The 72,089-nt window shown below is 30.1% G+C and overlaps 1 protein-coding gene across 2 annotated transcripts; it reads right to left on the bottom strand.

Moving 5' to 3' along the window:
• Positions 1–25,352: 25,352 nt before the first annotated feature.
• LOC135963940 (putative uncharacterized protein DDB_G0282133) lies at positions 25,353–44,769 on the bottom strand. 2 transcript variants are annotated; one of them, XM_065515954.1, is made up of 6 exons: positions 44,515–44,769; positions 41,475–43,969; positions 29,232–29,383; positions 28,082–28,216; positions 27,740–27,997; positions 25,353–27,670 (listed from the first exon to the last, which is right to left on the bottom strand). In XM_065515954.1, the coding sequence occupies exons 2-6, from the start codon at positions 43,931–43,933 to the stop codon at positions 25,968–25,970; spliced, it is 4,707 nt and encodes a 1,568-aa protein (XP_065372026.1). In that variant the 5' UTR covers positions 43,934–43,969; positions 44,515–44,769; the 3' UTR covers positions 25,353–25,967. The 2 variants fall into 2 exon arrangements, with proteins under 2 accessions (XP_065372026.1, XP_065372025.1); XM_065515953.1 differs by having other exon boundaries at positions 41,475–44,769.
• Positions 44,770–72,089: the final 27,320 nt, after the last annotated feature.

Below are 72,089 nucleotides of genomic sequence, written 5' to 3'. Positions count from 1 at the left end.
TAAAATAAATAAAGAAGATAAATTGTAAGAAAAAATCTGCAAAATATAAAAAAATATTCATTTTATTTATCAATTAAATTATAAATATGTTGAATATTTTCAGTTTTGAAAACAATTTATTGACAAACTGTATTTATAAATATTAAAATAAAAGCTTAGTTTTCCTTAACATACATATATCCATATTTACTTGTATATGAGTTTTTGTCTCCGTAGGATACCGTTAATCTATTCGCAGGAATGACCAAAAAAATTTAATTTTTTTTAACGTCACTCCATTTTAAAATTTTTAAAAATTTTGTTAAAGAAATTTCAGAATTTTTTTTATCATCACATTGGGATTTTTGAGAATACAATAGGACATAAAAATATGAAAAAAAAACTATGACAATATATTCTATAGTTTTTCCGTACCTGCGATTTAAATTTTGTGATTTTCGGGAAAAACTAATTTGTTGGACATATTTTGGCGAATGAGACGAATTTCCTTACTATTATGAATTTTAAGTAAAACCTATTCAGAATATTATAGTCCAGGTAATTTTAAATATAGTCTGAAAATTTTACTAAAATCGTTAAGCGTTAACCCTAAAACGTGAAGGTCAAAGACAAATTTTTTCAATATTTGGAATATCTCATGGAAAGAAATTTAAAGCCATAAAAAACTTGTCAATTTCAATAGTGCTGATCAAAATTTGATTTTTAAAGGAAACTAACATTGTAATTGTGTATTAGAAAATAGCATTACTAAGCCATTTTGAAAAATGCTCACAATTTTGATCAATTTTGACCAACACATTTTTTAAACTGCAAAATATTGTATTTATACCTGATTTTTGCCTTAATAATGTAATTAATATTTTATTATGGATTTTTGAAGAATAAATTTGATTTTAAAACATTAGTGTACTTTTGATTGAATGATTCAGTTTATTTAATTCTGAAAAAACATAAAAATTAGCACCATTTATATTGACTGTGACTTTCGTGATTTTAAAATTTGCGAGTCATTTTAACCCCAAGTGCTATTAAGGGTTAATTTCCATTTTTGTGCTGTTATTATAAATACTAGACTTTATGATATATTTTTTTTAAGTTTCAACAAAATCGGAACTAAAAATATATAAAATTTCGCTATCTATCCCTGAGAAATTCCTAATATTGAAAAATTTGACCTTTGACCTTGACGATTTAAGGGTTAGAGTTTTCAGATTTTAGTAAAACTTTCAGACTATATTTAAAATTACCTGACTTTCATGGGAAAGGCTTATAAAATTCCATACGAAACTTGGAATGATGTAGCAATTCCATTAGAAGCTTCTGATTATTGAGATTTAAATAAGACACCCGTTATATGAGTATGCAAAATGTTTACACACACATAAGTATATATATATAATTCAATTATGTGTATGTATATGTGAATGAGTACGTGGATGTGTGAGTTTTTCATGCCTGGACATGTCCATAAAGAAAATCCATACAAATATATTTATGGATATGTGGATTAGGCCTGCCCTCAAAAACTAGACTTTTTCAGTACAATTTTAAACTTTAAGTGATTTCCCGCAATAATTCCAATTATGCGAATAGTTCTAAATTATGTTTCTTATAATTTAAGTTAAAAAATGTCATATGTAAAATACTCTTTATCATGAGGAGCCGGTTTAATGTATAACTTTATCTGTGCAGCCGTATGTGTTAAAGAAAACGCTTTTCACAAACTCATTTGTGTTTGGTTCTTTATGCGACTTTTGTGATCATTAAAATTCCTTGGTTGTTTAAGAATTTTGTTAAAGAAAATTGAATAAATTCTATTGTTATAAATTCATACAATGGGGTTTATTTAATTTGATTGTTACAGTTTTATTTTACAGAAAAACCACCAAAACTGTATGAAATTGTGAAAATTTAAATTTATTAAGAAATAAATAATGAAAGCATTTGTAAGTGAAAAGGAGAGATACATAGATGAAGATTTTTAAGGGGAAGTATCATAGTGTGGTCGATTAGTTTGTGGCGTTTTGGTAATTAAGAATAATACTAGAATGTATAGAGTTTTCAAATTGGTTTGGGTATTTCTTGATAAATGTGATTTTAGTAGAGAAAAGATATGATATTGTTCCGAAATTGTATTGGAATTAAAATATAACGGTTTCAAACGGCTGGTTTCATACATCATGTTTCTCAACATTTATATTTCTGCAAACTTCTAATTGTGGAAAATGTTGTTTACAAAACTGCGGACATTATTAACACATAGCTGTGGAACGTACAACATTGAATAAAAGCTTTGAGTTGATCATTGTAGCAATAGAACTTTCAAGAAGCATCGATAGATGGAGCTGGAAACATCTGGATGGTAATGCAGGGTATATAAGGTGGCAGTGAGAACATCAGTGAGTTAGTCTAATTTGAAGCATCGTTAACTAAAGATAAATTAACTGCCTGACAGTGTGATGTATATGTTGTGAATTATAAACGTGTATTTATATAAAAACACATACAGCCCCATCATGAATAAAAAAAACCAAGGGAGTTTTTTGCCCTTTTCCCACTTTTCCTATTCAAATTTAGTGTTAAAAATGGGAAAAGGGAAAAAACTCTCACGGATTTTTTATTAATGATTGGCCTATTTAAACTATTGTTGTGTAAATTTAATAAATAAAGAATTGTTACAATTTTAAACTACTAAACTGCTTAAATTTGCAATCAAAAGTATCCGGATTATTTAAGGTTTTTAAAAACGTAACAATATGTAAAGGAAATAAATTACTCAATGTTAAGTTTCTACTAACAAATTATTGTAATAGTACATAGTGGTGATTGTGTTTTAGATGCACAATCACCATCTTTTCGTGTTGTATACATTTAAATAGTCGATAGCGTTTGAATCCTGGTTGGTATGAGTGCCGACCATTGCTTTGATAGCATAATTCCTTAATAAATAGCAGCAGCAACAATAATAAAAGCAAATATGAACAAATTTAAAATATAGGCTCTCTAATGCATGGATAAGATAAAAGAGCCAAAATCAAACCAAAACCATAACAAAGCACCACTATATGATGTCCATCATTAGAAATAGCATACAGCATACACCCCTTTTTGGCAAACGACCATGAGACTCAAATGGAAACCATCCTTCCTTAGTGTGGCATTTTAACTATTGAACGAAGATTTATTGTAATGCCACAGTGTCCAAGTGGAAATAAATCAAATATTTTTTCATGTGGAAAATTTAAAAAGAAAAATATTCTTATTATTTTTTTGTTCTACTTTCAAAATCGTATGAAAATTATATAAGTGACCTTTTTGTAGACTTGTTTGTAATGGAGTATGTGTATGTATAATTAAAGAACATTATGTTAATTTTATTTAAAAAATAAAACAGGGAAACTTGTTACCAACATTTGATTACAAAGTATGCATGTGTAACAGCAGCCATACCAAGTATTATTGTATGTAGCTTGTACAAGAAGTGTTAACGAAAAATTTAAATGTATAATTTTGCTCATTATACGAAGAATGGTGTGTGCATGGCTTAAAGGACTTTAACTGTATGTTATGGCCTTTTTGGTTGTTTTAACCAACGTGGCTCCAACGGAAACCAATACCAAGTTGTAATTTTGTTTTGCGAAATTTCTTTGCTTCTAACTTTGGTTCTTTTTGTGTTTTTTTTATTTTTTTTTGTTTGAAAACCAAAATTCATGGCACTCTTTCATTTAGTAACTGTCATTATAGGAAAATTAGTGAAACGCGAATGGTTTTGTAATATGTACACGTAAAAAAATTAAACGAGTTAGTGTAACTATACAAATGATGTTTAGTGAATTTTTAAAAATTGTAAAACTTTTTTCACATAAAAATATAAATCATTATAATTTATAGCAATTTGCAGGCTGTGTTAATCATATTGAATTGCTGTGCCAATTCAAATACATTGTCATATTGAATCATAGAAACGCAACCAAAGTGTTGTGGCATGAAGAGTATACTAAGAATTCTTCATGATCTTATTTTGTTGAAGGACTTATTTTAGCAGGGACTTGTCAGATGGACATTTCACATTATCGCAAAGTCCATTAGTTATCGGGAAGGCTATTCAAGATCGATTCAGAGGTCTGCTTCCTTTCAAATAACTCGAATTAACACTAATATTTTCTTATTAAACTAAAGAACAAAGGATGAAACATTACTGCTCCTATAAACTACACAATTTATTCAGAAATTCAATGATGTTAAGCAATGAAGCGTTGAGATGGTGAAACTTACAGGATGTTAAAATAATGGAGTTGGTAAAACAATAGAAAAGTGAAACGTTGAGATGCTGGATACAATAGAGAAAACATTTGAATCTGTGCTTAAGTTCAGCTTTAATTATCCGCCAAGTAAAATGATCTGTAAAAACTTTTTAAAGCTGATTACGAATGGAATACTATAAATGTAATTTGTAATGAAAACATTTCACATAGATAAAAAATACGGCTGAAAATTTTACAAAAAAACAAGTAAGAGAGCTATATTCGGCTGTGCCGAATCTTATATACCCTTCACCAAATTATGCTTTAAAATAAAAATTTTAAATATTTTTAGGTAAACAAAATTTAAATTTTTTTCCAGTTGTTTTATCGAAATTGTTTTTTAATTTTTTTTTTAAATTTTAAAATTTTATAATTTTTTTTCAATTTTAAAAAATTTTTTTTTTTAATATTTAGTGAAAAAAATTTTGGTGAAAAAAAAAATTCGGGTTAAAAAATATTTTTTTTCGATTTTGACCCATTGTAGGTCCAACTTACTATGGTCTTATATAAGTCGTTGCACAGGTCTTTGAAAGATCTATCATTATATATCCATATTGTCTATATTAATCATTTAGGTTGTCCTGGTTTTTTCCTTATATCTCAGCCATTTCTGGACCGATTTTCTCGACCGGAAGAATTTCGGAGATATTGATGTATCATTCGTGTATGTAAGTTATTTGGGGGCTTCAGAAAGTTGATTTCAACACACAGACGGACATGGCTATATCGACTCCGCTATCTATAACGATTGAGAATATACATATATACTTTGTGGGGTCGCAAATGAAAAATGTAGAAATTACAAACGGAATGACAAACTTATATATACCCTTGCCACTCATGGCATCTTGTAAAATGAAAAATCAACAGACAAAATAATTTCGTCACAATTTTTTTTTTATATACAGATGAATTTTCAATTTATTTCATCATCGTCAAGTCATATGTAAAGTTTTATTATCTGAAGCCAGCTGAAGTTGTATAGAAATTGGAAATAAATCGGAATAGCGATATCGAGAAATAATTCGTTTGGTTTTACAACCAACTTCTTCTAACTGCAAACAAATTGAATGCAAATCTTAAACTCAGAGTTTCTACTTCTTTTACTATCACTACAAATACAGGAGAGATAGACTACAAACAAAACGAAATCAAGATGAATTCGCTAGATTCTACAATAGGAGAAACTAAAATAATTATCAATGAATTAAAAATCTGCTATTAATATGTGTATTTGAGAATCGTGAATAATTACAATCGACAAAGATACAATGAAATCATAATTAATTCGTAAGCTTCGGAATTAGACTAAGTCTAACTATTGTTAGTAAAGCATGTTTTTTTTAAGACAGATCGAACTTGAAATTGTAATACTAAACCAAGAAAAGAAATTAAAAAAAAAAAATGATTTGAAAGGCATTAACATTTGCAAATGATTTCAGATGTATGGCCAAGGCTGCTGTTCTGGAAGAAGCCCATTCTAGAAATACAATTTGGGCCACTTTTTTGATTATGTCACGATTAACATGAAGGCGTCAATTGATGCGGGTTTATCAGCATAAACCAGTGACTTCACGTAATCGAGAGGTGTAAAAACGTACGATCTTGGAGTTTCATTTATCGAAATCAAGTTATCGCCAAATTTTGATTTCAATAAATCGATGGTTGCGATCGCTGAATGCCACGTAGCGCCATCCTGTTGAAACCACATCTTCCCCGGATCAATGTCATCCATATTTTCAAACAAAAACTCATTGAACATGGTGCGGTTAAGTTCTTAATTTTTTAAGAAATAAAGTCCTGTTGTGAATTGGTCTCACTTCATATGCAGCTATTTTGTTTTTTAACAAATCCTAAAATGTAACAATTTTTCGCGAATCGATTACTGATTTTCAAAGTAAATTTGGATAATTTGGTATCATTGTTCAAACGTCAGTCTATTCATGACGATTTACTACAGTGACAGTTCGTTTGACATTTAAAAAATGTACTCGACAAATGCATAAATACGAATATAGGAAATCTTTTGCAATCGCAAAAACTGGCGAGAAGAATTTGTACAGGATTACAAAAAATACGAATGTAGGAATATTCCGAAACTACGATTAGTACTCACTACTGCATGCATATGTCCAATTAACGAGCAGGTATTGGGTTAATTTGGGGCTGTATTTCGAATTTAACGGATTTTCGGATCACAAACAAGATCAAGTGGATTGTATTCTTCTAGATACAATTATGCATTTATGGTTTATATTATAGAACCTACACATATTTCGAGTTGGAATTTCTAACCTTACACACGTCTAAATGTTGATATATTCATTCCTTCATTCCATTCCATCCTTTCTGTCACCTTCTTTATATCATAGTCATAGATTTGTTTAAATATGGAAAAGTTCTTTGAAATGATTTCGAAAGTATGATAAATAAGCGGAAATTGGAAAGTATGTTCTTTTTTACTATTACATAAATGTTCTGTTGGAGATGAAAAACTTCATAGCTAAAACGTGAAATATTTCATCTTTTTGTAACTGATACAAAGTTGCAGACAAGAAGGGAATATTTGATCTTGAAAGACTAAGCTATGAAAAATGCATTCGCGCTAAATGCCTCGAAGAAATTTTGGTTCTTTTTTAAGAGTTACAAATATAGTACCGCTAAATCAACTTCTTCCCTTCAGGGAAGTGAACTGATTGCTGCTAAGGCCAAGGAGAAAGTCAAACTTTTGGCGCCATTATTTTTAAACAAATTTCTATCATGATCTACAAGATCATGCTTGGTGCCTTTATTCTGCGCTCTCAAAAGTCATGGATAGCTTGCTGAATAATAACATTGTGAAATAATTTGAATTGAATTAGTTTTTTATGTTCATTCTATTGGAGACCTAGTGGCTTCCTATTGCAACAGTGCCAATAAAAACATTAAAACTAGGAGCTATGGTAGTTGTATTGGACATTTGACCTGTTGTGGTTTTAAATTGATCTCGTATTATATACATAGTTGTGTTGGGCTTTATACATTCTCGATTTATTGACAATCACTTCAAATCCAATTGATTCCTTTGCATGGATGAAGATGGACTTGCATTAATTATAAATCCACTGCATATGTAAAGGAATGTATTTCGTAAGTACGATAATAGAATTTACTTTTAGATTCAGTTTTATATTGAAAAAAACAGTATTATTGTTTTTCTATTTAACTATGCAATTTTTTCAAGTGTGTATTTTCAGTGGTTTAAACATTGTTTTCCTTGCACTTCCTTTTTTGCACTCATGTATTTGTAATTACAAGCAAAACAAAGCGAAACCTTTTTTAGCCAAGATGTATTTTTAGGTGCTCGTGTTGTTAGCATGTTATTTTTGTTATTCTTGTTTATTTCTGGTCTTCTATTTTAACCATGTTTACCTGAAATTAACAACTAACAATGTACAAACAAAAAACAAGTTTTAACGAATTTCAAAGGCGTTACGAATATTACGATTTGTAAACAAAATATTGCAATTTTATATTGATTCGTAAAATTTTTCAATATTTTTTTGTTTTAGAAATCAAAGTTTTCTTTATTGATTTTTTTTTGTATTGCAGCCACACAAAAGAACTTAATTACTGTTTGTCACTTATGTAGGGTAATTGTGAAAAAAAAAACATTGCAAACCAAATTTACATTTTCTTATGTAAATGTGTATTAATTATAGAGTAGACTAGTGCACTGGATTTGCATGTCCATTTTGTTTCTAATTTTTAGAATCTGTTTAATTAGAGTTAAAATAAAATAAATAATTATAATTACAAACTGTTTTTATTTCATTTGCATTAACAAAATTATAAATGCAGCAAGTATTTTTAGTAGTCCTTTCCAAAGCGGACATCAGCCGGATATGTCCACAGTTATTATGTATTGTAAGCGTTTATGAAATCATAGACCTTTTGATTCGAGACAATTTTCTTCCAAAAATATGACGCCTTAAAAACGTATAAAAAATTAATTAGAAAAGTGCTGTTTTTTGTCCGCTTGGGATGAATGTTTCTATAGTTGAAACAAAAAGTTGACTTTTGTTGATTTGTTGAAAGTCGAGTCTTCGAACTTCTGACTTTTTTGGAATTTTCAACATATTTTATTGTATGTGTATGACTTAATAATACGGGATTTTTTTTTTCAAATTTGTAGCTTTTTATTTTGAAACATTTGTACAATATAAATTTATTTAAAGTATTGGCCATTGTTATCTATGAGCTTTTCCCATCTTTCTGGCAACATATATATTCCGATCCAAAAGAATTGCTCATCTTTTGAGGCCAAGAACAAATCAAGCCAATATCGGATACTCTGTTCCAAAGTGAAGCGTATCCCCGAGAGAGCGTTCTGCATCGATCGAAACAAATAGTAGTAGGACGGGTCAAGGTCTGGACTATAAGGCGAGTGAGGAAAAACTTCCCAAACACTTCATTTCAAATACTTTTTAACAGGTATTGCAACATTTGGCCGAGCGATGTCATGATTGAATATTATGGTTTCATGTCTGGCCGCATATTTTGGGCGTTTTTCGACAAATGCTCGAAAGCAAACGAATCAGTTGCTCTCGGTACAGGTTCCCTATGAAGGTCTGGCCAGATTTCAGCAGCTCATAATACATAGGATCCTTTTGATCCCAACAAATACAGAGCATTACTTGGCTTTGGTACAGTTTCCGCTAGTTGGCCAGGCTTCACGTACGCTTCACGTTATCGTAATAGATCCATTTTTCATCGAAAATAATGATTCGGTGCAAAAATGATTTTCTTTTATAGCGTTCAAGCTTCATTCGGACATGCAAAATCGGCTTTCAAGGTTTCTCGGCTTCAATTCATCCATTCAAATTCTGCTACTATGCTTCTACTAAGCTACTACTAAGCTCTTGTTGAGTTTGACAACAATTTTCGTGGTCTTTAAACTTTTTTGGCTGGCCTGGGCGATATTTACATTCCTTGTCCAAATCAGCACCGTACAAGCCTTCTCTCGCACGTTGAAATCGATGAAACACATTCACCGTAAGCTTTGGTGAGCAAATTAAAGAAGTAAAGTAAAACTTCCCACATTTGAAGCTTTTTACACATAATTCCACAATTAAATTTTAACAATGAATAGTAAAGTACGACTATTCGACTATTTTCAGTTAATCGGCTTTTCGACTTTTTTGGGATATCATAATAAATTTTTTGACTTTATTCTCACATGCAAGTGATCAGCTGTTCATTTTTTTCTCCTTTGTAAATACTTGTGAGATTGTCAAAATTTTTTACTTTTTTGTTTTTCTTTCTGTTTGTTTACATTTTTTGTATATGAAAATATTAATAAAAAAAAATTAATTTTGAAAATTTTTAATAATAAAAGTAAAAATAACAATTGGAATTATGTGTTTTTGATCATTGTGCAAAAAAGATGTACAAGTGACAGTGGTGACTTATTCTATGTGCGAAAAGACCCGATTAAAAGGCAACGTGAGTGAAATTTGTGGCAAAAATTTTCAACTGTTTTTGACAATCTCGCAATGTTTTACACAAACAAAATTAATGTTGTTTTTTTATTGTTGATTTGTTGTAGAGTTGCATGTACTTGTATAAATATACTTTGGTTTGAACAATCGAATTAAGAAACCAATTTTGCGGTATTAAAATTCTACAAATTTTCAACCAAGAAGTGGCTTCAAATGCAATTGCATGTTCGAAATACTCAAATAATTAAATTTTTTCACAAATACGATAAGCTGCCTGCTCAACTGGTGAAATAATTTTAGAGACAGTGATGTTTTGGCATTAGTGACTAGTAAAACTTAACAAAAATGTGAATTGTTCAAACCATAGAGAATAGACATAGAGCGGAAACTCTCCTGTCAAAGACCTAACTCAGTTGTCAGAAACCTAAGTGGTGAGAATGTATTAGTAGAAAAAACTATGTGAAAACAAAAACAACACTGGTATGTGTGATTATTTTGAGTAATTTTTTTGTTTGAGTTTATTTCTAGTTTCCGCTCTATGTCTGTTTTCTATGGTTCAACCATTCAATTTTTTTTAGCTTTGAGAGTCAACCTTCCCCTTCGATATAATTTTATAAATGAACTTGCACTTGCATGTGCAGTCACTCAAGCAACCTGTAGCCATTTTGAGGTATCTAAAAATATTGCGATTAGAATATGCATTTTCAACTAGTAACAAGTTACTTGCATGTGTTAAACTTCAATTTAAATATAAAATTTAAATCACAAAAAGCCAGTTTCAAGTGAAAAAGAAATAAGGGAATTACACGTAATTTCCTATTTTTGTTAGCATTTTAAAATAACAAATACACACGTTTTAGTATTTTGATGATTCAGTATATTTAGATTAGTCTACAAACTGTCTTTTTATTTTATTTTGTTGGCCTAGGGAATGATTAGTGTTTATTGTCAAACTAATGGGAAATGTGTTTGTTTGTTTTTGTTATAAAAAAAGAGGCATGCCAATTCATAAACATTTAGTCAAATTAAGGTGACACTTAATTGTGTGAATCATTTTGACAGTCATTTATAATACTTGGAAATATTAGGTAAATATTGGTAGTAAATTTTATATATGTATGCGTAAATAATATAATAAATTATAGGATTAGTCTATAATCTGGATAACTATAAAAATGTATGTATACCATCCACTTCAATAAAAATAAAAATGTAAAAATCACCCTCGAAAAATAAAATATTTACATATAAACAGAAACATAAATATATAATTCTTGTTGCATGTTTTAATCGATTTAAAACGATTTAATTTTTTTAATTGATTCAATTAATTTTTTAATTTGATTCATTATTGGTTTTTCATCAGTAAAAATGTAAAATGTTATCGTTTTATTTAATTTTTAAAATCTTTTAACTTGTTATGTTAGTTTGTTTAGGTAATGTAATATTATATTCGAAAACTCGAACTTATACTCTAACATTTTTTAAAACTGCTAAAATAATAATAAGCCGCGAGGATTCTTAAAAAAATACTTTCAGTTCGATTTGAGGCCAATGTATTGGGTTATGCGGGACTCATAAGAGATAACGTAACTTATATGTAAATTTGAAGGGTACATATCTAAAATTTATTCTGACTAAGTTATTCAACCGTATAGTGTAAACAATAAAGTTATTTTTTTGCTTTGAAATTGTCGAATTTTGTGCCAACAAAGCGTCGCACAGAGGGTTGAAATGTACCAAAAGTGGCGATTAATTCAAAAGCTGAACTTTATCTGTTTCAGTCATATTTGGTATTGGATTAAAGTGCATTAAATAATACATCACAAACTGCTAAAATTACAGTTGTGAGTAACTTACTTTATTGGCAGTGAGCGGTCAAAGTCAAATAATTTTTACAAATTTTGCGTGCTGTGGTTAAAATTGAAAATTGTGATATTTCGAGAGCTTATATTTTTTGTTAAATCTATTAAAAGTAGAAATATTAAAATGGAACCATCAACTTCAGGTATTTGTGAACATAAATAAATAATTTTTGTTTAGATAAATGTTTTGAAAATATTTTTTAAAGTTCTCCATTATTGGGGTTTTGTCAGGGCGTGATCGGGTAAATTCCATTAAATGCTCTTAAAACATGAACTTTCAGCTTCTATATACAGAAAAAAAAATCGTGCGGGCTTATTGAGGTTTTTTACTTATTTAAGTTATAGTGAAAGAACTCCTTGCTAAAAAACATATTCTGATATAAAATAGGTTAAAACATTTTTTTCTTACATTTTTTTTAAAGTTGTGTTTTTATGTATTTATGATTATTCATTACAAAAAAATTAAAATATTCTCTTTTGTGACTTTTTTAAAAAAATTTGTACATTTATAAAATTTTGTGTAAAACAAAAATTGGATTTTAAATTAAATTTATACTAATATGAATGCATATAATAAATTTATAATTTTATTTTTTTAGTAGTACATGAAGTATGCTTTAATTTCCAATTTTATTCATTAATTTATCGCTTTCCATTCCAAAGTTATAGCATAAATTGTGAGCTAAGGTCTTTTTTTTCCAAAAATCGGGTTAAAAAAAATTTTTTTTTAACTTTTTTTTCTAAAGTGCTGTGTTTTTATGGATTTATGATTATTCAGTACTAAAAAATTATAATATTCTCTTTTATGACTTTTTTAAAAAATTTGTAAATTTATACAATTTTGTGTAAAACAAAAATTGGATTTTAAATTAAATTTATACCAATATAAATACATACAATAAATATATGTTTTGAATTTTTTAATAGCACATTAAGTATGCTTTAATTTCCAATTTTATTCAATAATTTATCGCTTTCCATTCCAAAGTTACAGCATAAATTGTGAAAAATGGTATTTTTTTTCCAAAAAACAATAATGCGCTTAAAGGGTTAAAATTTTTTTTTAACCTTTTTTTTTTCTAAAATGCTGTGTTTTTATGTGCTTATAATAACTCATCAATAAAAAAATATAATATTTTAAAACTACGGCTTCTATGAATTAATCGCCACTTTGGGTACCATTCAACCCACTGTACGTCGTATGCGGGAAGTTGGCTTTACTTCTTTAATTTGAAAAAAAAGTTCCGACTGCTTACCAAAGCTTATGATAAATGTTCCATCGGTTTTAACATGCTAGCGATGGTTTGTGTGGTTGAGAAATTGTGATTTGGACACTGAAGGCAAAGCCAAACAATTTTGAAAACTAATAATTGGATGCATTACTTCAATGAGACTGCTGTAAAACCCAATAAGAACTCGCAAAATCCTTGGGAGCTACTAAACAAACAATTTCGAAACGTTTGCTAGCAACAGGAATTTCCTATTTCACCCCCTCTGGATCCGCGCCTGCTTCAGAATGTAGTATCCGAAATTGGCTTGATTCGTTCTTGGCATCAAAAGATGAGCAATTCTTTCGGCTCAGACTCCATATGTTGCCAGAAAGATGGGAAAATGTTATGGCTAACAATGGCCAATACTTTGAATAAATTTATATTGTACAAATGATTAAAAATAAAAGCTACAAATTTTAAAAAATCCTGCTTGTTTAAATTATAAACATTAAAAATGTTCATGATTCTAAAGTACTTTTAATCAGTAGTATCAGAATGCAAATTTTTATACCCTACACCTCCATTGTGGGGAGGGATAATGCGTTTATGCAGATGTTTGTAACGCTCAAAAATATTAGTCTAATACCCACCTTAAAGTATACCGATCGACTTAGAATCACTTTCTGAGTAAATTAAAAGATGTCCGTCCGTCTGGCTGTCCATGTAAACCTTGTATCAGGTCACAATTTTGAAGATATTTCGATAAAATTTGGTACATATATTTTTTCGGCCCAAGGACCAAGCCTATTAAAACTGTCTGAAATCGGTCCATTATTTTATCTAGCCCCCATACAAATGTCCTTCCGAAATTAGACTTTATCGATCATAAATGTTTAATTTATATATGTATCTCCACAAATTCCGCTCCAAATAAGTTTTGTATATACAAAATTCATGTCACCAAATTTTCTTACGATCGGTCCATAATTAGTCATAGCTCCCATATAGACCCGCTTCCGAAAATTACTTTAACTTACATAAATCGCTTAAAAATATTGGTGTACACACAAAATTCAACATAGTTTACTATCATATAGAAATATATCATGGTGATCGGTCCATAATTGGTCATAGTTCCGAAAATCACTCAAAAATATAAATTATTGAAATTATAAAAGAAAAATGTTTTTGCTCTTTTACTTAGTGTAGGGAATTATATGGTTGGGCTTGACCGACCATACTTTCTTACTTGTTTTCAATATATGTATGTTCGAAAATTGAAAATATTTAAGAAGCAGCAAAAAGTATTTTATTTATAGTTTCTCTAACGAATTCCTGACAAATTTTAATAACTAAATTTTTAGCCGGTGACTACTGACAACCGTATTTCTGTATATGGACGATTACACAGTCTAGTGAACATGTGTGATAACAAAATAATAAAAAAAAAATTAATATTTTTTTAATTTATTTGACAAATTTGTTGTACATACAAATATTTTGTTGTTTGTTTAAGATGTTTTATTGAAACAACACAGTTTATGAACTGTCAATTATTAAATATGTCAAATATTAAAAATTAGACAATAAAAATAAATTTAATTTTTTATTAAGGCGCCTTTAGCATTTATCCCACTACTTCGTCAGCGCATAGTGCTCTAGAAACTTTTTATTTGGAAAACAATCACACTAACTATGAAAGAAATTTTAAAGTTAATTTTTGTTAAAGTCAACTTTTTTTTAAAATAGAACTTTTGTTTTTATATGAAAAAAGCTTCAAAACTTTTTCCAACACCTACATACATTAAAATAAATGAAAATATTTTTTCAATTTATTGTACGAAATTTAAAATAATAGTCAACTTTATGGACTTAAAATCGACTTTAAGGCTTTTGTAGTTAGGCTGATTGTGGTATGTAGCTCGTGAACGACTGGAGATAAATATCTTAAGGAAATTTCACATACATAGTCGGTGCTGAGGTGTCTTTGAGTTGATTTTTATAGTAACAAAGTACCAAATCTATCGCTTTTGTTTTGGATTGCACAGATGGCAGAGAGCGCTCTACATCGATCGGAGCACGGTCGAGACTATAGCGGTTGAGGCAAAACTTCGCAACCACTAAATGCTAAATAGTTTTTAACAGGTATTGCAACATGTGGCCGAGCGTTGTCATGATGGGCTTTTTTCTGTTGCGTTCAGCACAGGTTCCCTGTGATGGTAAGGCCAGATTTCAGCAGCTCTTGGTCCCTTTTGGTCTCACCAAATACAAAGCATTATCTTAGCGCCATGGATATTTGGTTTTGGTGTCAATTAGAGTGTCCAAAAAACCGTCAAAATTAAAAAACCGGTTAACCGGTTTACCCGAAAACCGATGTGTTTTTGAAAAAGCCGGTTTTGATTTTTATGTTTTAAAAAAACCGATTATCCGGTTTCGGTATTTGTCTTCAAAAAAACCGGTTAACCGGTTTATATTAAATTTGTATTCAATATGAAAAATACTCTAATTTACAATTTTTTAATTCTTAAGGCAATTATTTTATATATTTTACGAAATATTGTCAAATGCTAAAATTTTCTATAAAATTAATCGAAATTTTTAAAAATGGTGTCAAAGTTTTTCAAAAATATGTTTAAATGAGCTTTGAAAATACATTTCATTAAAACCGATTAACCGTCTTACAAAAACCGGTTTTTCAAAAAACCGAAATGTTAAAGAAAACCGAAACCGGTAGAGTTTACAAAGATGAAAAAACCGGTTGACCGGTTTTCGGTTTCGGTTTTGGATACTCTAGTGTCAATTCAATGTTTATTTAAGTATGTTTATAAATGTTTATTTTAAATTGAAAAATATTATTCATTCAAATTAAAAAAAGTATTTTTTCCTCGATTATTCGAATAATTTTTATTCGAATGACAACCCTACTGCCAAGCCTAATTAAAATCAAGATAGATATTAGAATCTGTTCAAATTAATATTATTGTGGTTGAGGTCTAATATTTGTTTGAAGTCATAAACGTGAAAACTGAATCAAAGGACAAAGGTGCCTTATGGATTTTTATTTTAACCAAAATAGATAACATATGAATTGAATGTGAAAGTTCAACCATTTGTTTGCAAACAAACCCATTTTCTGATGAGCCTTACTAAATACCTACCATAGATTAATACACATAGATCGGAAACTATCCTGTCAATGACCTAACTCAGTTGTCAGACATCTAAATGGTGAGAATGTATTAGAAACCAAAAACATCACTCGTATGTGTAACTTTTTTGAGTAATTTATTTGTTTGAGTTTTTTTTTCTAGTATCCGCTCTATGTATATTTTCTCTATGATACCTACTATGCTTAACAAAAATACCAACATTGATTTTAATATCAAGTCAAACATATAAAATAAATTGAATGAATATTTCACATCATCATCATATCTATAAAATAAATTACAAAAAAAATTTAATTAAATTCTTTATGCCAATAATAAATGCATCATTGGCAAACTATTTAGAATGGAAGTGAAACCATAAAGGCTATTATTTACAATACTTACTGCAGCAGTGCACAAATGAAAAAGCCCCAAAAAATATTATAAATTGACTCTAAATTCAATGCCATTATTTGATATGTACATATGTATGTGAAATTTTACCTATAAACTGATTCATTTATTTTATGCAGAATTTGAGCCTTTATCTGCTAAAACATTTAAATGGACATTTATCAAATGTTTTTTTCTTTTATACATTTTTATTTGGCTATGGTTGTTAGATTTTGAAATGTTGACATGAAAATGTCATATGCAATGAATTTTTATTATTAGTATGTTTTTTGTATGCAAGTTTTTTTTTGCATTTGGCTTTTAACTTGAAAACACTTGAATATCTGACAACAAATACATTAAAAGTAAGTTAGATAGATTGACACAAATGTGTTTGACCATTAGGATAAATACATGAGAGGGCCGCTTAATGTGCAGTTAGTAACAAAAGAAAGTTAAGTAATTAAAAAAAGTATAGTTGAAATTGTTAATTTTATTTGGCGATATATTATGTTAAAAGTTCTAAGCTTCACTGTAAAAAATGCATTTAAATATATACACACATTAGGAGTTTCTACAGATACAGGCAACAATAAAATTTCATTTATTATCATGTTCTATAGCTACTAGAATTTGAATATTTAGAAAAAAGAATTGAACAAAAAACCAAGTCATAATGTTATAACAGTGGTGGTCGAATCTTATATGACCCTCAAATTATGCTGAAAATTTCAATATAGCAGATACAATATCTTCGTATTCATTTAATTTATCTAGATTTATAAGGATTTTTGTCTAAATTATAATTCAAATTAAAATTTTTAGAATTCAATTAAAGTTTCTATAGACTTTGTATACATTATCTCAATATGTTGCAAGCCAAATAACAAAATTAATATGTATATTGTATATTTCATGTTTGTTGATGGCTGTAAAAAAACACTCACATTTTTGTTTTGTTTGTCGAAGTGAAAATATCAAAATCAAATTTGGCAGTTAAATGTATGAAATGCAATTCATTGTTCAATGTTAGTTTGACCACAATACAAAACCAAATACAATTGTTTTATTACACACACTCATGCTCGCAAGCATTTACAAAAATTTATAGTTTTTTGGAAAATTGTATTTAAACAAACAGATTTTCTATTGTAAATGAAATCGTATGACACCTGTCGGCAAGGAGAGAGCAACTACCATCATATACCTAAAGGGAAACGATTTAGTGACTTCTAGAAGTAAAGGATACGACTATTCCGGAAGTGTTAAGAGAGTGTCTACGTTCCGATTATTTCACTTCTGGGAGTGTCGAAGAAGTTTCTTCCAAAACTAGCAATTGTATTGGGTGCATGACTTATAAATGCAATAGATGGTGAACCTTTTGAACGCGGTTTTTCTTTAAATAACTTATATGACATTTTAAAGGGTCGTTTATTCTCACTTAGTTATTGAACATTATAGTATAAAAAAAAGTTTTTTTTTGCTCTGAAAAGGTCGAATTTTGTACCAACGAATCATCATATGCAGGAAGTGTTACTCTACTTCAAAAATGTTTGAAGATCAAGAATTGGAGGCATTACTCCAGGAGATTGTTATAAAACTCAGCAATAGCTTGCAAAACCATTGAGAACTACTAAAGCAGCAATTTCAAAATGTTTGTGAGCAGAAGGATTCGTCCAAAAGAAGGAAAATTGGGTACCATACGAATTGAAGCCAAGACTCGTTGATAGACGAATTTTAATGTCCAAACTGATGCTTGAACGCTATAAAGGAAAGTAGTTTTTGTACAGAATCATTAGTTGTGATGAAAACTGGATCCATTACAATAACCCGAAGATTAAGAGATCGTATGTGCAGCCCGGCCATCCAGTAGAATCGACACCAAAACTAAATATCACTGGAGCTAAGGTAATGCTCTGTATTTGGTGGGACCAAAATTGCCCTATCTGTTATGAGCTGCCAAAATCTGGACAGACCATCACAGGGAACCAGTACCGAATGCAACTGATTCGTTTGAACCGAGCATTGGCCGAAAAATGCGCAGAATATATAATATAAAAAAAATATAAAAAATATAATTGGGCATGGTTACTGTAAGCATTTAAATAGTGTTACAAGATTTTTAACAATATTATAGTCACAGTAACCATTCACATGATTGTGGTAACCATAATATGGTTAATTTACGATTCACATGATTGTATCAACCATATATATGGTTACAGTAAACAAATATATGTTTGTGGCAACCATACGAGTGTTGTTTTTGTTTGCACATAGTTTTTTTTTACTAATACATTCTCACCACTTAGGTTTTTGACAACTGAGTTAGGTCTTTGACAGGAAAAAAAACTTTTATAAAGTTAATTTTTTACAAAAAAAAACTCTTATATATAAAAAATTTCTATAGAAAAAACTGTTATACACAAAATTTTTCTATTTGTAACGCTACTTCACATGGGTTTGCATGACTCTCAGCCCATATCGAAAAGAAAACCATTCGGAGTCTATAAGAATGCGTACGATTTTATACCCACAAATGATGGGGGAATATTGATTGTGTCATTCCATTAGTAACATATCGAAATATTGGTCATAGTACCAAAATGTATTCATATCCTGAGTTCGTATAATATTCTATGTCCTTGAAATAGCAACAAAAACGTACAATGGTATCAACTTTTCCATCCCTGAGATATAAGGAAAAATGATGTTTATATACGGCCGCCTTTTTGTGATTTAATTTTACTTTTATAATACTAGAAACAAAGCAATATGGAAAATTGTTCTAATATAATAGTGAAATATAAACAAATCTAAAATATTAAATTTCTACTGTTTACCGACGCCCCAACATAGTTTTACAATGCAGTTATTTTGCACATAAACTGATGCAATTCTTGGAAATTTGTATAGGTGACACTATTGATGTAAAGTAGTGAATAGTTCTTGCAGCATCAAAGTACTTTATATGCATTTTATCTTTATATAATTCTTCTGTACGTGTGTTAGCAACTGAATTCCTCCTTAACGGCAGGGCCGATTTCGATGAAATTTTTTGTGTGTGTTTGAGTGGCTCCCTGGATGGGTCAGATTCACAATTAACCTATATAGGTCAGCTAGTTTAGTATAAATTTGTATAAGATACAAAAAGACGTTAAGGTTTTAAATTATAATTGATACTGTTTTTGTTGCATATACAACAAAATTAGACTCATTCACTCTCTGAGATAGTTATTGAAGATTAGTGGAACCTTTTAAGCGAAAAATTTGACTTTTGACCTTCACGATTTAAGGTTTAACGTTTTCCAATTTCAGTAAAACTTTCAGAGTATATTTAGAATTATCTGGAATATAACATTCTGAATAGGTTTTACTTAAAATTCTAAGCTGAAGATATCCCTGTTTTCATAACAGTAAGGAAATAGAGCTCATTCGCCAAAAAAGGCCAAATAATTGGTTTTTCTCGAAAATTTCAAAAGTTAAATCGCAGGTACGGAAAAACTCTAAGAGATATTTTCATAATTTTTTCTCATTTTTAGTCCCTATTATATTCTCAATAAATCCCAAGGAGATGATCAAAAAATTCTGAAATTTGTTGAACAAAATTTTTAAAAATTTGAAAATGGAGTTTTGAAACTGCCGTTAAAAAAATTTTATTTTTTTGGTCATACCTGCGAATAGGTTAACGGTATCCTACGAAGACAAGAACTCATATACAAGTAAATATGGATATATTTTAAGTAAAAATTAGCTTTTATTTTAATATTTATCAAAATATGTTAATTTTGTTCCTATATTTCTTGTTCTAGTTGCCTGAGACACGTTAATGGACTTTTTTATGTCTCATTAGAACGAAAATTACGTACACATTTTTATACCCTACACCACCATAGTGGGGAGGGTATTATGCGTTTGTGCAGATGTTTGTAACGCCCAAAAATATTAGTCTAACACCCACCTTAATGTATACCGATCAACTTAGAATCACTTTCTGAGTCGATTAAGCGATGTCCGTCCGTCCGTCCGTCTGGTCGGCTGGCTGGCTGGCTGTCCATGTAAACATTGTGCGCAGAGTACAGGTCGCAATTTTGAAGATATTTCGATGAAATTTGATATATATTATTTTTTCGGCTCAAGGACCAAGCCTATTGAAACTGGCTGAAATCGGTCCATTATTTCACCTAGCCCCCATACAAATGTCCTCCCGAAATTGGACTTTATCGGTCATAAATGTTTAATTTATATGGGGCATTTCATGTCAAGTGAACCAACTTTTGAAATCGATGTCTTCCGATCGGGATGAAATTTGCACCAAGGTTAGCTCTATTGGATAGTAACTCAGACACAATTTTTCAACAACATCGGTCGAGAACTCTCTGAGTTATAGGGGGTAAAATTTTGACAATTTGGTCAAACAGGGGTTTTTTCTTATCCATGTAACTTATTACCTATTGTTCTTAGCAAAATGTGTCCCAAATAGTATAGATAGCTATTTCTTCGATCTTTCGAAAAAAAATATTTAAAAAAAAAATAAAAAATTTTTAATATTTTTTTTCCGAAATCAAAAACTTTTTTGACTTTTTTTTAAAATACGTCATTTTTTTTTTTTTTTTTTTTCTTAAAATAAAGTTTAGATATTTTCCTTGAACACCTACTTGGTCGCTTAGTGGGATGCGAGTGGGATATCTATCAAAATAAATATTTTGTAACTCAAAACATAAAATTTTTGACTTTTTTTGCAAAATCAAAAACTTTGTTGACTTTTTTTTTTCAAAATGGACCCTTTTTTAATCTTTTTTTTTAGGTCAAACAAAAGCTTAGATATTATCCTTGAACACCCTTTTGGTCGCTTAGTGGGATGCGAGTGGGATATCTATCAAAATAAATATTTTTTAACTCAAGACTTACAATTTTTTACTTTTTTTTTTGTAAATACGATTTTTTTTCCAAATGGGCCCTTTTTTATCCCACTCGCATCCCACTAAGGGACTAAAAATATCTTAAAGGAATGGACCTAGGCTTTCTTTTGAGCAAAAAAAAAAATTAAAAAAGGGCCCATATTGGAAAAAAATTTTGATTTTGCAAAAAAAAATTAAAAAATTGTATGTCTTGCGTTACAAAATATTTATTTTGATAGATATCCCACTCGCATCCCACTAAGGGACTAAAAATATCTTAAAGGAATGGACCTAAGCTTTCTTTTGACTACAAAAAAAATTTTAAAAAAAGGGCCCATTTGGAAAAAAAATCGTATTTGCAAAAAAAAAAGTCAAAAATTGTAAGTCTTGAGTTAAAAAATATTTATTTTGATAGATATCCCACTCGAATCCCACTAAGCGACCAAAAGGGTCTTCAAGGATAATATCTAAGCTTTTGTTTGACCTAAAAAAAAAGATTAAAAAAGGGTCCATTTTGAAAAAAAAAAGTCAACAAAGTTTTTGATTTTGCAAAAAAAGTCAAAAATTTTATGTTTTGAGTTACAAAATATTTATTTTGATAGATATCCCACTCGCATCCCACTAAGCGACCAAGTAGGTGTTCAAGGAAAATATCTAAACTTTATTTTAAGAAAAAAAAAAAAAAAATATTACGTATTTTAAAAAAAAGTCAAAAAAGTTTTTGATTTCGGAAAAAAAATATTAAAAATTTTTTATTTTTTTTTTTAAATATTTTTTTTCGAAAGATCGAAGAAATAGCTATCTATACTATTTGGGACACATTTTGCTAAGAACAATAGGTAATAAGTTACATGGATAAGAAAAAACCCCTGTTTGACCAAATTGTCAAAATTTTACCCCCTATAACTCAGAGAGTTCTCGACCGATGTTGTTGAAAAATTGTGTCTGAGTTACTATCCAATAGAGCTAACCTTGGTGCAAATTTCATCCCGATCGGAAGACATCGATTTCAAAAGTTGGTTCACTTGACATGAAATGCCCCATATATGTATCTCCACAAATTCCGCTCCAAATAAGTTTTATATACACAGAATTCATGCCATCAAATTTTGTTACGATCGGTCCATAATTGGTCATAGCCCCCATATAAGGCCCACTTCCGAAATTCACTCAAAAATATAAATTATTGAAATTTTAAAAGAAACATTTTTATTGCTCTTTTACTTAGCTCTTTTACTTTCTTACTTGTTATTCTTTTAAATTAAATTACAAAAGTAATTTCTTAATGGCAAAATTTTTACAAAAACCGAAAAAAATGCACTTTTTCCCCCTTGTGAATGCATCTCAAAACTTCAGAGGACTTGAGGCACGTCTTAACCCCAACCGATTTACCTAAAATTTTTTCAGGATGATTTTTTAACTAATGACTGGGGGTGAGAATGGCTAAAATCCAACTTTCGTTTATTAAGGGCCACCCTACTCTACACGGATCTAATTGATCGCAAAAACAACTTAGATTTCAACTGATTGGCCAACCAATTTAGAAAGATGAAAATTAAAATAGACATTAAATTCGTGTTTCAATAAATAATAGCTATTAGTCAAAATTCAGTATCTGAATTTTCTTTGCTATAGTATTTTATTTAGTGATAACTAAAATATAAAAATTTAATACAGATTGGCTGAAATACTGGAATTTATCCATTCGAATCCTTGTCGAATCCTAGCTCGAAAGTATTAAATGAGTCACGGGAGTACTACGGTACTTTTACATGTGAAATAGTACGAGTGTAAAAAAAGTACAATCGTATCAACTTTTCCATCCCTTAGATATAAGGTAAAACGATGTTTTTATTCGGCCGCCTTTTTGTGATTTACATTTACAAAAAAATAAAATAGTACTAGAAACAAAGCAATATGGAAAATTGTTATGAATATAATAGTGAATATAAACAAATCTAAAATATTAAATTTCTATAGTTTACCAACGCCCAAACATCGTTTTACAGTTATTTAATACATAAACTGTGCTTGAAAATGTATTTATGTGATACTATTGAAGTATATTGCAATGAATAATGTTTTGCATAAGCAAAGAACTTTACATGTATTTTTTAGTGGAATTTAATATTACTTTTTAGAAGGATCAAAATGATGTTAAGATTTTAATTAAAATTAATACTCTTTGTGTTGCATACAAAATGACTCACTTGCTGTCTAAGATATTTTTTGAATCGTAGAGAAATCTTTTTGTGATCTCTCTGAAATTACCGTGGACGAGACTGGTCGTCCAAGGAATTATTAAGAATATTGAGAAAATCCATTCTACTAGAATTCTACTTCTAGGTCACTAAACACTAGAGTTTGCTTTACAATTGCAGCTCATTCGAAATTCTTGCAATTTAAATAAAGCCCATAGTTCTTAAAAATTAACAAGAATTAAAATTAAAAAAGCTTCAGTGTGATGTTAATTTCATAGACCCATTTTATCAATAGATCCTTTATATTTCAGATTATTCGTTTCATTACTTAAATATGGCATGGCACCAATGACCCTAGATAGGTTTGCAAAGGATTATATGCAAACAACATCTGTTCGCATTGAATTGCCTGCTGAAAATTTAACTCTATGCTCTATATATTGTCCATCAAGTGTAGATACTGGTTTCTCACTTGTTGTGACTACTCAGACTTAGACAGTTTTACACAGATCTAATTGATAGCAAAAGTAGCTTAGATTTCATATCTCCTTGTCATACAACTGATTCTAGAAAGATTACACTTATAGTTAATAGACTTTAAATTCCTTGCAATAGTTTTTTGATGGCGTGAGAACTAACATGTCAAATTTAAAGACAGTTTGGTTAATATATAGCAAGAGTTCGAACAAAATATATCACTAGAAGCATAGGAGTGACTGTCTACTAAAGGAAGCGGCAATTTATTTAAAATATTGATGATTAAAATATATACAAATTTCACCCTTTGAAAATTAAGGAAGAAATCATGTTTAGATGCTCCATAGTAAAGGTTATATTATTTGCTGATCATTTAAATAAAGACATTAACAAAATTCACCGACTACTGAAGATATCCCTGTTTTCACAATGGCTAATGACGACCAAGTCGGTAATAGACCACAGGATACTACAATATTAGAGTTATTAAAGAGAATTAAAACTGAAAGAAGTCACCAGGATAACACCATTCATAAACCTGCCAAACGGTTTCAAATTGTTTAATGCGTTTTAAAAACTAGGAGTTTGTGCGAAACATTTTAAAACTTTTCCCTTCGAAAAAAATTTAAAAGGATTAACATACCATTTTTAATGCTGGAATAATTAATTTGGGTATCGGCAAACCTTGAAAGACGATTTTGTATGACCAAAATTAAGCATGAGCGCTATAAAACAAAATTATTTTTTTACCGAATCAGATCGTTTGAAGCCCGGCTAACCAGCCGAATCGACACCAAAGCCAAATACATATCCATGGATTTGGTGGGACCAAAAAGGTCCTATCTATTATGACCATCACAGGGAACCTGTTCCGAACGCAACTGATTTAAAACGAGCATTGACCGAAAAATGCCCAGAACATATTGCAATACCTGTTCATCCGCCTTATAGTCCAGACTTTGCTCCGTCCAAATACTATTTGTTTTGATCGATGCAGAACGCTCTCTCTGGATTACGCTTCACTTCAGAACAGGGTATCCGATATTAGCTTGATTCATTTTTGACCTCAAAGATGAGCAGTTGTTTTGGCTCTAAATTAAAATATCTTCAGCTACTTGGAAATATCATTGATAAAGGACGAGTTGAAAAAACATCCATAACAAATATATTGTAAAACTACAAAACCATCCTAACCAGTTTGCAAGATTCCATGTACAGAACCAAACTCGATCAAGGCTTCGTAGAGTCCATCCACTACCCTGCTAAAAGGATAGGCATTGAAAAAATAAATAAAACATTAAAAAATTTCTAAACATTGAATCACCTCATCACCTTGCTTATCAAATAAATAAAAAACCAGCTAACAAAATATTCCTCGTGTTTTTTGTTTTACTTTATTTTTGTTGGATTTCCTTTTTTAAAAAATACAAAATTTAGTAAATTTATTTATGTTTGGTTTATAATTTTGTCGTAAATGGAAAATTAACGTAATAATTTCCGTGATCAAACTAAAACTAGTCAACGAATTTATAGGAAGAAATTGTGAATAAATATAAATTCTTACAATAATAAAGTAAATAATAAATTAAAATAATACGCAAAAACAATAATGTATATAAATTATTAGAAACGCGTGTATTCACATACACAAGAGACCGTAATAAATGAAAAAAATATTTTACAAAACAAAAAAATAAAAATTAAAAATTAGCGCATAAATTTGAAATAATAAAATGTATTTTATGTTATTTATATTTATGTGTGTGCGTACACGCAGAAATGGTAGTGTGAAAAAAGCAGCTGATTTCAAATCATTTCATTTCACATAAATATTCAGATATATGAAACGATATGACTGACAGTGACAAATCTGGTCACGGAGGGATGCCTCTCAATCATGTTTTTTTTCTTTTGTCCCGTTTGTGGTTTTTTTGCTACAGTTTCGATTTTCTTTCTTGGGTGTTCTTTGTTTTGATTGGAATCTTCCTAAACAGCTGTAATCATGTGACTGTCATCTACGTTGTCTTTGATCAATAATTTAGAATTTTTTCCTTTGTAAGAAGACTGATCGATTTTGCCTTTAACATCAATGATTCTTTGTTCTTTAACATCATGATCACCTGTATTTTTCTCATCACCATTTTGGCTTTCATCTCCATCATTCTCATTCTCAGCATCATCATCTTCATCATTATCATCTTCATTATTGTGATTATTATTTAGCTGTTGTTTATTTGTGTATATTGAATTTTGTGTGGGTGGCGGTGATTCTCGTTCTTCGTTTTCTTCGTAAATAACATCGCAATTTGTTGGTATAGTTTTTGGCGGTGGCTTCTTTATCTGTTTCGATTTTTTATTGTTTTTATTGTTCATGTTATTGCACTCTACACCATTCTGTTGTAGTTCGTTCATTTGTATTTGCATTTCTCTCAGACGATCGGTCAGCAGATACAAATCACGTTCCTGAGATTCACAGCGAGTACGCAGTTCAGCTATTTCTCTTAGATCCTCGGGACGAGGATCACGTCTTTCGTAGCGCATACGCATTTCTTCGAATAGGTTGGTGAGACAGCGACATTTTCTATGTAACTGTTCTATTTCGTTGGCATTGCTAATGTCTCTTTTGTCGAGGGCAGCCTTTTCGGCATCGTAGGCGGCTTTCAGATCTTTGAGATCGTGTTTGTGACGCTGTTCAATATTTTTGATTTTCTCATCAAAATCGGCCAGTTTCTTTCGATGTTTTTCGCTTAGGGTTTGTAAGGCCTCATCTTTTTCGGCCTGCATTTTGGCTTTTAATTGGTTGATTTCCTTCTGGTGCTCTTCCTTTAATTCTTGTGTGTTTATCTGCAGCTCTTTGGCGAACTCGTCTTTGACTTGACCCAAACGTTCTCGGAACTTCTCTTCCATTTCCTGTTTTTCGCTTTCAAACTCTGCGCGCAAAGAGTTTTCTAAAGCTTCTCTACGTTCTTCCTCCTGACACATGGCTTTTTGGTATTCCCGATCTGCTCGATCCAAATGCATGCGTGTTTGCAATAAAGCATTGTCTGACTTTTCCCGTAACTCTATGAATTCTTGAGTTTTTTGTTCCAAACGTTGCTGCGTTTCGGCCAATTCAATGCGCAACTCTTCCTCATTATCAGTGTAGCGATTTGTCAAAGCTTTAAGCTCCTCTACATGTTCGTTCTGTAGCTTGTCTAAAGCTTCGCGACGTTCATCCACATAAACGGATTCTAGTTCATTTTTCAGTCTTGTCATCTCTGTATAAAGTTTATCCTCCCAGAAGGAGGCTGCCTCATTGCGTACCTCATCGATGCGATACATCATTTGACGCTCCTTATCGTAGAGAGCATTATCACAATGATATTTAATTTTCTTAACAGCCTCAATTTGTTCGGCCAGATTTTCATTGGCAATGGCCAAATCACTTTGTAGATGTTCGATTTGAGAGACGAGATTTTGTATGGACTGTTCCTGTTCGTTGACAATGCCTCTTAGGGAGTTCATTTGGGCCTGATAGATTTTCAAATCGTCTATCTCTTTGCGACGCTCCTCCAGTTCCTCCTCTAACTGTTCGACTTTTTCCACTGCCTCACGACGTCCAATTTCGGCTTTGTCGCTTTTATCCTTACACTGACGTTGCATTTGACGCAATTGCCATTCACAGTCGGTCATAATGGATTCTTCGCGATCTGTTAACAATGATTTAATAATAAATTAGATAAGTTTTTAGGTTTGTTTTTAGAAAATCTAGCCCTTACCCATATTATGAGTCCTTAACATTTCAAATTCCCTCTGCCATTTGTCTTCACAAATCTTGCGCTCATTTTCGGAATTCTCCAGGGCATTTTGCAAAACTTTAATTTGCTCCTCAAGTTCACCGCGTATCTTTTCCACCTCTTCGCGCCATTCTTCGGCCTCTGTCTGGGCCTTTGCCAGCTGTGTATGCAAATTACTTGCCAAACTTTGGGTTTGCTTGTATTTCTCTTGCAATTCATTGTACTGTATTTCAAGGTCGTCTAAAAGTAAACAAAAAGTAAACAAAAGTAAATGTTTTTCTTTTTAATTATTTAAGAGAAGAGATAGTAGAGAAGAGCACCCACCATATTTATTTTTTAATTCATCTTCATTTTCACTAAACCGATGACGTAGATTGGTCTTTTCATCTTCTAGTAGTTTGAGTTTTTTACGAACATATTCATCATCTTTCTGAGCTGCATTTAATTCACCCTGTAATCCTGTGGAGAAAAACATGAATATGTGTAATAGTTTCTGACTAATGTAAAGAGATTTAAATGATCTTAATCGGAATAAATTACTTAAATACTAAACGATTCATACATATACTAAGAAATAGCCTTTTGAATGCACATTATTAACCAAAATCTTGATTTATATATCAGTAATGCAGTTTTATTCTATGAACAGCTAAAAGACAGCTGATTAGTTTCCCTTTTATTCTCAACTAAAGGGTCTTCCAATAGGGACTTCCGAACTTTGACATTTGATAGAGGCCAAATTGTTGAGGCTACATCTGTCAAATTGGCTGTCATTTATTCAGTTTTGCCAAATCATTTGCACGTGTAGAGTGTTAACATTGTTTAAAATGGGTATTCTGTTCGGGCAATGTTCCGCTAAATCGCATCAAAAATCCTTTTCAACTGAGTCCCATTTTTAGATGAATGGGTACGTCAAAAAACAATATTGTCGAATTTGGGATGAAACCAATCGAGATGAGATTCTAGAGGGTCAAATGCATCCCGAGTAAGTCATTGTTTGGATTTTGGGCTGGCGGCGGATCATAGGTCCATATTTATTTGAGAACGACATTGGCCAGGCAATCACCATCAACGGCGATCGTTATAGTTCGATGATTACCAACTTCTTTTGGGCTGAATTGGATGATATGAACACCAACGGCATATTACATAGAATATTCTGTATTGGATATCTGCGGGCATGGTACTGATGTGAACTGCCCGCCGAGATCATGCGATTTGACCCCGTAAGACTTTCTTAAGTCGCAGGTCTAAGCTCGATGTTTTATTCAATACAGAATGGCATCAAAAGACCTTTCAAACACTTTGTTTTATTTAAATTTAAAGATAGTAGCTCATAATTAAAGAGCCTCTTAGAAAATAACTACATAAAACTAATATATAACTACTTGAATCTAAACAATTGAGAATTAGTGTTTCTCATTCAATCATTCAACACCCTTCATATAAATTAATAAAAAAAAAAATTACTTACTTTCAACGTTCCAGGTTTTCGCCGATAACTCCTGTTCCAATTTTTCAATTTTTATTTGCATATCACTGATTTTCGTTTCTAAACTGTTCACATTTTTATGTGCATCTTCTAGTTGTACATTAAATTGTGCTTTTTGTTCTAGTAAATCATTTCTGTAAATAAAAAAGAAATAACAATTTGTTAAACATCAATACGCTTAATCACAAAATAATTTAGCAATTAATAATTGTAATGCAAAAATTATATAACTACAAATCCCTTTCCGAATGCAACGTTTATTAATGTATTTGAAATCTCTTTAAATGAAATATAGAAAACCGTTTATTCAATAAGTCTTAAGCAAAGCAATATTCATTTATTAGAAAATATTTTAGCCGGTATCAGAAGCAACCTGTACGAGTACTAAGACGTTTTCTAGTTTTCGACCTTGTTATTCATTAATGGCCTCTAGTTTTGTTAGTGCGAGCATAAAATCATTAATTTTTGTTTGTCTGTCTTTTAAACAATTCAAAATATTTCAATCGGCAGATGCTATTTAGTGGGTTTTCCTAATAGATGTAGCGCTTGTTGTTTGTGTTAAGCAGATACTATGTAGTGACATGCAAAGTGATAGTGTGATTTTGGTACAGTGTGAAACATAAAATGTGAAACAAATTTATGTTTCATGTATTCCATAGACATTGAATCATATCGAGCATTCTCAGAGATCGCACTATACCAGTTGTTATAGATGGAATCTCATCAAACGAGTTCAAGATAAATTCAGGGCTACCGCAAGGCCTACTCTATTTCTTATTTTCCCTATCTATTCTTCTGCAGATGACAGCAACATTTGCCATAATAAAGTTATAGACCAGGTCTGTAGCAAAACATGAATGATTCCCTTAATCGGGAACTTGTGACAATCTCTGAATGGGGTCGTGAATGAGGGTTGATTTCAACACTGGCAAGACTCAGTGTTGCATGTTGACACAAACACGAATGACTGAATATATCGCTCTAGATGTTCTAGGCATGAGAATACAATGTGATGTCCGCTAGTCTAAACACATTTTTCAAGTGTCGAAAGAAGCATCCAAGTGTCTCGGTTTTCTGAAACGGTGTAGGAATTACTTCACTCCATCTGATTTCTTCACTATTTACACCACCTATATCCGACCGAAAATGAAATACAACTCCTATGTATGGGCCGGTGCTTCAAATTATATTTTGGAGCTTCTCGACCGACTATAGGAGAGGGCGAAGGTGATTATTGGTGACAGTAGATTATCCAACTCTATTGATTCGCTGGAGCACCGACACAATTTGGGCTGCGTTTCACTGTTCTATCGGTACTACAATGGAATGAAATTAGGGAATTTGTTCCTGATATCTGCAGATTTTTACGTAATATACGTTTTTCATGAAGAACACATCACTTTATGGTCGATTGGCCACTACATGGAAAATTCGTTCTTCAGTCGTATTCTCTCTTCCCTCTGAAGTCTTTCCTGTCATTTTCAATGTCTGATAGTTCAAACCGAATGTCCACTAATCCCTTTTCCTCCCTCCTATAACTTATTTTTCTAGTTGCAATAAAATGCTTTGCATTGTTAAAATATTTTAGATAGCTATTTCTTCAATCTTTCGGAAAAAAAAAATAAATTTTTTTTTTTCCGAAATCAAAACTTTTTTGACTTTTTTTCAAAATGGGCCTTTTTTTCACAAAAGAAGCTTAGATATTTTCTTTGAAGACGTTTTTGATCGCTTAGTGGGATGCGAGTTGGATATCTATCAAAATAAATGTTTTGTACCTCAAAACATAAAATTTTTGACTTTTATTGCAAAATCAAAAAGTTTGTTGAATTGACCCCTTTTTTAATTTTTTTTTGCTCAAAAGAAAGCTAAGATATATATTTTTTGTTTTTGAGCAAATGAATATTTGATTTAATTGTGAAATAATTGAAACCAGTTCAATATGTGACAAATATTTGAATTGAAACGGTTTAAGAAATAGTTTTTTCTGTGTACGTAGATTTAGGACTGATACAGAATTGGATCCGTGATTGGTTACCCGGTAATAGTCACCGATTCCAGTCAACATGACGTTGTCATAGGAGGCATTGACTCCTTTTGAACACCCTGTGATTTGTAAATTAATTATATTTAAATTAATTGATATTATTCACTAAATTTATTTTAAATTTATTGATAAATCGAAAAAGCATTTATTTATTTTGTATGTATTCGATTTAAAAATTTCCAAAGTCGAACAATTTCTACTACGAATTGTAGATAATTGTAAGTCTGGATATTAGAATGTTATCATTAGTACAGGCGCGGATCCAGGTCAACCATTTGGGGGGGAAAAATTAAAATATGTTCTACCTTTTTCTTTATATTCCTTTTTTTATATGAAAACTTTTCGGTTTTGTGGCGGGGAAATTTCCTATTTCACCCCATCTGGATCCGCGCCTGCATTAGTATGACCAATATTTTATTCTCCTGATAATTGTACAAGAACTATGTATTTCGGACGTACTGAATTGTTAAATTTGTATAAATAATTATGATATTTTTCAGCAAAACGAGTTTACACTGATGAAAAGAGAGAAGGGTTTGTATTAGTTGTGTTTGGGACGTTTTGTTTATTTTACTTTAGTTCAAAGTAGAGTGACTCTGTTATTGTAAACGTAGCTTAAAAGTTAGAAGAAGAATTGTACTACAAATATTCATTTTTGAAGCCTTTATATGTTTGGCAATTTTCCAATAATAAAGCAAACCCCCTACTGGGCACGGTAAAATATTATAGATTCCTCTCAAAATAATAAACAATCAATATCAGAATCACATAGACATTGTTTATATTTTAGTGTTTATTTAAAAGTCTGTACACATGTTTTTGGTTTGTAGATCCTTTGTTTATATATTACGTTGTTTACTTTGCATTTATTAAATTTATGTTAATAATTCATAACATTTTCTATTACTGTTTATCTGCCTTGTTTAAAATAAATCAATAATGCAATAAGAAAAATCTGAATTTTTGTTTAAACTGTTACTTTGTATTAAAAGTAAGCTATGTATATAGAATGACTAAAACCCAGGAATTGAGAGGATTTGAGAGGAACTATTTTTAATTCTAAATTCTAAAGCTTATGTTTTGAATTCTAAATATATTTCAGTTTGTTTATTTACATCTGCTTTCAAACTATTACTAAAGTACATAGCTAATTAAATCAAAAAAACAAACGACCTTCCCGAAATGAAGCCTTCAAATTACTCCATAATATATGAGTACTTTTTTAATTTTTTTGATATAAAACATTGTACTGATTTCAATTTTATTTTATTTACTTAAATATATTTAGAACACGCAGAACTACAAAAAAAAAAACAAAAAATACGTACATACAATTGAAACATTTTTAAATATAATTGAATATTTTCAATTTTTTGTTTGTTTATATGGAAGGCCAATATACAGCAACAAAATATTCAATTGGCAGAAAGTTAAGATTTCGTTTTTATGTATATTTTTTGGCGTTTTTATTTCAGAAATGAAAATAAATATTATTTCAATACAATATTGAGAACGATAATCTTAGTAAATTTAAATTCTTTTATACAACGTTTTTGTGTGCAAAAGAATAAAAATACACACATGTTTTTTTTGTTAATACCCTACAACATAAAATAAATGTTTTATTCGCAATTTGTTGTATATTGTTGGTGTTATTTATAATAATAGTTTGTGTGTTTAGTTCACCATTTGTATATATTAAATAAAAAACAATTATATTGAAATAAGTTTGTACAGTACTTTTTGTATTGGTTCAAAGTTTAAGAGATTTGTTGATTTTTATTTCCAAAGACGTCATTCATAATAATGACAAATGATTAGTTATTTTCAAGAAATAAAAAAAATAAATATCGAAAGGAAAATATTACCATATGGGTAATTCCATGTCATCGTACGTGACATTTGTTCACCTATAGAGTGGAACAGATTTTGCAAAAATAAGAGTATCTGAAAAATAATTTTGTCTTTATGTTCCATTAAGAGGGTACTATATTTTAAAAAAATAATAAGATCTTTCGAAACATTGTTGTCCAAAATATCGAGCGAAATAAGGATATCTCGTACGTGACATAAAACGGAAGTAATTTTGAGGTACATGTAGAAATATGCGAAAAGTTGCGAATCGTGAGTGGCGTTCTGTTTTCTTTTAATTTTTTACACTAATCCAAATATTTTTCCTTTACAATCCGTCATATTTAACAAAAACAATCTTTGGATGATTTGATAATAAATAAAATTATATATCGTACGTGACATACTGTACGTGACAGATTTTTCTCTTATAGTAAAACAATATACATATATTCTATATATGTATACAAAAACTAACAAAAATAAATAGAAAATATGTATTCGGTTTCAATAAACAATTTGATAATAGCAAAAAAAAAATCGGAGTCAAAATCTGTTCATTGGGACCTTAGATTTCGCAGTCATCTTAGCCTAAAACCTACCAATTTGATTAAAAAATTAAATATATTTTCACATAGTAACATTTTAGTGATTTTTCCCATTCAAATCATCTTGCAAAAAAGTTTGAAGGGTTTTGGTTTTTTCAGTCGTGGTTGTCATTCTCGTGGAAATGGGCAATGTTTTTTTTATGAAATTATTACTGGTTTACAGTGGAGCAGTTCGCAAAAGAACATTTTAATAACTGGGTATCTTCTGATTTATTAGTTCCATTGTAAAAACAATATATACTAGGAATGCGCGATTAATAGAATAACCAACAATTCTCATTAATCAATATATTGATTAATCAACTTTTCTAATTAATTAATTAGAATTTTTATATTGGTGTATGACTTCAAAATGCGGGATTTTGTTAAATGTTTAACTTTTAGTTATATTATCGTTTCCCATCTTTCTGACAACATATGGATTCCGAGCCAAAATAACTGGTCATCTTTTGAAGGCAAGAACGAATCAAGCCAATATTGGACACTATGTTCCAAAGTGATGTGTATCCCAGAGGGAGCGTTGTGCATCGATCGAAACCAATAATAGTAGGATGAGGCAAAACTTCCTAACCATTACATTGTAAATACTTTTAAACAGGTCACGCAACATGTGGCAGAGCGTTGTCATGATGGAATATATCTCTGTCCGCATATTCAGGGCATTTTTGGGCCAATTATCGCGTATCGTATCGGATCCATTTTTCAACGCAAGTAATGATTCGCTTCAAAAATTATTTTCTTTTTGTCTTTCAATGTCTCTCGGCTTCAATTCCTATGGTTCCCATTTCCCTACTTTTGGAAAAATTCTGCTGCTTGTTTTGAAATTGGTTTTGCAAGCTTATGTTAAGTTTTAGAACATTCTTCATGGAATAATGCCTCCAATTCTTGGTCTTAAAACTTTTTTGGATGGCCTGGGCGATCGTTGTCTTTCGTGTCAAAATCACCACACTTCTGAACCGAACAAACCATCACGCACTGAAACCGATGAAAGACATTCACCAAATTTTCCTGTTGCGATCCACTATCCAATCGACCACACATGGATGAGCTCTTGTTGAAAAACGTAATACTTAAAAAATTACTGGTATCAGAAACAAGTTCCCTGATTTCAGCAGAAATCATTTTCTTGAAGCATTGATAGAACAGAGCAAATAACAAGATTCTTAATGCTCTTTTTTTTTTGTCCTGGCCCCTATTCGTAATTTGTTGGTGTTTAAAGTTAAAATTGAAACAACCATTATCTCAATTTTCTTTGCGATATGGCCTCCCCTGAAAGATATGGAGGCTTTTCTTGTCATTTAGTAGACACATTAAAAAATTTCCTACTGTTGCGTTGTTTATTTCGACCGATGTAAATCTCTTTATAGCCGGTTTAAATCTAAAACGAAATGCATTCATAACGCATGTTATGTTATTTATATCCACAATATACGTTTACTGCATGTGCTACATTTTACCGGCAAAATTTAGAGCAATTGATGTGCAAAAATATACAATTTTCTTTTCAGCAACATTTATACTCGTACGAATGAATTTATGTTTACAGTTTTGATAAAAAAACACACAAAATTTGTTTAATTTTTTTCAATTCGGAATATTTGCATAGAATAAAATAATAATATTGAAATATTTTACATACACGCGTGGGAATAAATATCTCAGCAAATTGTTCTGGTATGTCTGTCCTGTATTTGTCTATAGTTCGTTTGTGTATTTGAACATATTAAAGAAGACTTTCTCTAAGACAAATATTTAAACAAAACAAATTTTATATGCAAAGATTTTCTTCTCTGAAATTTGGCACGTTCCATTAAAAATTGAATACAACAAAACGAAATCATAAAAAATAAAAAAAATGACGAAAATATTTATTTTTATACATAAATATACATACTTGTACTCATCATATGTATGTTGAATGAAAAATTTGTTTTTTTGCTTACAGTTCTGTTTTCTTTTTCATTTTCAATAATTTATTCTTCTAAAATAATAATTTTATTAGTTTTAATTTAATATTAATAATAAATATTGCTTCAAAGTGATTCATGATGGATTTGCAAACATGTTATTTCTTTTAAGCAAAAACTCAAAAAAAAATCTAAAACATATTGTAGTATTTTGTTTATATAGTCATATAACAAATTCTACATAATTTATGTACCGACAACATATTTAAGAGTAATAAAATTATTATGGACTTGCTCGCATACCCTCCCCTTATTTTTCTTTAGTTTAATAACATTTTGTATAATTTAATTTAAACAGATAATTTTTCTTTAAGTTCAATGTTTAACAATTACATCATCACTTAAAGTATCTGTTGGTTTTTTCTTCGTAATGGACATAAAATACAATTCTTTAGATTAAGTTTTCAAGTGTGTATTTTATGTTCATTTAAAATTAATTAAAGTGAATTTATGAATAACCAATTAAAAACTTTTTATACTTGTACTCTCTATGATATTTATTTTTTTTTTTCGTAAATAAAGTTACACATTTTTAATGAAAGTAATTAAGAGTATATGAGTATCATACCACATCCAGTATTGTCATATTGACATTTAAAGGGAAAAAACTGTAAGAAATGCGCTTTTCATCCACTGCAGGACTTTTTTTAAAACAAAAAATGTCAACACTTTTTAAAGTTTGTTAGATTTTTTAAACAAAATAAAAATTTTATAATTTTTTATTGGGTGTACAATATAAATTTATTAAAAGTATTGGTCATTGTTAGCTACGACCTTTTCCCATCTTTCTGGCAACATATGGATTCTGAGTCAAATTAAATGCTCATCTTTTGAGGCTTAGAACGAATCAAGCCAATATCGGATACTCTTTTCCAAAGTGAAGCTTATCCTAGAGAGTACGTTTTGCATCGATCGAAACAAGTAACAGTCGGACCGGTCATAGTCTGGGCTATAAAGCGGGTAAGGCAAAATTGATTTCGGCAGCTCATAATAGATAGAACCCTTTTGCTCCCACCAAATAAAGAGCATTACCTTAGCTCCATGGATATTTTGCTTTGGTATCAATTCGGCTGGTTGGCCGGGCTTCACGATCTCGCTTTGGGTTATAAGCTTCGATGAGCAATCGGTGTCCTTCAACGACATATTTTTTTTCAAATTAAAAAAGTCAAGCAAAACTTTCCGCATATGACGCTTTGTTGGCACAAAATTCAATATTTTTAAAGCAAAATCGCATATCGAATATGCGATTTGAGAATTTTTGCCCTAAATTTTAATTTTACATAAAAAAAGATGTTTTTTGAATTTTTCAATTTTTTTTCAATTAAAATATTTTATAAAAACTTAGCTTTCAGAAAGTATAAATTCCTTATACATCCTTTTAGACATTTTTTGAGATAACTTAAAAAGAAAAAAACTTTTTTTTTCCCCAAAAATTAGCAAAAATCGGCTTTTTAAAATTTTTTAAATTAAAATGATTATAACTTTGGACTTAGTCATTATTTTTATTTTCTATTTGACACATACATATGTTGTTATTCTAATGAAGGAAAACTGGAGAAAATCGGAAATTATTTGGATACGCTGTTATCAAAAAACTGGAGTAGGTTGGGTAAAAATGTTGAAAATTTAATTTTCAAATGCGAATATCTCCTAAACCATAAGAGATAATTAATAGCTACGACTAGATCTTTTTTTGCGCTCGATTAATAGATTTTTTATGTGTAATTTTTTTGAAATCGGAACACAAACGAAGAAATATGATCGTTTTAAAAATGTAACATACCCGAGGTGCCCTAATTTGAGGAGCCTTGGTCGCGCCCCTGGTGAGGTCCACGTTCAGAACATAAACTCGACAACACTTCTTCCTTGCGCATGTGAAATTTCATTCAAACCAATCTAACCATTTAGAAGTTACAGATTTATTTCCCACTTTTTTTTCTATACCACTATGTGTCACTTACGATAAAATTCGTTTACTGTAAAATGTATACATTGACTTACGTTAAAATCTTACCCCCTATAATTTTGAAGTTATTAACAATTTTGATATTCTGTGAACGCTAAAACATCAGTCGGTCCATAACATTTTAATTTTTGCAATAAAAAAAAATTTTGAAAATGTCACTTACGATAATTTGGCGCTAAGGGATCGATATGTTCTATAAACATTGCTTATGCCTTTCACTACTATAGGGAGTTTTTTAATTTTTTTTTTATTTTATTCTTTATTTTATGTTTTAATTAGAGTTTCATGTTCGGTTTTAACCGAGACCGAAACGACTGGTTTTCATGGATGAAAGCGGTCGAACATTGCTATACATATTGTCTTAGAATTCCATAAGCACTCAGAACGAATATATTTTTAATGGAAATACGGAATGACCAAATTAATTAGAGTTGGGTTATTCATGAACGAGCAAGTTCAATTGATCAATTCAGTCAAATGAACAATGTGAAGTTGTTCTATATTGTTCTTTTTATTCACTTTATTCCTTTTTTCGTCTAACAATATTTTAGATGTTTGAAACTTATATTTTTAAAATTTTATAACCAAATAGTAGAAAAACTATTCTCAGAAAATGTAATCCTGTAATATCCTTGAGATTTTTAAATAAATTATTCTAAAACAATTAAGAGTGTGCCGAATCAATGACATATTTTTCATATTGAAGTTCAAATGATGTCCAAAATATCATTCAAAATTTATATCCTTGAAATTGTCTGATTCTAAACAAAATATATTATAAAAACATTATAATCGAGTACTATATTCTTAAATTTGGTTCTTAATCTGATAAATTAAAATTAATTTTTCAGTATAGATGTGAAGATAATTCCCTTTAATATGACAACCATATAACCATACTACGGCAAGTGTAAATTAATAAACAAAAGAAATTCAAAATTAACTTCCTTTGAAAATTGAAATTTCTTTTAAAGCAAAAACAGATCATGAAATTGAAAATCATAAATACAATTTGACTATATGAATTATGTAGTGTGAATAGGGTTTTTATCCCGGGAATTCCTGGTACAAATTTCCCGGGAATTTTGCCAATTTTTCACTACCCGATTCCCGGGATTTTTAGTCGGGAATCCCGGGAATTAAAAAGTGACGAAAATACATAGAAACCAAGTTAGAACTCTATTTTTTTCACCAAAAAACAGTGAAAAGTTTTTTGCTTATATCTCGGCAATAATAGACCGCTTATTATTATTATTTATTTGGGGCTTTTCGTATGAAAATTTAAAAAGTAAATTCAATATTTATAGAATTTATTTCTTATTGAACATTCTTATTTCTTTAAATTTCTTCTTAAAATCCATAACAAAATAGCTTCATAAATTTATTAATTGATTAAATTTTTCTTCAATTCAAATCTAGTACAAAAAGGCTTCAGACAATTTTTTCAATTAATTTTGTAAATGATTTGATTTAACAAAAATGTAATCATTCAAAGTTTGAATAAATTCTGTTATTAATTAACTTTAAAATTAATTCAGTTTAAACAAAGGCTGAATCTAAAAAATTAAATATTAGGAATGGATTTATGGAATGAAAGGCTGACAACGGATTAAGATTTTAGTGAATTAAGCTCAAATTTTATTAAGTAATTCGAAGCTCTGATATTTAATAATTATAACACTAAGTTTTTATATGAAATTTGGCTATAATATTCCTAATTTACAGTATCATTATATATTTCGGGAATAGCCGGGTACCCGGGAATGTAGAAAAAAATCTCCCGATTCCCGGGAATCAAAATAGGTCGGGAAATTAAAAACCCTAAGTGTGAAGCGTACATATATGGACTTTATCATGTGAGGTGTAATAACACAACTGAGGTCCTGACAAGCTTTTTAAATTATAGTTATTAGTTTTGTTTTTGGATAAATTCAAGAGGTAATCTTAATATTCCTACCTACAATTGCGAAATTTGTGTATTGAGGGCCTATATTCAAAACCCTCTATCTTTGATTTTCACGAAAATTACTTTTTGATGGTAAAATATTCAGTAAAACATTTGAATTTCAAAAAATATATATCTTTTTTACTGTTTTATTTGCATTTTTGTTATTTCTTTATCTTATACAATTAATTTTTTCCGTATTCAAACCCTCGATTTTTTCAAATAATAAATTTTCAAAAAATTTTTAGTATAATTTCTTCTTGCATTTCTTTTTTTTATTACTAATTTTGGCATGCTGAATCATTTATCAAAGTAGTGAATGTTGATTCTGAAAAATAAATAATAAAAAAAAGTTGGAGTTTGCTTAAAAAAGTGTCTACTTTTAAAGTGTCATCAACTTAAAAAAAAAAAAATTGTTTTCTATAACTTGTCGTTTGAATACCGAATTTTAATAGCTCAAGTAATACGCGAAAAAAAGTTGTTTGCCTCTCCTGAAAAGTTTTAGGCCCTCGATATTCAATAATTTTTTTATTAAAGTTTAATAAATAACGAAAATTGTATATTCAATTATAAAAAATATCAAATTCATAACTCAAAATTCAGTAGCAAATATTACAATTATGAAAAAATTGAAACCAGTTCAATATGTGATCATTATTTGAATTGAAGCTGTTTAGGAAATAGGGTTTTTCTGTGTAGTGGGGAGGATATTATGCACTGTGCTGATGTTTGTAACGCCCAAAAGTATTAGTCCAACATTTTAAAGTATACCGATCGCCTCAGAATCACTTTCTAAGTAGATTCAACAATGTCCGTCAGTCCATCCGACGGTCCATGTAAAATTGGGAGCAATGTTCAGGTCGCAATTCCGAATATAATTCAATCAAATTAGGCACTTGTATTACTTTCCATTATTTCACATAGCCCCCACACAAATTTCCTCCCGAAATAGGACTTAAATGCTTGACTTAAACAGATATCAACACAAATTTGTCCATGAACTAGTTTTATCTACAAATAAAGCACACGTAAAAATTTTGAGCGCATCGATTCATAATTAACCATAGCTCCCATGTAAATCCCACTTCCGGAAATTACTTTAACGATTAATTTAAAAGAAAGAAAGAAATCACGTGATCTAATTTCATTGCGATCAATCCATAATTGGTCATTGCTCCCATACAGGTCCAACTCACGAAAATCACTTAAAACATTTTGGTATACAAATAAAATTATACAGACTGAAGTTTCATATAGAACGAAAATAAATTTTTCAAATTGTAAGAGAAAAAGGATTTTGTTCATTTTCTCAGTGTAGGGAATCATTCATATTGTAAGCTAATTTAAGTGACACTTAAAAACTAAAAATTAAAGCACTTGAAAATATTGCTAGAATTTTACTTGAATTAAAATAGTATTACATTTTAAACTTGAAAAATTGATGAAAATTTAAAATTTTTGCAAACAAAAAATATTTGACTGGATTTTAATTTCGTATTGGGATGTTTCTAGAAGTTATCTAATTACCCATATTTATTAAAAAATATAATTTATTTAATAAAATTTAATATGACGTTATTTTTGAATTTTTATTTTAAGCGATGAATTTTCCAACAGTTCTATTCTGTAACATTTATGTCGTTTAGTATTTAATATTTCTAATCAATTAAAACATTATTCAAACTAATGATTAATTTAAGGTTTGATTTAGAAAATTTTTCAACTTCTAAGACTTTTTAGCATATGAAATTTCCTACTACTAAGTTATTTACTTCTTACTATTTACTACTAACTAAATATAAGCTATAGTTCTTAAAACAAATAAATTCATATACATTACATACTTTAATTTCTCTGCAATAATATCACTGAGGTTCTTTGTTGATCTTGTACTCGATGGCGAATGCTGCAGTTCAGTTGCATCTTCAATAATTTCTATTGTCGCTCGACTGCTACCAACAAGACTGTCATCGACACTTTGTTTGCGAGGGGATGAACGTCCACTACCTCCACCACCGCCACCACTGCTATTGTTGTTACTACCCTCTACATGGATGGGTATAAAGTGGACACTGTTTAGTGTAGTACCGGTGGCGCCGTTTATATTAATAAAATCACGTTCAGCGCCTGAATTGCCCAAGGAGGATGACGTTGATGTTAATAATGAAGATGTGGCAGCATTATTATTATTATGATTATTTGTACTGATTGTTGTGCCACAATTGCCATTCGAGTTCGTTGACTCTACAACAACATCTGGTAAACTTATGCTTTCAATGCACACCAAACGTTCTGAAGAGGCGGGATCTAAATAATCTGGCGATTCGGCAAAATCTAACAGTAATTCATCGCATTGCATTAGTGTTTCATCACAATCGGTTGAATAGCCATCGCGTACAAATGGCAAATGCTGATGATGTTGTTGAAGCAAATCTCGTTGCCGTTCCTGTTGTTGTTGCTGTTTCATGGTGCTACTGGCAGCATCGCAATCTGCATCGTTGATATTTATAAACGGGCTATTTGTGGATGTCGATGCTAGAGATTCTCCCATGCCTGAATCGGGAAAACTGGTGCTTAAATTATATTCACTATTATTGTTGTTGTTGTTGATATTTATGTTCGTGCTCTTAATGTGTTGTTGCTGTTGCCTTTCTGGACTATGTGAATTTGAGTGTTTGTGTTGCTTATATTCATTGTCAAGGTTATTGCTGTTACTATTACTTGAGGTATACACATGCTCTCTGGCTGTATGATCGGCTTCTTCCTCATCTTCATGCTCTCCCTGTTGCTTCTCTTGTTCTTCTTCGTCTTCATCATCATCCTCCTCACCTTCGTCTTCTTCTTCGACATCTTCGAGTTTCATGTAATTATAACGTGAGTACATTGACGTTGGTGACGCAGTACGTTGTATACCATATGAGGAGTTGGCTTTTTGCGTTGCATTTTCTGCGCCAGCATTATCGTATTCTTTGTTTTCATTGTCTTGATCACTGAACTCATGTTGTTGTTGTTGTTGCTGGTATAGTTGCTGTTGTGGCGTTTCCATTTCAAAATCATAAAACTCATCTTTATCGGTTTTATTGCTGTCATAACTTTTGGCAGTTTGTTGGCTACCAACACTGCTGCAGTCTACCACAGTAATAGTGGGCACATGCATACTAGGCGATTGACCGCGCTGTTGGTTAATGGTATTTCCGGCATAACCTTCGTGGGTTGATGACGATGACGACGGTATCGACGATTCGCGAAATGCCCGTGCACTCGGTGAAGGCGTTGCCGGTGGCGAGGAGGAGGTTGAGGAAGTGTTGGTAATATCACCTTTAGTATTCTTTTGTCCCATTGCGGCTGGACTGTCGATGTCACGTTTATCTGTATTTTCTAATAAAACGCGATCACGATCACATTCCGTTAATTCATCTAACTGCCCGTTAACCGATTTACCGTTACACGTAACCGTTAAACTGTTGTTACTAACGTTTAGATCGTTGTTATTACCCGTTACTGACGCGATCACACTGCCGTTTTGCCCGATGACCGGAGAACGATTGATTACTGTTTGCTGCTTATCGTGCTCTTCGTTTGTGCCGTTATTCAGCATCAATTCATTTTCGCTCTGCTCAAGAGTGTTTATTGGGAGATCTTTGAGTGTTACAGTCTCACTTGCTGAATTACTGTAATTACCAGAGAGAACCTCCTCATCATCATTATTATCATCTTCATTATATGAGTCGGTATCGGAATGAGCATCGTCGTCATTCGTTTTGACTTGGTTAAAATTCTCAGAGCTATTATTAGACATAGTCATTTGATAAGTTGTATTTGTAGTAGAAGATCTAGCGGGGTCGCCGTTTGTCTCAAGGTGTGTATTCAGATCTTCATCATCGCCACCATTGGCTTCTAAATAATTTGCATCATCATAATAATTATAATAATTATTATTACTTTCAGTGTTTTTCTTGTTATTTGTATTATTAGTTTTATTAATATGGCCGTAACTTTCAGAATTTATAGAGGGCGAGGTAGTGGTAGTATTGTTGCTGCTGTTGCACTGTTGTTTATTGATGTTGGCAACAGGTGCATTTGTTGAATTGTTAGAGGTTGGATTGGTAGTGATGGTGGTGTTGGTGGTGGTAGTGTTGTTGGGGGCTTTTGTATTTGATTGTTGGTGCACAGACACCGATTTGGCCAATAGCTGAGGATGCTGCTGCTGTTGTTTTTGTTGTTGATTAAGTGGAAAATTTTTTAGCTGCGTATTTTGTATCTGTTGATTACGTCCGCGATTTTGATTACGTCCACGCGCCATAAAAATATTTAATTATTTAATAATTATAATTACTTCCTGCAAAATAATAATTATTTGCTTTAAACTTGGTTAAAAGGAATTTTCTTTTTCTTATTAATTTAATTCTTTAAATAACTTTTCAATGTCTTGCCAATTTTTTTTTGTAGAACTTTTTTTATACAAAATTTTACATATTTTTTCTTTGGGTTTTGTTAAATTTTCATTTATATTAATTTCATTTCACTTTTATTTGTAATATTTAATTATTAAATTTTAATTTATTTCATGCCATTTTTATATAAAAAGCCCTAGAAAATTTTTCATTTCTTTATATTATATTATGTTATCTAAATTTAAATTTTCCACTTTTCTGCAAACCGTATTAACTAAATATCTCTAAACGACTGCACTATTTATCCGTTGAGTTTCGTTGTTACTGTTACTATATTGATACAAAGATTTATCTGCGAAATTTAATTTTTTCTCTTTTTTATTACAATTAATTTTTTATTTTCATTATCATTATCTTGTTATTTATTAATTGTTTAATGATTAGTTTCGTTTTATCATGTTTAACTATATATCCTCATCTCTTTGTCTACCTATGTTTTTATCGATTGATCTTTTAATGCTGCCAATTCGTTTGATATTGATAAATACTTTTATATTCACACATAAATACAAATATATGTAGAAGTATATGTATCTATCCGTGTTTATTTAGCTATGTAGTTTTAGTTTAAAACTTTTTTTTATTTATTTATTTATATTTTTTTTTTAATTTAATTTTCGCCAATCATTTTGATATTCTATATAAAAAATGTCTGTGCCACTGCCACTCGGCCTGTTCGTTTCGACTACACTGCTTAGTGCTATAAAAACATTGTCAGCGTCAAATTTAGTTCTTCTTTTTCTAAGTATCTTTAGAATTTAAGATCCCAGCAAACCAAAAATAAATGATGCCACACCATCATGATGATTGATTGTTAATTATTTGTTTTAAAGAGAATTAATAATCATAAGGTTGAGTGTTTATTTTTGTTTTAAATGTATGTACTCTTTTTTTGTGATTAAAATTATTCTAAGGAAATATTGAACTAAAGGGGATTTCTAATGGGTAAAGAACTTATGGCGCCAACTGTTTTATTAAGAAGTAAAATTTTAAAAAAGTTTTTGTTGAATTATACAACTGTTATTAATATTTTATATAAATGAAAATCTAATATTTAACAGAATAAAATTTAATTAAATCAGAAAATTTCTGAATTTTTCTGAGTAAAATTTCTGAATTCAATAAAATTTGGTTTATTTTGGCACATTTTTCCAATTAAGTTCGAAAATAATATTTGCATTAACTGCATCATACAGTAGTGCTGATTGCAAAATATTTTAACAAATATACTTAAAAGAAATATAAGCATTCAAAAAGAAAGCCATGATAAAATTCTGAGAAAATTGTGAACTACTTTAGCAGAATGATGTTATGTAGAAAATTAGTTAAATAACAAGTCAGAGTATTCTGCTGGGCCGAATATTGTATATCCACAATCAATATGTAGTTGTGGTCCGAACAATTGGTATTATTTGTATGCTGGTTTTGTTTTTAACCCTTCTTTAGTCACAATCATTTTCAATCGAGACTAGACGCAAAGTATCAAATTGATATCGATAAAAATGGCGCGTTTTAAAATAATCTCTTTACTTTTTATTTCGAAAACATAAAAACAATATTAAATTAAAAGTATTTAAAAGAGTAATAAAAATAAAATTGAAGTAAAAACATATTTTTATCAAAACAAAGCTTAAAATTTAAGGTGTTTAAAAAAGTTTACAATAAAAAAATGTTTGACTGTTTCAACCAGATCAGCTGTATCAGCGCACAGTGGTTTCCTTATATAGAGAAGCGGTCAAAAATCAATATATCCAAAACTAAAAAAGCTTTGATCTTTTAAGGGTTAATTGGCTTATAGATTTATTTGAATAATTTTTGAAATAAAGTATTTCAATATGAAAATTCGTTCGTTTAAACAATTTTTGTAAATTTTTCATTTCATATATGGTTATATTTCCATGACTTAAAAAATTACACACAGTATTATTAAGTAATATAAGGTATAGTATATATCAAGTATTAAGCAAATTTAAAACTCTTTGACTTTAACTACTTGTATTCTGTATTGGTAAGTTTCGGGCTCCAGATATAAATGGATCTGAAGTTAAAAAGAGCCTATTTAAAAGATATGTATTTGTAGCTATGCCCGATATTTTTCGTGTATGTTGCAATCTAAATTTCCTTATTTTTCGCTTCAGCTGCTTCCTCCGATAATTCACCTATTGACACTAATGCATGCTTGTTCACCTCAGCTCCATGCATCAGAATTTTGTGTACCGATGGTGGGAAGTAGTACCAGGGATACTCCTCAACAAGTTTTATGACTGTCTATACAGCATATTCCTCAAACTTTACGGCATCAGTTTCAAATCCAGAATTTATAGCTTGGAGAATTGTGGCACATCTTTGCAAAATGTTCTTATTGATTCCTGTTATTTTTAATGAAGATCGACATTTTGAAAAGATCTCCACGCTGTTTTGCCATATTTCGAATTTTCGAAACCACCAACTTTTGGCCTATCTACCAAAAGTACCATTTAAGCCAGAAATCGTTGCTGAATATATTGTTTTCTCTTAAAAACACTTGACTTTTCGTTCCTAATGTTGTTCCATTATTTTAGCTCTAATTTGTACGATAAGTGAATAAAATAGTCAAAAATGGCATGTTGGCAAAATGCGTTTTTTCATAATTTTTGTCATATGTTTATGTAAATCACATCCATATGCGAAAATATGCAAAAACCCGCGGCCACAATATATTTTAGTTTAAAGAGGTGTAAAAATTCTACAATTTGATGTATAAGATGTTGTGGGCAGTTGAGGGCCAAACAACTAAAAGTCTATGGGAAAAAATAGTTTTTAAAAAACGTGTGTTTTGTAAAGGTCAAAAAAGTATTCTTCAGGGATTTTTTAATGGGCTTATATTTCGCCAGCTTTTATTATTTAATTTGGTAGAAAATAAGTTAAATTTAATGTTTGTAGGGTTTTTGGATACTTCTGCCACAATATCGCGAATAACGATTGTTCACCAAAGCTTACGGTTTCAAGTTGCGAGAGAAGTTTTGTTCTGTTCAGAAGTGGTAATTTTAAAAATCGCCTAGGCAAACCAATAAAGTTTGAAGTCCAAGAATTGGAGGCATTACTACATGAAGATTGTTGTTGAACTCAACAAGACACTGCAAACAGCAGGATTCATCCAAAAGCATTACGATACCACGAAGCGTAAGAGATTGTACGTGAAACCCAGCAACTAGCCGCTTCGACACCGAAGATAAATAATATATATTCTACTGAAATCTGGCCAGATCATCACAGGCAATCTGTACCGAACGCAACTGATTCGTTTGAAGCGAGCATTGGCTGAGAAATGCGCAGAATATGCGACCAGATATGACACCGTAATATTCCATCATAAACCGCATTTTGCAATACCTGTTAAAAAGTATTTAGAATGAAGTGGTGTGGAATTTTGCCTCACCCGCCTTATAGTCCAGACCTAGCCCGTCCGAATACTATTTGTTTAGATCGATGCAGAACGCTTTTTGGGATACGCTTTACTTTAGAATAGAGTATCCGATATTGGCTTGATTCGTAAGTGGCCTCAAAATATGAACAGTTCTTTTGGCTCGGAGTTCATATGTTGCAATACTTTGAATAAATTTATATTAGCGGAGTTCTTTATTAAGTTCGAATGGTCTTGCATCATTGCAAATGCAAAATTGTAAATGTTTTTGTGTGTATTTTGTTATTGAATTACGGTAAAATTTTGCATTTGCAATGATGCTACACCATTCGCACTTAATAGTGAACTCCGTTATTGTACAAATGTTTAAAAACAAAAGCTATAAATTTGAATAAATAAATTTCTGAGAAAAACTCTTCAGATTTCCACAAATATCCATTGTTTTCTTTACGTATGGATAATTTTTGATGTGATCAATTGAAAATTTAATGACATAGTACAAAATTTATCTTGTGATGTTGTACAAAATACCATATTTATATTATGATACATTTCTGACAGTTTTTGTTTGCTGGGTTATCTATATATTAGCTAGGCGAATATTTTTATGTGGTTTTTATGTTTGCTGAATTAGTTGGGATTTAAGTATGTTTCTTTTGGTTTTTATACTCATTTTATTTAATTTTTATTTTCTTGTTTATTGTATGCTAAATTTATAAATTTCTTTCCCATTGTCTCTATTTTATGGTATTCTAAATGTGTATGGATAGAGAAAAAAAGGAGATTATGTTTAATATCAAACACACGTAAGTGGTAAAATTACACACTGTAAGTGTTGTTCATGTTGTTGTTATTAATAAAAATCAACACAATTGGTATAATTTCCAAACTAAAAAAACAAATTTAGAAAAGAAAATTCACCGAGGAAATTTCTTATGAACATGTGTGCAGCAGACACTCAAACACTACGAGTAAACATACTCTGTTATGAGTGTGAGAAAAGATCTTGCAAGAAATACTGCCACTTAGAATTATTAAAATATCTACTCATTAAATCACAAAAAAGAGCAATTAGTTACTTTGAATGATCATATAGGTATGCAAACATTTACTGTTGGAGTAAAAACTTATATTGATGATATAATTTGAATGTCTCTCGCTCTCACTCACTCTCTCACGAAAAATAAGCAGGAATTTAATTATTGTGCTGAATTATATTGTGTTTTAATAAATGTTCTCTCTTTTTTTTAATGTTTATTTTTAGGTATTAGTAGTATTTTGTTTTGGAAAATCGTTGTTTTTTCTAATTTAGCAAATCAAACAATTTACGGTGAAAAACTGCTTATAAATGTTTTTTATTCAAATAAATAAATAAAAATATATTTGTGTATTTATATGCCAGGAATGGAAAACTAAGGCGCCAACGAAAATGCTATTTATTTTTGTACTAAGAAACACTTATTTGAATATTTGAATTAGTTAAGACTATAAAAAAACAATGCGACACTTTTTGAACGTTAAACATTTATATTTCTATGAACATATTTTTATTCTCATTAGTAACACTACACAATTTTTTAACTAGAAGTTATTGTTTGTTGGATAAAAGCATCCTTAATAAAAGGAAAATTCTAATTAATTTTCAACACGTTTTTGACTCTATCTTAAAAAGTGTAATTTTAATAATTTCATTTCCATCCCTGCTAAAGTACTTCTGTCTGACTTAATGGGCATATATGTGAATAAACATTTATATATTTATCTTAATTTTTTTAATTAATCGTCTTTGTTTATTTTTATGGGATTTTCTTCTGTTGTTAATTTGGCTTAGTTTTTGGTTGCTGCTTGTTTGACGTATGCGATTTTAAAAATCTTTAAATATTTGTGTATATTTGAAATAAATCTTTTGGATATTTCTTCTTTGCTAAATACTTTTAATTTATATAGTAATTACAGCACAGAGAAACTAATTAGATCATATTTTAATATTTACGTCAATAGTTGGTGGGCTCGTTTGTTGAGATTTGCTTGACACTATACAATTCAACTCATTGGCTTAAATGTTCATAAATACTGAAGTATGTTCGTCACATGGCAAAATGGGCTATACATACAGTGCCGGACTTAAATATTCACACAGCATACAGATTTATCTTTAATCGTCCATATTTTATAAACGAAGGCCCTAACATTCGTACGGGTTTCAACAAAAATATTTATTTACATATAACTTATGAAAATATATGGTGGCACATTTCAGAAAAATAATTATCTAATGTTTCGAACTTCGATTTTAAGGGGGACAAAAATATTCACATAGTTTCTAATTGTTAATAGGAAAATATTTTTTTTAAATAGTTTAATATTTTGTGGAGTAGCCTATATTTTTAATGACTTCTTTTAATCGTCTTGGCAGTCTTTTTGGAGACGTCAGCTCCAATATTTTTCGATTCTTGTAACAGGACATTTTTAAGTTGAGTCTTACTAATAATATGGTCCTTTCCTAGACGCCCGCCAAATTTATCCCACATATGTTCTATGTGATTCATGTCAGGTGATTGCGGAGGAGTCTGGAGAATGTGGGGAACATGAAACACTATCCATATTCGGACGTCATGGGCTGTGTGTTTGGGGTCATTGTACTGTTGAAAATAGAAATGTTCCCAAACTTTAACTTTAGAGCGCACTGTAGTAGTTTTTCTTTTAAAATATTTAGGTACACAGTTTTGTCCATTGAACCGTCGATGAAAACTAAGTTTCCTACATCAGATGCAGCCATACAACCCTACAACATGACCCCTCATCCGCCATGTTTGGCAGTGTTTACTACATTGTTCTTTTCCAATTCAGTGTTTGGCCTTCTCCAAACTCTTACTCTGCCGTCCGATTGAAAAATATTAAACTTACTTTCGTCTGAGAATAGTATTACGTTCCAGAAATTATTTGTAAGTATGTTTAAAAAATATGGACGATTAAAGATAAATCTGTATGCTGTGTGAATATTTAATTCCGGCACTGTATGTTAAGTTTATCTAATGGTTAAATCTATATGCATTTTTTAATATTCATACACAATTTGAGCCTTTATACGATAAATGTTGTTTATAAATAGAAATAGTCAAATTTACATATATTACACATATTTTATACAGCACCATAGTGGGGAGGGTATTATGCGTTTATACTGATGTTTGTAATACCCAAAAATCTTAGTCTAAAACCCACCGAAGTATACCGATCGAGTAGGTCACAAAGTACAGATCGCAATTTCGAAGAAATTTTGATAAAATTTGGCACATGTATTATCTTCGGCAAATGGACGAATCCTATTGCAGCTTGTCAAAATAGGTCCATTATTTCAACTAGCCACCATCCCACCATCTCCCGAAATAGGACTTTTTCGGTTATAAATGTTTTATATAGATAGTAGGGTATTCAATTAATCGGGTTTCTGGTTCAATCGGTTAATCGAGCAAATAATTAATCGGGGTATTGATTTAATCGGTCAATTTTAAATTATTCGATTAACCGAATAATTTCTATTTGAATTTTAATTTTAATTTGAAAGAAAAACATGAATTTTTTGTACTTATATAAGCATTTTATTAATAAAAAGAACAAAATCCATAAATAACAAACAAAACATAACAATTAAACAAAACAATAAATAAATATATACACATGTGAGTTTTTTTAAAGATTTTAGGGAGATATTCTGAAATAATCTTTTAAATATAATTTAAATGCTTTCCTTTTAAACAATTTTGTTTTACTTTTAATAAAACTTGACTTGAAAAAATACTCTCACTGATTGTAGATGTTGCAAAATTCGAAAGTAAGGCATGATAAAGAATATCCAATTTCATACCATTCGAGACCTTTTTGAATTTTTTAGATTATGAATACTTTAATAGTTTCGTTAAGTTCTGATAAAAGACTCATTTCAGTAATGTCTCCAGTTTCGTCTATTACCATGTCGTCCTTCGTCTCATTAGGACAAAGTTCATCATAGAAAATTCTAGAAAATAGTCGTTTCCAATTTCCATAGTTTCAGTTTTCGAACTGTACTTCAAAAAACTATTGCTAGAAGGGAATGTTCACGAGTTAAGAAATAAAATTTGTGTGTTTAAAACTATATTTCTATTGATCTTTTGACCCACTTTGTGGAAGTAGAAATTCACCAAATTTTGATGTATATGCTTATCGTCAATTTTAAATTATTCGAACAGTTAACCTACAAAAATCAATCGGTTAACCGATTAACGGTTAATCGATTGAATACCCTAATATATAGTCAACCAAATTTTTCCACAAATAAATTTTATGTACAAATAAATAGCTCCCATGTAAAGCCCACTTCCGAAAATTATGTTAACGAGAATAAAAGTCTTCAAAATGTTATGTCCAGAAAAATTTAAAATCGCGGGACAAAATTTCATAAAAAATAACCATTTTCGGCCCAAAAATCATTCAGGAAAAAATATTATTGAAATTTAAATAGAATTATTATTAGCTCATACTCAGTGTAGTCTATTATATGGTCGGGCTTGACCGAATATACTTTCCTATTGGTTTTATTTTTGTTTAGTACATCAGCCTTTATTTCTAGACACATTTTTTATATGGGCAATTCCACAAGATGACAACCACGACTGTAAAAACAAAAAACCCTTGAAAAATCTGCCATTTACGGTATGTCACGTACGATATTAAATTTTATTTATTATAAAATTATCCAAAGATTGTTTTTATTTAAATATGACGGATTGTAAAGGAAAAATATTTGGTTTAGTGCAAAAAATTCAAAAAAAATAATGCCTCTCACGATTCGCAAATTTTCGCATATTTCTACATGTACCTCAAAATTACTTCCGTTTTCTGTCACGTACGATATTTCGCATTTTTTTGGATAACAATGTTTCGATAGAACTTATTATTTTTTTTAAAATATAGTATTTTTATTTTTCAGATACTCTTATTTTTGCAAAATCTATTTCACTCTATAGGTGTACAAAAGTCACGCGCGATGACATGGAATTGCCCATATATGACTACCATCAAAATTAGTTTCAAATATAAACTTTCATTTGGCTTGATACAAAATCCTGTGGCCGTTAAATTTTTTTAAGTACGATTTTATTAAAAATTATAATCAAATATTTCAAATTATATTTCGATTTGAATACTTTGCCCAGCATAAAAATAACATTCGCATAAATACAAATATTAAAATCGGCGAAAAAATAATATAATTAGTACCGGAAATTTGTTGTAGTTTTAAAGGGTATGTATATCTAGAGTAATCAATTATTCGACATATACACAAAACCGGTTATCGAATGATTCGAAAAAGCGTAATTTTTAGGCTTTTGTGTCCATTGTCCAAAAATATGAGGGGTATACTGATTTTGTCATTCCGTTCATAACACACCGAAATATTCATCGCAGACCCACAAAAGTATATACGTTCTGAATCGTAATGAAATTCTAAGACGATCTGCGGACAGACATAGCTGTCAGCCTGTTGAAAACATGATATTGCCCAAATGTAAAGTTTCCGTAAATATTGAAAGTTTCCGAAAATACTATCGGTCCAGCATTTAACCTAACCCTTTTACAAATATCCCCCAGAAACACTATTTGAGCAGTCATAAATTTGTAGATTATGCGGCAATATTAATAAATTTTGCACAAATTAATATAAAGTAAGTAGTAGTAGAAAATTGGACAACATTTTTCGATAGTCCACATACAAGGTTCCCCCGCAGAAAATTAAATTTAAGTTTATTTTATCGAGCCATTCTATTATTGCATTTTAATAATATCTTATGGAAATAAAATACTTTTGACCAGAGACATAACTGTTATAAGAAATATCAAAAAAAAATTTAGCCATAACTGTTATATTGTAGATTTTTGTTTCTTTAAATAATAGTTATTCTCAATGAAAATAAGTTTTGCTTTTCAATAAGTGTTATTCATAATAAATATTTTTTTTCGTTGCTCATAACTTTTATTTTTGATTTTTATGTTTTTACGTAGCCTTATAAGAGTTATTCATAATCAAGAATGATAGAAAAATAGTTTACGCATTCAGTATTTAATTTTTTTTTCGTTCTGTGCATGTACGTCACATCAGCCTAGTACTTGAAAAAAACAAAAGTAAAGCATAAACAAACAAAAATTTTGTATAAATTAAAGGAAAATAAAGTATTTTGGCATAAGCATATTTTACAAATAAGTTCTTCCTGTTCACCGCTTTCTGGATCTTCATGTGGTACATCTATTTGGCTAAATATAATGTAAGAGACTTTTGTGTTCTTTCCAAATCCGGTGTGTCATAGACCTTAACGTTTGCTACTCCATCGTTGCGACCAAGTATGTATGACCTTAAACGGAATCGGAACTCTTCTTGATCAGGGTGATCATGTAAACCTCCTTTGGATCGAATTATATAAAAAAAGTTTTCTAGTACGTCTTGATTAAGGCGATAAGTCAGAACGTATTCACAAATATACCGTGTGTTTTAATCCGGGTTATACGGCCATAAAAACTTAACAATTGCTTTAGAATGTTTGGGTCCGTTGGAAACAAAAAAAAAATCATTTCGCACGCCATAGAGTTGTTGGTGATATTACAATTTTTTACAATGCATTTCATGTTTGCAATATATACACTTTTTAAATTGTTTACAAAATTTTTTCACGTTTTTATATATTTTTAACAATTTTTATTTTCAAAATAATAAAATATTGAAAATTTTATTGCTGATGTGACGTAGTACATTGAATATGTATTTTTTTAAAAAAATTAAAAACATGCGCAATGCGTAATCTATTTTTCTATCATTCTTGATTCATAATAAATATTTTTTTTCGTTACTCATAACTTTTATTTTCGATTTAACTTCACCTGAAGTATCTTCACTTCAACCAATATCCGATTTTCTGATTGACGAATCGACGAATCTAAATACGTCATCGTTGTTAGGAACATCAATTAGAGAACTTGAAGTGGATTTATCTTCAGAAGATGACAAAGGCAATACATCGCGAGAGTTATTAGCAGCTATAGCTGAAATAGAGAGCTTTAAACCTATGAGACTGGACGTTTGCTAAAACTTTGATTGTGAAACAAAATTCTTCATAATTAAAAAACACACAATAAAAAACATCAATCTCATACCAAGCTTATTTTTTGCGACATTAAAAGTTAAATTCAATGTATGTACTAATAAAATGCAACCAAGGTGGCGAAAGAAACTTCTTTTGAGTTATGGCAACGAAAAAAAATATAAATCGAAAATAAAAGTTATGAGTAACGAAAAAAAATATTTATTATGAATAACTGTTATTTGAAAACGTAAAAATTATTCATTGATTTATGCCTAATTTTTTCAGTCTCAAAAAATTTAATAACAGTTATTTTTGGTCTCTGTTTTTGACACATTTTCCTACTTTAAAGTTATTTAAAAAATAATTTCTTAATGAATTTATTGTCTGTTCCCCTTTAAATTGTCTTTTATCACAAACCAATACTTATTATTTGCAATCATAATAGAGAAAAACTAAAATAATTCTGGATATAATGAAAAACCGTTTAACCGGTTTTTTCCGCTAAAACTTTATTCGAAACCGTTTTCTTAGAAAAAGCAATTTGTCGAATAAACCGAAACATGTTTTTTTTAAAAAGTTAGTTTTTAGAATACTCTGACCAATATGTAAATTTATATTTAAATTCTTAATCTCTTTGGCATTTTCGTACTCTACATACTCGTATAAAAGAGTAATAACAAATATGCATCTTAAATTAATTTTCGGAAAATATTTTTTTTAATTCAATTACTTTAGTAATTAAGTAGAATATTTTTTTTTCTTGTACTCATAATATATTCATTAAAAAAGAAAGCTTTTAACAAAAAAACTTCTTAGATTCTTAGATAAATAAGCAAAGAATATAAGTACAAGAACACAAACAAAATAATTAAATTATTATTTGCTAAATGCATGTAGGAATGCAAATGAAAACCCAGTGAATAATATTGAATAAAGAATGTTGTTATTCTTGTTAAATATTGCATAAATTTGCAACTATTTATGGGAAATGTTGCGACCAGGGATTAATTACGTGGATAAATGGATTGTCAGGCAGTTGAATGTCATTTAATAGACTCAGAAATTAAATTAATTGATTTTTTTTTGATGATTTTTATTTTTTGGACTTTGGACAGAAACGTTTTCCTTTTCATCAACCGGGTCAAACAATTTTTTGGCATGTTCGGAATAGTTACTTCTCAAAATTTGGAAAAATTATTATATAAGTTAGAAAATATCGTCGGTCATGCTCAACCATATTTAAAATATCATGAAACTCATCTGTACACAATTGTATCATTACTAGAATTTTTAAGATAATTTTTCTCTTTAAAGTGTTGTTTAGAAGTGGGCTTTATATGGGATAGTACGGTCGGTCAAGCCCGACCATACTATCTTAGGGTATTAACACCAAGTAAATGAGTAAAAATATTTTTCTTTTAAAATTTCAATAATTTATATTCGTGAGTGATTTTCGGAAGTGGGCCTTATATGGGAGCTATGACCAATTATGGACCGATCACCATAAAATAAGGTCGTGTGATTTATGTCTATATGAAAGTTATTTATGTTGAATTTTGTGTATATACCAACATTTTTAATTGATTTAAGCACGTTAAAGTGATTTTCGGAAGCGGGTCTATATGGGAGCTATGACTAATTATGGACCGATCGTAGCTAAATTTCGTGACATGAATTTTGTATATATAGAACTTATTTCGAGCGAAATTTGTGTAGATACATATATAAATTAAACATTTATGACCGATAAAGTCCAATTTCGAGAGGACATTTGTATGGGGGCTATGTGAAATAATGGAACGATTTCAGCCAGTTTCAATCCTTGGGCCGAAAAATTATATGTACAAAATTTTATGGAAATATCTTCAAAATTGCGACCTGTACTCTGCGCACAAGGTTTACATGGACAGCCAGCCAGCCAGACGGACGGACGGACATCGTTTAATCGACTCAGAAAGTGATTCTAAGTCGATCGGTGGGTGTTAGACCAATATTTTTGGGCGTTACACACATCTGCACAAACGCATTATACCCTCCCCACTATGGTGGTGTAGGGTATAAAAATATCATATTATGATCAAATATTGTAGTAATTTCATTGTCTTACATCCAAAACCATCATAATATGACCCTAAGTAATCATATTATGACCTAAATGAAATCACATTATGAATAGAATCATATTATGAAACAATGGAATCATATTATTATCCAAAGTAAACATATTACTATTATTAAAATTTATTTTTGGGAATACAAAATTTAATTTTACAATATTGTTGAAATTAAATTACCAATCGTTATAAAATTATGTCGCAGGATTTTTGTATATTGAGATTTTAAAGAGTGCCGGGTGGAATATTGTGACACTTGGCCTAAAAGTTAAGTCCTGAAAATTTGAGCCAAATCGCACAACGATTCCTGGACACGCATGAAGTCAAAGTTCAGATATATGATAAATTTTACTATTTATATGAAATAAATAGGTGAAACTTGTTAACTTTCTGCATTGTTTTCTAGAAATATGTAGATTTATTTATATTAATGAATATTACATTGAAATTTTTTTTTGGAAATTACAGGGTTAATCTCCCTCTGGGTCAAAATGACCCAAAAACTGTATTATCGCCAAAATAATCGCAAATATTTATTTTTTTTGTAAAATTTTGATACTAAATAAATACTTTTGTAATGGAATGTAAAAGAATCGAAATGTGTACGTAATTATCGTTGTAATGAGATATAAATGTCAAAATTTGGTTAAAAAATTTTAAAGTTATTACAAATTCGCCAGACCATTAACGTGTCTCAGGCCACATGAACAAGAAATTTAAATTAAAATTAAAATAAAAGCTAATTTTTATTTAAAATATATCCGAATTTACTTGTGTATGAGTTTTTTTTCTTGGTAGGATACCGTTAACCTATTCGCATGTATGGCTAAAAAAAATTTTTTTTAACGGCAATTTCAAAACTCCATTATCAAATTTTTAAAAATTTTGTTAAACAAATTTCAGAATTTTTTAATCATCACAGTGAGATTTATTGAGAATATAATAGGGAATAAAAATGTGAAAAAGTATGTCAATACCTCTTACAGTTTTTCCGTACCCGCGATTTAAATTTTGCAATTTTCAAGAAAAACTAATATTTTGTTCATATTTTGGCGAATGAGCCCAATTTCCTTACTGTTATAAATTTTAAGTAAAACCTATTCATAATATTATAGTCTTGTTAATTTTAAATATGGTAAGAAAGTTTTACTGAAATCGGAAAACGTTAGTCCTTTTATCTTGAAGGTCAAAGGTCAAATTTTTCAATATTTGGAATTCCTAATGAAAAGATAGCGAATTGTTATACATATATTTAGGGCCGATTTTAATGAAACTTGAGGAAAACAATAGTTTGTTCTTACTTTTCCAAAAAATTTAACTTGCAACCAGTACCTCCACATCTACTAACGAATTCATCCTGGTACTAGATAATGACGGGTTTACCATCTTGGAGTAACACATCCAATTACTTATAAAAATCATTGGGTCAGGTCACGAAAAATTTACTTTTTGTTGGCAAAAAATGTAAACAAAATTTGTTTAGTGGATTCTTAACTATATTATTGTCATATATAGTTTAGGGGTAGTACCATGTCTGAATTAGTTGTTGGCCAAAAACTGATGACACCTTGTTTTGAAGGCCAACTGAATTTCAGAAACTTTCGAAGCCCATAAAAAAATTTTGGTCACCAAAATCGCCAAACTGAGTATATGGTTTTAATAGCCGTTGGTAATACAATCAAATCTATACTGCTCAGTCCGGGTATTTTTCTAAAAGCCTTCATTTATTGCACTGTGTTATCCAAAGATCCGCTTAACAGATTTCGTGCCCATGAAAAATATGAGGTAATTCTCATAAAAAAATTCGATTATTTTCCAGTTGACTGATATCTGTCTTTAGTTTAACATTAATCTTTGGTTTATAATTCAATCATATTACAAATTGTTTTAGTTTTTTGCTGGGCTATACCAAAGTTCTTTTAATAACGAAATACAGTATATGTTGTGAAATCTCTAAAGATATGACAGTTATTTAATATTCTTTACGCTAATAATGGTTTTATAAAACTAATGGATTTACCTGTCTTTGAATTTACCAAACAAATTTGCTCACAAGAAAAAACAACGCAAGAATACACACACACACAAATGTAAACTCCCTCAAACTATTCGCACACAGTTACATTGAAACACATCCTTGCACAGCGGTTGCATTTGGTTCATATTTACATAAACAAGGATATAAAACTGTAAAGGAAACAACAACAACAGCAACAATCATATTCAAAGGAGGAGGAGACTACTTTATGACATTTAATATTACAAATTTGTTTTCTTATCTGCATTTCATTTACATTTTCTACGAAGGGTAAGTTAAGAAAACAAAAAAAAAATAGCAGCAAAACATCAACTGCAAGTACTTTTTATACGTTCTTGTACCACATTTTGTTTGATTGTAAATTACTAAGAAAATAACTATACGTTAAAAGGTTTCTTAGGTTTTCTCTTTCTCTAAAACTAAAAAAGAAAGTTTTCTTATTTTGTGGTAAAAATAATAATGAAAAAAATTTCATTCCTAGAACACATTTTTAAATCAACAAAATAACAATTCATTCAGTTATTTTGTTTTTTCAAGCAAACTCTATGTGTATGTTGTTTGAGTTGAAAAAAATTTGAAATAAAAAGAAAATTAAAGAGAAAAAATGACCAAGATACAGATTGTTAAACAATTTATAATAGCATAACAATTTTCATTTCCTCTCTCTCTCTGTTAATTTAAAAATAATAAAATATTTTTTTTTCATTTGATTTTTAAAACATTTAAGCAGCAGAAAACAAGAGAATTAAGCTAAAAAATAATGAAATGATTTTAAATAGAAAAATTAAAAAAATACATATTTTGCACAGTATTTTTGGGTAAATGAAATAATAACAAAATAAATATTTCCAAAATTTTGGGAAACATTTGTCCATGATTTCACCTAGCCCCCACACAAATGTCCCCCCGGAATACTGTTTCAGCAGTCATACACTTCTGACAAATTTCACCAGATCCATCAGCGACATTTCTGAGACAGTCCAGAAAAGGTTGGGAAAATTTACGGTTAGGAAGTAAAATGGACTTAGCACTTTTACATACCACAGTATAACAATGAGAACAAATTAAATAAGTTTAAACTTTGTTTACGCAATCAGTGTATTTTTACTTAATCCATCGATTTGAATTAAAATCTCAATTTTCATAAAAAGCGTACATTTCACGTTACCTTCTAATCTGACAATATATGAATTATATAAAATATATCCGGACTACCTTCCAATACTTTTAACAAAATTAGTGAATTTTCTGAGACAGTGCAGAAAAGGATGGCATTTTTTAACAAAATCATCTTTATTAAATCATGTCATCTTTATGTACAAACTACTTAATAATCAGTGATTTATGGTTTCAGGTTCCTATAATTTTACTTGGCTGGATTGGTGGCATGAAATAACCCCCCACGAAATAACACCCCAAAAATTAAATGAAATAACCCCCAAAATTTGGGGCCTTATTTCATATGCAATAAAACCCTAGTTTTGAAAATGAAATAAGACCCCGAAAAATTGTGTAAAAAATAAAAAAATCGCGCGATTTTTTATTTTTTACACAATTTTTCGCCTACGGCGCTTGATTACAAAACATTACAGTAATTTACAAAACAATATTTCAACTAAACTTGTTATAAGTTAAACCTTATAGCTCTTATTAAAAGAGTTAGAGCAGACTAAATATACAAATTTCCTATGAAAAAGTAGACATTTTTTAAAATTAAAATCTTTTTAATTTTTATTTATTTAAATATGAGAAAATAAATTGAATTGTTTTCTCGGAAAGTATTTTAAAACACCATTAGAAATTTAGAAAAAAATATTTTTTAACTAATATTTAAATTATCACGATTCAAACTCTGCGAAATTATCACTTCAACTGATGTCACAATTTTTTTTTGTGAATGGTAAATACAAGTTGTTAATATATCGGGACATAATTTACAGATTTTTCGTTTTCTTTATAAATTAAAAAATTTAATTATCCCCCAAAATTTATATTGGGGACTTATTTCATATTGATTTTTTGGGGTATTATTTCATATGAAATAATCTCCCAATTAAAAAAATGAAATAATACCCCAAAAAATTAAATAACACCCCAAAAATCGTTGTTGTTGCTCTCTGTACTAATTTTTGGGGGGTTATTTCATTTTATTTTTGGGGGATTATTTCGTGGGGGGTTATTTCATGCCGCCGGCTGGACTTTTTCCCGGTTGCGTAATTTCTCGTCAAGGCGACGTTTAATATCTCGTTGTCGCTTCGTTCTTGTGATCTAGCACCGCTGGACTATTTTTTTTGAGACCAGTTTTAGGTGAGCACATTTCTGATAGGTGAGCTCTGAAGTATGATATTCGGCGCTGAAATATTTGTTCAAAATTTTATGAAAAGAACGGATGTTTATCATTAATTTAAATATTTCTACTTTTCATTGGTTTCAATGAAACTGAATTTGTCGAATACTCCAATTTGTCCATCCTGTACCAAGATAATTCAGCAAATTCTCTTGTACTACAAAGTAGTCAAGTATTTTTATTAGATATCTTATCGAATTCTTATCAAGTGCCAAGTATCGAAAATAACATATCCCCCTAACAATACATTTCAATACATTTATCTAAAATAAACTGGGATTCTAGCACGTTACTATTATGTAAAACTTATCTAAGCTATTTATACCCTACACTTCCATAGTGGGGAGGGTATTATGCGTTTGTGCAGATGTTTGTAACGCCCAAAAATATTGTTCTAATACTTAAAGTATACCTATCGACTTAGAATCACTTTCTGAGTTTTTTGGCCCAAGGACCAAGCCTATTGTAACTGGCTGAAATCGGTACATTATTTCACATAGCCCCCATACAAATGTCCTCCCGAAATTGGACTTTATCGGTCATAAATGTTTAATTTATATATGTATCGCTCCAAATACGTTTTATGTATATGAAATTCATGTCACCAAATTTTGTTACGATCGTCCATAATTAGTCATAGCTCCCATATAGACCCGCTTCCGAAAATCACTTTAACTTGCATAAATCTCTTAAAAATGATGGTATACACAAAAAATTCAACATAAATAACATTCATATAGACATAAATCAGACGACCTAATTTCATGGTGATCGGTCCATAATTGGTCATAGTCCCCATATAAGGCCCACTTCCGAAAATCACTCACGAATTGTGTTTATAAACCGGTTAAACGAAAAACCGGGTTTTCTTCGAAATATCGGTTTTTTGCGAACCGGTTAATTTAAAATGTTGATTTTCGGTTAAACGGGTTTTATCACTCAGTTAACCGGTTTTTAAAATTTGGAACTAAATTAATAAATCTCATGTTTTTGTGCATTTTTTATATTCATTGTATATTTTATTATTGGTCTGATTTAAAAACAAACCTCTTTAGATTAATATTTTTAAGAATTACAATGATTCTAAATATTAGAGGACGATGAGTTTACTGAAAATTTTTTTTAGAATAAATTGCACATAATGAAACTATTTATTAAAAATTAAATTCCGCATAATTCTAGAAGTTAAGCTAAGTCTTAATAATGATTCATTATAAACTTAGTGATGATTTTAAGTTGAATTTGATGTACATATCTTCTTTCAATAAACTTGACTTCATTAGTGTGTTTTGTTCTTAATATTTTATTTTATTTTATTATTTATTTCGTTAGCTTAGAAAGTCATTTTCAGAAATATTACAGGAGAGATAAAAAATGTTCTAAAATACATGATTTGAAATATTTTTGAAATCTGGAGTTTTATTAATTATTTGGTATGATTTATGATGACAAATAATCACAGATAAGAAGAAGTGCGTTTGCATCTTATTGATCCTTTTTTGGGACTTGTAACATTTTCTGTTTCATATCAGAAAGTCGAGGTGATAATGAATTTCAAAATTATCAAATATTTAATTAAAAAATGTATGATTATGATCTGTAAACTAATTGTAATAGAATCATCAACTGATTCATTCCAATTAATAAATTAAATTAATTTATCAATCTTAATTAATCTTAATTCACTAAAATCTTAGTTTAGAATTATAATATCCATAAAACCATGAACAACTAAATATATTATTTAGCTTCATTCAAAGTTGAATAGAACTGTAGATTTGATTGCTGAATTAATGCATAATAATTCATTGAACCTTTGAATAGTTGAATTTTTAGTCCCGGTCCACACTGTGAAACATTTGCTGCAAAACATTTTTAAATTCTCTTTTGAAACTGCATTCGTGTCCACACAGTGAAGTTTTTGCTATTCAGTTTTTGACATTTCTGTACAGTACGAATACGAACGAATAAATGTGGATGACATATCTACTCAACAAAAACTTCATGTACATGAAACAAAGTTCCCTTTTTCATTCCTCTTTCCCCTTTCATCAACAAACCCAAATGTTTTGCAGCAAATGTTTCACAGTGTGGACCGGGACTTATAATTCAAATTTAATCGAAATTCTATGAACATGTTTTGGATTCATTAGAACAAACTGAATCAGTTATTTGGAAAAGGGTTCTACTGACTAAATTGTAAATAACCAATAACCAATGTTCCGTTTGAATTGGAGAAAACTTTAATGATTCAATACGGATATAATTCTCAAAAGAATGAATTTAAATAGTTCACTTAATTTGATTTTGAAAATTTAATTGTTAAATCATTCGGTCGAATCTTATTATTTGAAGTAATAATTAACAATTTACTAAGAGTTAATTTATCTAAGTTTTTAAAAATATTGCTCTTGTTTCTACTTTCATGTAAATGTAATTAGTTAAGAAAATTATGTTGCTAGTCTCAGATATTTTTATACAAATAAAATTATTTAGATTTTGTGTACGTTCAAACCACAGTGCATTAATTTATTTATAACTTTATACATTTTTTTATTCAAATTTTTTGTTTTGTTTATTTGCCAGTAGTCGTTTGTTTGTTTGTCCATTCATGGTGTTGGTGGCAAAAACTATCCAGTATTCCTAATGCTGCACTTCCGTTATGTTGATCACATTTTATAGAGCAGCTGTTACGAATGTCGAGTCTACCTGGTGTGGCAGCAGATGCTTGAAACCAACGGCCATTATAAATGTGGTAAATGGACAAGGCCAACAGAAAAAAATATATTAAAAAAAGAATGTAGAGAAAAAATATATAAACTTGCAACAACAGCAGCAGCAGCAGCTTTGGATGCATAATTTTCATCTATTCATAAACACTCATAACGACACAAACTTCAGTATTTCAGTAAAATTTTGCCAAGAGAGAGCAAAAAGAAAAAAAACCTAGAAAAAGTTTTGCAATTTCCACATTTTCATATTGTGATTCGTTTTTTTTTTTGTTTTTCATTTATTCCTTCATTTAGTTTTTCCATTATACTGAAATATATTTTTTTTTGTTTTTTCTGTTGTTTGTATTTTTCATATATTATGAAAATTCGCATAAAATTACATCAGTGCGCTTATAATATGCTTAAGCTGCTGATGTTACCTCCCTGTGAAAGCTGTATATGGTAAGAGATTTTCTTGGCAGTTTTTTTTTTCTAAATATTTTCTACTAGGATTTCGCTTTAACCACTGCAAGTTTAAAATACTTGCAACACGGTATAAGAACTCCGGACTAAGTATTTTTCTAAGTTTATCCAATTGTTTTGTTGTTGTTGCAGCTGATGGAAATGGAGATGGAAAATTCTGAAAAAATATATTTTATAAAAGAATATTATCTAATTTCATTGTTGTATGTTTTGTGTTTGTATGTTTTCATACAAAATGTAGGTTGAAGGTATGTATATGTATGAATTCATAAGTTTGTTTGCAGCCTAAACAACCATAAGTCTTCATAATTCGTTTGCTATATAAGCTTCGGCTCTCGGTCGGCTAACGACTAATTATGATTAAATATAGCTTATGAATGCAATCCAAAGAGGTAATTTCTTCAGCTCTCGTCGGCTAACTACAACTTATTGGCTATGTCTAGCTAATGAGTACAATCCCACAAGATAAATGTTTCGGCTCTCGGTCTGTAAAGTACAGATTTCAGCTAAGTAAAGAGATTGGCCTCGCATAATTATGCTTTGTTATCCGGGATCGAATTACTTAAATGGTTGGGAAATGCTTTTTCACTAAAAAGAAACAAATATTTTAGTGCCTCATGTCTATGTTGAGACTGCGAAGAAAATTATTTTTTTTTTTTAAATCAAAGAGAAAGCGAAGCGTTTTGCTTGTTTGTAGATACACCCTGGGACTCTGATGGGAATCGAACCCGCAACCCTCAGATTAATAGTCCAGCACACTATCTATCGGAGCGTATTTTGAAATATAAACGACCGAACACAGCCATTTTCAAGTAGTCTCTTCTATTTGAAAGGTAAAACATATATCTTTAAAATGAAAGAAACGACATTAAGAAAACGACAACTAAATGCGATGCCTACGATAACGTTTCTAATAGTGTGCAGAAATACAGGCATCATACCAAACTTGTTAAACAAACCTACACTAAATATAAAAAATCAAGTCACTGTAGAATTGACAGACGCCTTCTGATTAGACATGGCTCGAAATTGTGAAATACACTAATACAGAAATAAAATGAGATGAAGATAAATAAACGTAAAAAATACGGTCTTTTTTACATGTTCCAACTTTGGGTGCTTGTAACTTTTTATATGGACGAGATTACTATTAGCAAGTTGCTTTTGTGGTATTCGAAATTTTATCGCAAATTTAGATGATATTTTAAAAGAAAAGTTTGAAACTCCGTAGCACCGACATATCTAAAAAAATTAAAAAAAAGATCGAGCAAAATTAAAAAAATAAATAAATAAACCTAAATAACTCTTGATCTAAAAGCGATAACTTACATGTGTATGAACGTTTTTTGTAGATCTTCTCTAGGACTATTTATATTTTAAATATCAGCTTATTCGGATTATAAATAGATTTTTGGCGATTTTTTTAAATAATGTGAGACCCAAGGTGGCGCGTAATTTTGCTAATTAAGCGTAAAGAATTTTATCTACACCTTTGGTAACTTTTGACCCCCACTGAAATTTTCTGGCAAAAATGTTCGTCGAATATTTTAATCCTTAAATGTCTTTTTTGAAAGGACTTTTTTTGATTTTCTCGAAAAAAGGGTAAAATTGACCCCTAAAGGGAGGAGCTAGAGGGTTAAGATTTTCCACAAAAATGATCCGCATAAAATTCCACAATATAACTCTGACAATAAGAATTCTCTTAGACATCAACTTACAACATTTTTTCAGTTAGTATACTGCTGCTCCCTTTGTAACGTGGATAAGTATCTACCTACTTCCCCGTACATAATATAAAAAATTAAATTTGATAATAAAACCATTTAAATCATAATGATTAAATTACCACCTAGTAATTCTCATTTAGTTTATAATAATTTGTATACAAGTAACGAAAGTTTACACACTGAAGGGGCGGTTCATACGAGACAGAATTTGCCAACCACTTTGATATTAATTTATCAAAGTAGACTGACATAAATCGGTCAACCCTTTTTCTTTTTGAGACACGGAACTAGTTCGAGTACCGATAATACATTTTACCAGCGATTTCGGTCGACTGTTCAATACAGGGGCATCGACCCACTCTTCAAGACAGAGGTTTGGGTCGACTGTTCAATATAGAGACTTCGGCCGACTGTTCAATACAGAGACTTTGGTCGTCTGTTCAATACAGAGACTTCGGTCGTCTGTTCAAGACAGAGACTTCGGCCAACTGTTCAAGACAGAGGCTTTTGCCAACTGTTCAATACAGAGACTTCAGTCGTCTGTTCAGTGCAGAGGCTTCAGCCAACTGTTCAAGACAGAGGCTTCGGCCAACTGTTCAATACAGAGACTTTGGTCGTCTGTTCCGTATAGGGGCTTCGGCCGACTGTTCAAGACAGGGGCTTCGGCCTACTGTTCAAGACAGAGGCTTCTGCCAACAGTTCAATACAAAGACTTCGGTCGTCTGTTCAGTACAGAGGCTTCGGCCGACTGATCAAGACAGAGGCTTCCGCCAACTGTTCAATACAGGAGCTCTGGCTAACTGTCTCCCTAGTTAAGTGGATTTACTTGTATTATTGTATTGTATTATATCTTAAATATTATAGTTTTATAATATATACATCACCAGAAACGTCTACATCCGAACGTAGAATCATCACCAGATACCCGTAGTTACCGCTTGTGACAAACGTCGGTTACCGCCGACGACTATTGAAATCCCGAAGAATCCGAAATACACATCACGAGAACCGGCTACATCCAAACGTAAATCATCACCAGAAATCCGACAACATCCGAATGTATTATCGAAGCTGTTCGTAATTCGTTATATATAAACGGTTATTATATATTAAATGTATTAAATATAAAACAATAAAAAAAGATATTATTGACCCTAGAAAGAGTAAATCAATTGTGTTATCAAGTTTACCCTGGACTCGACTGTACTACCTCAGCCAACGAAAAAACCACGTTATAACTTCGATCAAAAAATTAAAACTTTGACCCACTGTAAAAATAAAATTCAGACCAGGTGGACTATAAGTTTATTCTACAAATTGATCGCTATTCTGTCTTATTCAAAAAGTCTCAATTTGTTGGACTCTAAATAGTTAATAGATCTCTAAATTAGTTTATATTAATTTGTTGATACAATTGCTATGCAATAGAGTGAATTTTTATTGTATTGTTAATTTTAATGTTAACGGCTCTGAAGTTTTCCAATTTATAGGGAGGAAATAACTTTTTTCAGTATTTTCTTTAGGTTTTGCAAATAAATAATTATGTTTGTATCAACAGAGAATATTTGGGGAAAATGTCATCCCCATAGATCCATCCATTTATGATGACTTAAATAGATCTTGAAATTTAAAATGACTCAAATTATAAATATTTTTTTGTAGGTCTACGACCAATATTTCGATGAGTTACAAGCAGAATAACAAAATCAATATATTGTGGCACCTTAATATTTATTAATGTTATTTCCAATATTACAATAAATAAAAGAAAACAATATTTTATAATGGTATTTAGAGCAAATGACCCGAATAGAATTTTCTAGTTTTATTTAAGTGTTTCTATGAAAACCACTACACAGCTTTGAATTAAAAATACAACAACTAGAAAGAAACAAAAAAAAAAATACATTTTACACAGACATGTTGAAAAGTGAAAGGTTTTTAATGCATGATTTATTACAATTTTTGCAGAATACAAAATAAAAAAGAGGAAAAACTAAAGTTTTTATTTTAACAACCAACGCCGAGATTTAAATACCCAGGCGAAATAAAAGTTCTCGTGTTGCCGTGTAATTAATCTTTAAATGTTTTATTATGTTGGGAACACCCCATTGCATTTTAGCAAAAGGGTACCATTATTAAGGACTACTATTGTACTATGTACTGGTAGTTCATGTACATGCATTTACTATATGCATATGTACATACTATGTATAATATACATTGTATATATTTATGCAGGTACTTGTATATATAGTACATCCAACATTGTTTATACAATTCTTGTTAATTTGAAATGCGAACAAAAAATATTTAGCTCGTTAACCATTGTTTTTTTTCCATATTGTTTGCTGTTATTTTATAAAAAAAGAAGTTAACAATAAATAAAAAAGAAATTAAATTTAAATAAGTACAAGTACATTAATACAGTCACTGGAAAATTACTTAGGGACATATTTCATAACTATATCAATTTAAAGCAAATAATGGTTATTTTTTTTAGTTATACTGTCTGTTAAAATAATTTGTGTGTGAAAACTGTCAGTTTAACTTTAAGTTAAAATATAAATATACATTGTTGATAATGTGGGTTAGTAGTAAAAAATTTTAAAATATTTTAACTTCTTAACCAAACAAATTTCGATAAAAAAAAAATGATTTTTTGAACCTTTGCTCTTTTGAATTTAATAATATTTTGTATACATATGTGTACAAATCGTACAAGCACGGTATGAATTTGACAACGATGAAATAATATCATACCGTTTTCGATTTCACAACGTCCGTTGTTGGTTTGACACCGCACGTTGCAACGTTGTGGGTTTAACAAAGTCAGTTGTTGGTTTGACACAGTGACGTTGTGCATTTGATACTGTGCATTGACGAGTTGACACCGTCCACGAGTTGACACCCAGAATATACATATATACTTATGTGGGTCTGCCACAAGTATTTTGATGTTTTACAAACGGAATGATCGGACTATCCAGTCGAACTAGCAGTTTTTGTTACGCAAAATAAAACCCAAAACTGGCAAATCCTTTTTATACCCTACCCCACCATAGTAGGAAGGGTATATTGGGTTAGTGCTGATGTTTGTAACATGCCAAAATATTTTCTCAACACCTTAAACTTTAAGGCTTAAAGTATATCAATCTGCTCTCCTTAAAGTATACAAATCTGCTCACGATCACTTTCCCTGTCCGTCCGAGCGTCCATGTAAACCTTGTACTTCAACTACAAGTCACAACTTCAAAGATAATTCGACAAAATTGGGATTTTTTAGATTTCTTGATTTATTGAAGGCACCAAGCACGGGTCTATGAAATCCCTTTGCACAATATTGAAGAACATATTGGAACACACAAAACAGGTCTTAATTTTTTGAAAGCAGCTATGCGATTTGATAAAATGTTGTCTTAAGTTGAAATTTGTATAAAAAATAGGTCTACTTCGGAAGGCTCTGGACCACGCAATAATACGAACTATGATATTATTTTGCTTTTATAATATTTCCCGAAATGTTGTCTTTCAGAAAAATATAAATCCACTATTTATATTTTTCTTATTTTCTGTATAATTTAAAATTAATGTAAGTATTTTTTCGAAAAAAATGTATTTTTTTAAATTTGAATGCACATAACTTTTGACTCAGTAGAGGTTTTTAAACAATTCTTTCACTATTATTTCTACATGTCTTGTTAATTAAAAAAATTATATTTCAAGAAAATCGGGAAAGAATTGGATCCGTTATTAGCAAAAAACCAGACCAAGGTAGGTAAATAAAATAAAATTTTACTTTTCAAATGCGAATACCTCGTAAACTATAAGAGATAATATATGGCTAAAGCCATGTTTTTTGTAGATCTCGTCTAGTAGATTCCATATATTCCAAATCTTTCAAATCGGATTGCAAACAAAAATTTGGCATAATTTTTTATTTTTGATATACCCTAGGTGCCCCACTTTGGGGCATTGTGGCTCGCCCCCACCCCCTAGGTGTTATAAGCCCAAATTCAAAACTTAATCTTATCAACACCTCCTCTATGGCCATGGGAAATTTTATTAAAATGGGGCTATTCATTTAGAAGTTACAGATTTATTTCCACTTTTTTTTTGCAGATCCCCCACTGTGCGGTGGGTGTTAGACTAATATTTTTGGCGAACATCAGCACAAACGCATGATTAATTTTTAAAATGTATGCCTTTATTATACCCTTCACTTTCATGAGAAGCGTATATATAAGTTTGTCATTCCGTTTGTAATATCCACAATATAATTTTCCAACCCTATAAAGTATATATATTCTGGATCCTTATAGATAGCGGAGTCGATTAAGCCACGTCCTTCTGTCTGTCCGTCTGTCTGTTGAAATCAACTTTCCGAAGCCAAATAACTTACATACACGATTCATACATCAATATCTCCGGAATTCTTCCGGCTCGGTTGCTATTTAAAAACGAGAGAATCGGTCCACAAATGGCTGAGATATAAGGAAAAAACCAGGACAACCTCGATTTTTGACCTATTTTTTACCTATATCTGGATTAGTAAGTCATTAATATAGACAATATGGATATCTAATGATACATATTTCAAAGACCTTTGCAACGATGTATATATGACCATAGTAAGTTGGAGCTATAATGGGTCAAAATCTGAAAAAATATTTTTTAAACAACTTTGGAAAAAAAATAAATTTTGTTTACCTAAAAGTATTTAAAATTTTTATTTTGAAGTATAATTTGGTGAAGGGTATATAAGATTCGGCACAGTCGAATATAAATATCTTACTTGTTAATTGTTAAAGATTAATAATATTTTCTCCTTATCGAGAAAAGCTCCGAAAAATTGCTAGAGTCTAATAACAGTTAGGTCAAAGGATATTTCCATCTTGTTAGAAAATATAAGTAAAAATCGATAAAGACATTCAAAATAATACGTTATTTTTAATGATTTGTTTATGGTATTATATTTTATATTTTTGAAATACTTATCTTTACAATATGGTCTATTATTAAAATTATAGCGTTTAAAATTTAGGAATATATGATTTCCAATATCCTAACATAAAATATACAAATTAAATTTATAATCCCAGAAAAGCATTTGTATGAAAACATATTGAATCTAGGGTAGAATACCATTAATAAGTAGAAATACATTAATAAAAATTTGACAATCGGTTATAAAGTTATGTACAATTAATTTTGAACCGCAATAAATAACAAAGTAAAGCGAAATTTCAGATTTTTTATAGTTTTTAGTATAAGTTTTAACAAAATTTGGAAGCAGTGAGGTCCGAAGCATTCTTGGAAATTTTTGTTTCCTCCCTATTATATACATCTCCTTAGTCCATTATGAAAATTTGCTTGTGCTGCTGTTATTTAAATGGCCAGATACTGTTTTGTATGTCCTAGTTATTATTAACAAGCTATTATTATATGAATTTGTTTGCGGATGCGGATACATGCTACATGTTTTTCTCTTTTGAATATTTACACACACAATGCACATGCCAATTTGTAAACGAGGATCATATGATAATTATTGGAAATAATACTCATATCATGCTTAATTCTGAATATCTGTTTGATGAATGACAAATATTGACAGTGCAATTCACTATTCATCCATATAATCAGTATTGTCATTCACATATTCTTTTTGTAGTAGACAGAATATAGAGCGATCAGTGATCTCATCTCATCTGAATTGTTAATTAGTTTATTCGAAAGCTACATAAAGTAAAGACGAAGGCGATACAAAATTTAAGCAGTGACTTGCAACTGATATTTTGTTATTCAACATGATTGAATTTGCAAATGGTTAAAGACAGTTTTTTATTATTTCCTTTTGAAAATTTAGTTTATTCGCTGAATTTAACAGGACACCTTCGCATATAGAAGTAAATTTTATTCCCTGCATTCATGTACATATTTGTAAATACTTTATTTAATATTACAACAATGGCAAATTATATTAAAGTCTGACTTTTTTATTGTTCAGTTTTATTTGTTTAAATACCCTCAATCCTTGTTGTAATCCTTTTGTGTTAAGTGATTG

Source organism: Calliphora vicina, chromosome 1 (assembly GCF_958450345.1).
Source record: "Calliphora vicina chromosome 1, idCalVici1.1, whole genome shotgun sequence".
Classification (NCBI taxonomy): domain Eukaryota; kingdom Metazoa; phylum Arthropoda; class Insecta; order Diptera; family Calliphoridae; genus Calliphora; species Calliphora vicina.
This window is presented reverse-complemented; position numbering and strand designations above follow the sequence as displayed.

Bases quoted from the DNA above. Each gene is read 5' to 3' on its own strand.
- LOC135963940 (XM_065515953.1), bottom strand. From the start codon at position 43,933: ATGGCGCGTGGACGTAATCAAAATCGCGGACGTAATCAACAGATACAA. The intron at 28,217-29,231 runs GTAAGTAATTTT...TTTTCTCCACAG, and splicing joins GAAAACCTGGAACGTTGAAA to GATTACAGGGTGAATTAAAT. The intron at 27,998-28,081 runs GTGGGTGCTCTT...GTTTACTTTTAG, and splicing joins TGAATTAAAAAATAAATATG to ACGACCTTGAAATACAGTAC.